Consider the following 59,068-nt stretch of genomic DNA (forward strand, 5'->3'; position numbering starts at 1 on the left):
TCAAAAGATGGTTCCCTAAATGTTTTAACATAGAGGGGAATCGAGACGATGGTCGTGGTGTATGTGTGTGTGTGTGTGTGTGTCTGTCTGTCTGTGCGTGTGTGTGTGTGTAGAGCGATTCTGACCAAACTACTGGACCGATCTTTATGAAATTTGACATGAGAGTTCCTGGGAATGATATCCCCGGACGTTTTTTTCTCCATTTTTTTCGATAAAACACCTTTGATGACGTTATATCCGGCTTTTTGTAAAAGTTGAGGCGGCACTGTCACACCCTCATTTTTCAAACAAATTGATTGAAATTTTTGTAAAGCATTCTTCGACAAAGGCCGGACTTAGGTATTGCATTTCAGCTTGGTGGCTTAAAAATTAATTAATGACTTTGGCCATTACAAATCTGAAAATTGTAATAATTTTTTTATATAAAACGATCCAAATTTACGTTCATCTTATTTTACATCATTTCCTGATTCCAAAAACATATAAATATGTTATATTTGGATTAAAAACAAGCTCTGAAAATTAAAAATATAAAAATTATGATCAAAATTAAATTTCCGAAATCGATTTAAAAACAATTTCATCTTATTCCTTGTCGGTTCCTGATTCCAAAAACATATAGATATGATATGTTTGGATTAAAAACACGCTCAGAAAGTTAAAACGAAGAGAGGTACAGAAAAGCGTGCTATGCAGCACAGCGAAACCACTACCGCGCTGAACAGGCTCGTCAGTTTCACTCCGTTTTGCACAAGCGGCGGACTACGGTCATTGTGAAAAAATGCACTGCGTTCAGTTTCATTCTTTGAGTTCCACAGCTTGACTAAATGTAGTAATTTCGCCTTACGCGACTTGTTATTGTTGTTGGTAGGGAGCATCCTTCTTCGTTGATCTTTTTTTTTTCCTGCTGTTTATATTAATGTTTGTACTTTAAATATACCTATATAATTAACAATACTATTTCTAAATGTATTGTAAACAACTTTTCTATATAACAATTCCCTCTCAAAAATGCACACAATATCCAGAGGGGAACCATACCTGTCCCCCGAATCTGTTGTTAAGACTGTGTGCGCTATGCTGTTTAGAGACTAGCAGAGATTCAAAGTTCTCCCATCAATGTGATCAAAATGAGATTTTAATTTTGATTTAAAAAATACATCGTTTGTGCCCTCCCCATGAACCACTGACGTTTACTGGGCAAGTTTACTTTCTTCGGACCAAAGCCCTAAAACCCAGGCAGACGTTCTAGTTTGCATGCCGTGGTGTGATTTTAGTGTCCCTAATACTGTAACCTTCCCCGGGAGGGTCTTGTGGAATTTTACGTTGAGAGAAAAAAGCACTGGTGTTCACCAGGCGAGTTTACTCTCTTGGGGCCAGAGCTCTAAAACCCAGACTCTTCTGCTTTAAAAGGTTTTGTCTGATGCCGGACTGGTTGTCCATTGTTTGAAGTTCTCTCATTCATCACTAGATCCGTCTGTTTGTTTTTGTGTGTGTCGGTTTCAGCCTACTGTGGCACTGTGTGTGTGTGAGAGAGAGAGAGAGAGAGAGAGAGAGGGAGAGAGTGTGTGTGCGTACGTATACACCTTCATTAATTTCCGGTACAAAGTGGGGATGGTGACGGTAAATGAATATATCTGAATGTGCATCATGACTAAAGAAGTAAATATGACGAAATAAACAATGCGAACTATTTACAAACTGTCGTTAGAGTATTGCTTGTCGGGCGCATTTGGTCACACACACACGCGCGCAATATCAGACAGAATAATACTGTGTGATTAGCAAACGTTGCCTTATTCTATCGTGTGCTATTTTGCGTACTTTAATTTTGACACGTTGGAACTAAACACGGTACTGTCAGAGCAGATTAACCCATATTCCTCTTGTACCAAACTACATGCATCTTTGATGAAGAGAAATCGCCTGAGGTAATCCTGGTCATGACGGTATATTTTTGTAGGTTCGTGTTCCATCAAGCCTTCATGATTATCGGCGTGTCTTCGCTAGGGCGACAGTTGGGGGCGTATATTTTGGGAACCCATTCCCAGTTTGTCACGACGATTCTGTGTCACACTGAACACCCATGGATAGATGTGATAATGGAGTTATTTCAGGATACCAACGTGTTGACAATGATTACGTCCAGGGTGTGTGTGTGTGTGTGTGAGTGTGTGTTTGGGTATGTGTGAGTGTGTGTGTGTGTGTCTGGTCGTTGTGCTTTTATTCCGTGAATGTATGGTAAACGCTGCCTGTTGCTATCGTGTGGTTTTGTTGTTGCAAAGTGCATGACAACTCAATGTAAAGCGTGCTTCTCTAGCTTGAATCAGTGCGTCCAAACTCAGTGGTTTCTTTGATCGGTGGTTATCTACTTGTTTATGTCAATTAATTCAACACATTAGCAGAAGAAGAAAAGCTAGAAAGAGTAGAAGATACGGAAGCGAGAGAGAGAGAGAGAGGGGGGGGGGGGAGAGAGAGAGAGAGAAAGAGAGAGGCAGGAGGGGTGGGTTATTCTTCATCCGTTTGGACGTGAACATTCTTGAAAACACTTTTTAGAATGGGCAAGACACGAACTATCTACGCACTTTAAGAAGCGTGCACGTACATCAAGTACTTTTTATTTATTTTTCTCTCTCGTTATTTTCCTTCATTTAAAAATCAATATCAGTCTAAACTGAACAAAAATAGCTAGAATCACGCCATGCCTCCATTCCACCAAGAGTTTCAAAATTCGGCATCGACGGACGGGGATAAAAGCCGGTCGAACGCGCGGGAGGAGGGGGGGGGGTGGGGCGAGGGAGGAGGGTGGAGAGAAAAGGGCAGGGGTGAACGGGAATGGGGATTTGAGTAGGGATGGGGGGGGGGAGGGGGGGTCGGGGTGGTTTGGGCATGGAAATGGAGGAAAGCTTGAAGACGGGTTAATAGGCAGGCTGAAGCATGAATTTGAATTCAACCAACGTATACAGACGAGACAGGAGCAAGATCGATAGAGGTGTAAAGCGAGTTTGGGGATGCTGGCGCAGGGGGGGGGGGGGGGGGGTCTGGCTAAGGGATTGAGGAAAGTGCTGAGGAGGCAAGGAAAGGACTCTATGGCTTTGATCATTCAACCATCAATCTAGACTGGAACGCTGAAACCGGCTGTGTTGCATCTTCGTGCTATTCCCCACTGTCCCCATTTTCACTCTTTTCCTACCTCCACGTTGTTCCGTATCCCCCTGGTATTCCTTGATTATACCCTCATTCACAACTTTCCCCGTTTTTCTCTCCGTCCTGTGTCCCCCAACTCCACTTTTATCCCCCATTTTTCTGTCCGTCCTGTGTCCTCCAACTCCACTTTTATCCCCCATTTTTCTAACCTTGCCCGTTTTCTTCTTCAGTCTTGCTGTATTTGTATTCCCCTGCTATAAATCGCGTTTTCCATTTTCCAATCTTTCCCGTTTGTGCTTTATCCGCCTGCTATGCATAGCTTTGTCCTGTTTTCACAAATTTTTACCCGTTCCTTCGTGCTGTATCCCCCATCCCTCGCTTTTCCCATTTTCCTCCTTTTTTCTCAACTTTCCCCGTTTTCGTCTTTGCCTTGTACCCCCTTGGTATTCCTCGCTTTTTCCATTTTCCTCCTTTTTTCTCAACTGTCCCCGTTTTCGTCTTTGCCTTGTACCCCCTTGGTATTCCTCGCTTTTCCCATTTTCCTCCTTTTTTCTCAACTGTCCCCGTTTTCGTCTTTGCCTTGTACCCCCTTGGTATTCCTCGCTTTTTCCATTTTCCTCCTTTTTTCTCAACTGTCCCCGTTTTCGTCTTTGCCTTGTACCCCCTTGGTATTCCTCGCTTTTTCCATTTTCCTCCTTTTTTCTCAACTGTCCCCGTTTTCGTCTTTGCCTTGTACCCCCTTGGTATTCCTCGCTTTTCCCATTTTCCTCCTTTTTTCTCAACTGTCCCCGTTTTCGTCTTTGCCTTGTACCCCCTTGGTATTCCTCGCTTTTTCCATTTTCCTCCTTTTTTCTCAACTGTCCCCGTTTTCGTCTTTGCCTTGTACCCCCTTGGTATTCCTCGCTTTTCCCATTTTCCTACCTTTTTTCGAACTTTTCTCCCATAAGACTTGCCGCCTAATCTTGTGGTAGTGAATGGCAACAGACCGTACTGAAATCTCCCTGACATTGGACGAGGAGACCGTGGAATGAGAACTGCCGGAAGCGGACCCTATTCTTCTCTTTCTATGTCCCCCGAATCTGTTTCTGTCGGTATGCCTTGGTTCTATCGACCAGCCTTTGACCACTCTCCATCCATCCTCTCCTATTGGTGTGCGTGTGTGTGTATGTGTGTGTGTGTGTGTGTGTGTGTGTGTAAGTGAGTTAGTGTTTGTGTGTGTGTGTGTGTGTGTGTGTGTGTGTGTGTGTGTGTGTGTGTACACGCGCGTTCGCCAGCGAATGCATTTGTGTGCTTTCTGGATTTGTTCTTACTTTATGTATTCAGTAACATATTTTGCCTATTTCTTACACCATTTTTTGGTTTACTTATTTGCTACAATTTGTCTTGTATCAGCGCATTTCGCGTTTACTAGTTTAACGAACCCATTTCTACGATTGGTATCAAGTCACTAACTAATCAAGGCCTTCCTCTATACCCTTTACCAAGTCCTATTTCCAGTCAATCAAACGTGATTATTTTCTCATCTCTGCCCCCAGAGTGCTGTTAGACAAGTCAGCGGTGGCAGCACCGGGGGATGGCCGCAGACGCCAGACGCAGTAACGACATAGAAACAACGACAGCCGCAGCAACAGCAGTAACAACAGCAGCAGTCAAACGACGACCCATGTCGGCCCCCAAAGCCTCCGAGTCGGCCGCCATCCCTCGCATCGTCCTTGACGACCGCGATGGCGAGCCCGACCACAGCAACAACAGTAACAACACCACCACCACAACCACCAACGGCCCCGGGGTGGGTGTGAGGCCTCTCTCCGTAATTGGAGGCAGAGGCCCGGGAGGGGGAGGAAGAGGAGGTGATGATGACAGTCCCCCTGGTCATTACGGCTACGTCCCTCACCGCTGCAACTCCGACATCGGCCTCCCTACGGCCAGCATGCCCAATCTCTCCATGGCCATGAACCTGGGCGAGAACGGCACGGGGGACAAGCTGGGCGTCTACTGCTCGCCCAGAACCACGCGTCGCTCCGTGGACCTGGACCTCGGCTCGCGCGACCCCGGAGGCTACGAGTGGCTGGAAGAGAAGACGTCATCCCTACGCGTGTTGAGCGCCGGGAGCCGCGTGGGTAGCGCCGTCAGCCTCAACAGCGTGTGCACGGCGCACAGCGTGGGCCTTCTCTCCAACGACTCCGACGACGACTACCAGGACACCTCGCTGCATGACGGGAGCGTGTCGGGGTCTCTGCCTCAGAGCGAGAGAGCCGGGCAGCTCAGGAGGCTGCAGTCCTACCCCGAAGACGACAAAGGGGTGTCGATGGGAGGGGGGGGAGTAGGGGGTGGTGGTGGCGACGTCGCCGGGGTGACTCCCCGCACCTCCCACTCCCTCTCCAACCTCAAGGCCGCGCAGGCTCCCTCGGACATTCAAGGTCGAGGTCGTGAGCAGTTGACCCCGGAAAAACTCTGCCTCTTACCCTCAGAGTTGGACGAATCGGACAGCAGGGTGCCTCCCGGTGGGAGGAGGGAGGAAGGAGGAGGAGGAGGAGGGAGGCAGAGGGTGAGCGGTGGTGGGGGTGGTAAAGCTGAGGACGGTAAGAAAGCTCACATAGTCAGCTATGATGGCAAAGGTTCCGCCTCAATGCGAGAAGGTCGAATAAGACGCTGGCTGGAGGACATGGATAAAGCTACCGAGTGATGTGTTGCGCTGGTCACATGTAACACAAGAACACCAAGAGAAAGAGACATTAATAAAAACTGTTACATGGAGATTGACTGAGTTTCATGCGCTATCGGGGGATCCTTCGCCAATGTGTGTGTATCCTTGCTATCTCATTGAACGCGTGAGAATTCATTGTAACGCTGAATTAATCGCAAAGCTGAATACTATACCTAAAAGATGTGTTCACACCCAATAAAGTAAGGTCACAGGAAAGGCTGATAGTTACCTGTTTCTGTCACAATGTGTTCATACCCAAAAAGGATGTTCACAGGAAAGGCTAATAGTTACCTGTTTCTGTCACCATGTGTTCACACCCAAAACGCGTGTTCACAGGAAAGGCTGATAGTTACCTGTTTCTGTCGCAATGTGTTCACACCCAAAAAGCGTGTTTACAGTAAAGGCTGATAGTTACCTGTTTCTGTCACAATGTGTTCACACCCATAAAGCGTGTTCACAGGAAAGGCTGATAGTTCCCTGTGTCCATATCACAATGTGTTCACACGCAAAAAGCGTTTTCACAAGAAAGGCTGATAGTTTCCTGTTTCTGTGTCAGAAGTATAAATTGATGAATATCACCTACGTTCACTTCCGAAATGTGTCACAATTAATTCTCGCGTTAACCTTTCTTTGTCTTCGATTCATTCCACAGCTTACAAAAATGGCATATTTCAAGAGGCTACGGGTAGAATACACATTGACGTGTATTCTTTTTAAGTTGTGATCAGAATCTGAAATATAACAACGTATGTGCAGAATTTGGCTGTGACCACTAAACTCGTGGTAGCTTTTTACTGGCGATTCATAGTTCATAAAGTGTGTTGGAAGCAACCATGTACTGACAACAAACGTGCCGAGGATTCTTAGGCTGCTCTGGTGAATGGACAATACAATGACACGAGGACGTTCAGATGGATTATTCGTTATCTCTTACTGATCACGTGTTTTACGCAATGAATGGTGATCAAATGCCCTGGATATGGAATCTTCATGACAAAATCGTATCTGCAAAAAACGTGCTATCGATTATGCTGCTTCTGTGCAAGAGAGGATTGAAAACGTTTCCGGTACATTCATTCCTCTGTAAAACCTCTTCTTAATCACCAGATTTACCTGTGATAAGAACGTCGTTTGACTTCGACACCTACCAAACATCAACTGCTTGCTCTTGGATTTGGGAATTAGGCGAGGAAGAAGAGCCAAAACAAAAAGAAGACGTGTTACGCCAAGGGAAAGTCCCCCAAACGCCGGGTCAGATTTTTGTTTTGTTTTTTTAGATTGAAAAAGGTGTCAGTTACGAAATTATTTCAGGTAAAATCCAACTCGGCATACTTAGCAGATATGAAGTAGACTCTTGTCGTGTCCAAATGGAAGGATGTGCTTATCCTGAAAACCTGGACCTTGACATATCTATGGTGACTCAAGACATGGTCTGCATGGCAAGGAAGGTATTTTGAAGGGAGTTCGAAATCAATTATTCAGTACCTTGTGCATGCCATTTACGTACTTTATGGTGATCGAATGTCCTGGGTGTTTATTCCTTGGACACAAAAAGACAGAGACAGGCCTAATGCAGTTGGTTATTCTGTGTCTTGTACTAGTCATGTACGTACATTACAGTGATCCGATGTCCATGATGTTTATTCTATGGAAACAAAAACATCCGGAGAGAGTCAGGTCTGCGTTTTAGTGTTCGTGAAATTACAAGCGAGTGGATGTCTCTTCCTAGTTTATGTGGAAATAATGACCTATTTGTTGTCAGGCAACTGGCTTAGTCCAGGTGATCTGCTTAAGAATGATGCCCAATGCAGTTTTTGTCGCCGACGTTTTGGGTGAAAACAAATGAGATCAACTGAGGCTGTTGACTGGCAAATTTCTCTTATAATGGTCTGCATATTGACCACATAATTTACCCCGACGCTGCTGCAATCATGATACACGTAAACTAACCCGTCGATCTCAAAGTTTGCCTCTGGCTGATATCATGAAGACTTCATTCTACTTAACACCACACTATCGAACCGAGTCACAACTTGTGAAGTGAGGCATGACGGCAATTTATATCTTGGTTCGGGAGTCTTTAAGTGTTCTGTCGTGTCAAGCATGATGACCACAGAAATTCAGGTCTTTGTCTCCAGCGTTTCTGCTGAAAGCATATGAAACAGTTGATCGGTTCATTTCCTTAATAAAATAAGGATTTTTTTATTTTTGTGCGACAACAGGTGTTGTGTATGCTGTAAGAGATTCCGATGGATGTATTATTCTATCGAGAAAACAGTACATGTTCGTAAAAGCGATTTTTGATTTTCCTTCCAATGAGATTTTTACTCTCCGAGATGAAATGCGGCTGCCCGTGTGGCAAATATAAAACGAGTGCATTCGCGTTTATGCTAAAATAAAGAAAGGAGAAAGAAATACACATACGTTGTGGACACGTCGTCGAATTGAAAAAACAAAGTTTTCTTATGATGCCCAAAAGTCGACAAAGGGTGACAACCAGTTCTTTATCCCAAAAAAGGTTCACATATATATATCTCTTCCTCTGAGAGGGATTTGTGCAAGAAAATGTGATATCGCCCAAAATCATGTGCATACAATTGTGCCGCCAAACGTGGAACTCTTCTTAAGTGTCTGTCAATCCCATATATGTTTAACTGTGTACAAACCCGTCAGTGTCTTCGTTTTTTGTTGGTTTTTTTCATCCCACTCAAAGGCCAAATGATTTACTATCGGATATTTTTGTTACATTCTTGACATATGGACGTACCAAATATATTTCGGAATATTGAAAGTCAATGGAAAATGGACAATTCTTGACACATGGAAGTACCAGATATAGTTCGGAATTCTTAAAGTCACTGGAAAGTGGACAATTCTTGATATATTGACGTACCAGACATATTTCGGAATATTGAAAGTCAATGGAAAATGGACAATTCTTGACATATGGACGTACCGGACATATCTCGGAATATTGAAAGTCAATGGAAAATAGACTATTTCTGACATATTTCGGAATAGTGAAAGTCAAGGGAAAATGGACAATTCTTGAAATATTTCGGAATATTCAAAGTCACTGAAAAGTGGACAAATCTTGACATATTGACGTACCAGACATGATGATATCTGTTGCTTTTTGGGTCCAACGGACCATATAGGCCAAATCAGGACCCCACAAGTTTAACATTACACAAATTTAAATTAAACCAATTTCAAAAAACAAAGTCAGGAAATGTATCACAGTAAAACTATGTATCACAGTAAAACTATTATCACAGGCGTGGCACCATGGTGCCTCTTCTCTTTTAAGCAGGTGAACATGTGTTATATAAAAGTGTGACCAGTGTGTAACCAAGCCAAAACACTTTCTTCTTTTCTAATTGAAGCCATCAAAACTACACAAGTTACGCCCTGAGCATTAAGGTGTCAGCAACTCATCCCCTGGTCACACATGACAAACTCGGAATTCACCATATTTTTTGGGGAAAAAAGGTGGAGAATGTTATGGGTTAGAAAAGGTAAGTGAAAGGGCTTTGGGGAGGCAGAAATAGAGAAGAGACAAGAAAAAGATCCTAATTAGGTTCACGGCTCTCAGAAGTTAGTAGAGAAGGCTGCCGCATCCACCACCCGGGGGACGCACCTCTACGCCAATTAGGGGGCGCGAGGTACCAGACATACTTTGAAATTTTGAAAGTCAATTGAAAGTAGACAATTCTTAACATGTGTACGTACCAGGCATATCTCAATAGTCAGTGGAAAGTGGACGTGAACATGTGTTGTCCTTCGTTCTGGACGACTATTTTATTCAAGTGAGATTTTTGTTGGCCACATCACCAAAACAGTAATGTCATCCCAATCTTGCACTTGTACTTGTCTCCCTTTATCCCTCTCCCTTGTTCCCCCTTATCTCCCCCTCCCCGTCTCCTGTGTGAATGTTTGTTTCGTTAACAATGGAACGTGGGATTGTTTTACTGTGCCCATTATTTTTGCAGATTTGTATGCGTTTGTTTTGGTTTCAATTAAAGTTTTGATTTATGATCTTGATCAGATTGTGCATAAAGAAGAGTGTGTGTGTGTGTGTGTGTGTTTGTGTGTGTGTCTGTCTGTGTGTGTGTATGTGTGTGTGTGTGTGTGTGTCTGCCTCTGTGTGTGTGTGTGTGCGCGCGCGTGTATGTGATGTATGTGCGTGAGAGAGAGAGAGAAGGGTCTTTCTTTCTTTCTTTATTTGATGTTTAACGTCGTTTTCAACCGTTCAAGGTTATATCGCGACGGAGAAAAGGGGGGGGGGGGATGGGATAGAGCCACTTGTTAATTGTTTCTTGTTCACAAAAGCACTAATCAAAAAATTGCTCCAGGGGCTTGCAACGTAGTACAATATATGACCTTACTGGGAGAATGCAAGTTTCCAGTACAAAGGACTTAACATTTCTTACATACTGCTTGACTAAAATCTTTACAAACATTGACTATATTCTATACAAGAAACACTTAACAAGGGTAAAAGGAGAAACAGAATCCGTTAGTCGCCTCTTACGACATGCTGGGGAGCATCGGGTAAATTCTCCCCCCTAACCCGCGGGGGGTAAGAGTATTACTCAATTAATAATATATGAATATGGTCGTTTAAAAACATGTTAGTTAGTTAGTTGTTGTTGCTTTTTGGGTCCAGCGGACCATATAGGCCAAATCAGGACCCCACAAGTTTAACATTACACAAATTTAAATTAAACCAATTTCAAAAAACAAAGTCAGGAAGTTTAAAAACATGTAGATTTCCTGACCTGGATATATATGTTGGTATGTGTCCAAGTGTATGCAGGCTCTCATTCCAAGTAAAAGTCTGTCCGTATCTGTGGTGATTTACTATATAGTCTACACGAGGAAGGAAGGTTCTTTACGATTCAGAGTAACAGCAAATCTATAGTTATTAAAATCTGAACAAAATATCACAAAGGTGGCATGCATGGTCTCCTATATTAGAATTATAGGTGTTGCAGGTAACTGGAGCTGGAGTTTTCGGTACCACAACATCTGAGTTTTAAGGATCCTTCTACCCTTTACTGTGATATGCACCTTAAATGTGAATAGTTTAGGTGGGTTTTTTTATTCTCAAGAATACGCCGAGCACAAAACAGGGAATAAGACCAACGCTGAAAATCGGTCTGGTTTGACTCCCTATGTTCAAGAGACAAGAACAATAATAATTAACAATACGCACAACAACAGCAAATACAGCAAGGTGTCAAAAGGGCGACAGGATACGGGTCTGCCGGTTTGGTTCAAAATGCAGCTTAGTGGTAAGCCACAATGCAGACTGAAGCAGATGGAAATATATACATTTTCTTAGGCACTCGAAGGCGGACATCGGCGCGCGGCAGATGTAGCTCTAGTTTATCGTGCTGGCAACGCTAAATTTAGCTCTGTGGTCTTCTACTATAACAAGGCTAGGTCTCCTGGAGACGGATGTTCGGCTTTCCGTACACACAGACAAAAAGAGAGGCAAATAAGTTTACACAAAGAACAGACTGGGAGGTAGCCAATGCAGGCAGACATGCCAGACAGACGACCTGGCCGACAGACAGGTAGCTGGACAGACAGGCAGATGCAGACACGCAGCCCAACGCTAGGACAGACACATGTAAGCTGTCATCACATGAGCTTGTATCAAAGTGGGTGGCTGGGACAGGTCAATCTCAGTACCGTACTACAGCAGCTGGTTAGACTCCACACGGTAACTTGATCGATCAGTCCCGGTCAGGCACTTTGATACAACCTCTTGTGGCTCTCATACACACGTACACTCATCTACAACCCGCAGTCCGTGTACAACCTGCTCTCCCTGTTTCAAGCAGGGACATCAATTATCTCCGAGTCGGCAAATTCTGAACAAGGGTACTCAATTCTGGACAAGGGTCGAGGGCCGACTTTGATGGCTAAGAGTAATTATTGATTGATCCTTCTGCTGCCTGGATTGTCGAGCACAGTGAGGATGTACTGGCTCGTCTGCATGTCTTGTTCGGTCTGCAGAGATTCTCTTTATTGCTCTGCTTCTAGCATGGCATGCAGGTTCTTGAGTTGGTAGATTCTTGTTTTGTATTGTCCTGCAGCCTGGCTATCCGGGACCGATGGAAGTGTGTTTCCTTTCTCAAACAACGTGGTAGTCATGCTTAAATCTAGTGAGTTTTTTTTATGTCTGTCGCCGAAAATTTTACAAGGTTCTAAAAAGCTCAAGTCTTTTCACATCGCTGGGACTATGTCCCTGTATAATGTTTTCCTTTTCGTGCAAACCAAAATTGCCAAGCTCCTCGCCAGTATCTTGCAAGCGAGCTTCTTCGAAAATGTTGAGATTAGTTGATTGTCTGTATAGTAAGTGTTTGTCTGCCTGTCTACTCAAAAGACCACTTGATCCGACGTATTGTAATTTGAACGTTTTGTTTTGTCATACATTCAACGTTCCAATAACCTTCCATTCTTGGGTGCTTTTTTTATTCTTTCGTGTAAACCATCATGGAACTCACAACAGCCGGATCCGTCCAGGCTTTTTACATGGGATAACAGCATCTTTTCACGTATAATATACAAGCATCCGACCACCAAAACTGCAAACGCTTCCCGTGAAAACCGTCATAGAAAATACCTCATCCGGATCCGCCCAGAATTTTAGATTTGGATGACAGCATCTTTTTACTTATAAAATGTACACAAGCATTCGACAGTCCAAACTGCAAATGTACCCCGCTTACCGTGAAAACCGTCAAAGAAAATACCTCATCCGGATCCACCCAGAATTTTACATGGGATGACAGCATCTTTTCACTTATAATATGTATACAAGCATCCGACCATCCAAGCTGTAAATGCAACCCCGCTTCCCGTGAAAACAGTCCCAAAAAATACCTCATCCGGATCCGACCAAAACTGTACATGGGATGACAGCATCTTTTCACTTATAATATGACTGCAAATGTACCCCGCTTTCAGTGAAAACCGTCAAAGAAAATATCTCATCCGAATCCACCCAGAATTTTACATGGGATGACAGCATCTTTTCACTTATAACATGTATACAAGCATCCGATCAAGCAAGCTGTATATGCAAGCTCATCCGGATACGCCCAGAATGTGACATGGAAGGACAGCATCTTTCCCAGGCCTGGATCTAGGGGGTGGGGTTCCAGGGTTCCGGAAGCCCGCCCAGCCCCTCCCCATATGTATATAGCAAATTACCCTTTTTCTCAAGGAGACAAATTACCACTTTCAAATGCTAATCTTCAAAAGCAGCTGGAGGGCAGGGACCCCAAACCCCCCTCCCGGGCACCAACTGTGCCCCTGCCTTATTTTGGAAGCCCCTCTCTCTCATACACCAGGTCCAGCCCTCTTTCCACTTTGACAAAATATCAAGAGTCTAGATTTTGTCAGTACCTGATATTGTCACTCTGGAAAATGAATTCAACAAAAAAAAAGGACAAGTATACAGTAAGGGAACAGTTTGAAAATCAAATGTATGAAATTACTTTATTTTTTCAGTGTCACCTATTTTGACCTCTCTCTGCATTGAAAAACTCCAACTCTATAATTATGTCTTTGAATCGACCCCCTCCCCCCTACACACACGTACACACGCTCTCCCTCCTTGTCTCTTTGACACACACACACACACACACACACACCCCACCCCCTTTTCGATGTTTTTAACCCACTCTCTCTCTCTATGACCTCTCCCTCACAAACTCTTTCTCTCTGCCTTTTACATCTCCCGCTTCTATTTCCTCTCTGTCTGTCTGTCTCTCTTCTTTTCCCCCTGTCTGTCTCTCTCTTTTTCTCCTGTACTCTGATTCTCCGCTCTCTAAAGGTTAACGTTGAAATCGACTCGGGCTATTTAGCCTAGCCGTGCTCGAGCAAACACAGCCTCGCCATAAGTCTTGGCCGAAAAATCGATTCACTTTGAAATGAATTTCGTGTAACGTTCCGCACGACTTTATCTGTTCAACAATCACCTATACGCAAAATAGTACACGCACATGCAACATGTTTACAGCGTTCTTTTACGATTTGAAATGATAGAGGGAAGAAAAGTTGGTGGCGTAAGAAAAGAGAGTGAAAGACGTAGGTGAGGAGGGGTGCAGTAATGAGTTTTGTTTTCTCTGCTAATTGATTTAGGATTTAAAGTGTATGTGCACACAAACTATGATTTGATATCTGTTGCTTTTTGGGTCCAGCGGACCATATAGGCCAAATCAGGACCCCACAAGTTTAACATTACACAAATGTATATAGCCATCAAAACTACACAAGATACGCCCTGAGCATTAAGGTGTCAGCCACTCATCCCCTGGTCACACATGACAAACTCGGAATTCACCATATTTTTTGGGGGAAAAGGTGGAGAATTTTATGGGTTAGAAAAGGAAACTGAAAGGACTTTGGGGTGGCAGAAATAGAGAAGAGACAAGAAAAAGATCCTAATTTGGTTCACGGCTTCGAGAGATGCGATCTTCTCTCAGAAGCTAGTAGAGAACGCTCTCCCATCCACCACCGGGGGGACGCGCCTCTACGCCAATTAGGGGGCGCGAGGCACACAAACTATGGTCCACGTTTTAATTAGCGTTAAAGTGGAATCGGACAAAATATCTTTCTTTCTTTATTTGGTGTTTAACGTCGTTTTCAACCACGAAGGTTATATCGCGACGGGGAAAGGGGGGAGATGGGATAGAGCCACTTGTCAATTGTTTCTTGTTCACAAAAGCACTAATCAAAAATTTGCTCCAGGGGCTTGCAACGTAGTACAATATATTACCTTACTGGGAGAATGCAAGTTTCCAGTACATACTGCTTGACTAAAATCTTTACAAAAATTGACTATATTCTATACAAGAAACACTTAACAAGGGTAAAAGGAGAAACAGAATCCGTTAGTCGCCTCTTACTGGGGCTGGGGAGCATCGGGTAAATTCTTCCCGTAACCCGCGGGGGGTATCGGACAAAATAGATTTTGAGAGTGGTAAGAGGTAAAGATAGTGAGAAGGTCGTGTGTGATACTATCTGTGTGCGTGTTGGTTGGTTGGTTATTATTTGTTACCGCCTCTTCAGCTGGTACTCGCGGTGTGGGTGTGTGTGTGTGTGTGTATGTGTATGTGCGTGTGTGTGCGTTCGTGTGTGTGTGTGTCTGTGTGTGTGTGCGTGTATGGGTGTGTGTAAGAGAGCGAAACAGACAGAAAGACAGAGTTTTCAGATACTCCACAGCGCTCCAGCCACTGCGTCTCTGTATTTTTCAATTCCGTCCCTTGTACGTTGCAACAAAAAGTGTATCAAAACATAAATAGCAACTCGCTAGGGAAATTATCTCCAGCTTTACGACTTCGTGTGTACGGCAAGAACAGAACAATCAATAGTTCCTTCTTTCTGTTCTGGTTTCTTGTGGTAACATTAGAGAGAGAGAGAGAGAGAGAGAGAGAGAGAGAGAGAGAGAGAGAGAGAGAGAGAGAGAGAGAGAGAGAGATAATGTGCGTGTGTTCCAGAAACAGCGATGAACGGAGTATTAAAGAAAGAAGACGGAGAGAGGAGAAGGGGTTGGATTGCGAGGACATAACCAAAACGAATGCATGTTAGGAGGCATAAAACACAACAGAAAAGAGTGTACTTTGAAACAGACAGACAATTTGCCTTCAAATCGCCAAAAGATTCAGAAGACAGGGAGTGCCAAAGCAGACCTTGTAGACATAAAAAGATCTAAGGAATTTATTCTGCAACGCAAATGGCCATTGCTACCCAATATCCAAGATAAACAAGTCGCGTAAGGCGAAAATACAATATTTAGTCAAGTAGCTGTCGAACTCACAGAATGAAACTGAACGCAACGCAACGCAGCAAGACCGTATACTCGTAGCATTGTCACTCCACCGCCCGTGGCAAAGGCAGTGCCCGTGGAATTGACAAGAAGAGCGGGGTATTCGTTGCGCTAAGAAGGATAGCACGCTTTTCTGTACCTCTCTTTGTTTTAACTTTCTGAGCGTGTTTTTAATCCAAACATATCATATCTATATGTTTTTGGAATCAGGAACCGACAAGGAATAAGATGAAAGTGTTTTTAAATTGATTTGGACAATTTAATTTTGATAATAATTTTTATATATTTAATTTTCAGAGCTTGTTTTTAATCCGAATATAACATATTTATATGTTTTTGGAATCAGCAAATGATGGAGAATAAGATAAACGTAAATTTGGATCGTTTTATAAATTTTTATTTTTTTTTACAATTTTCCGATTTTTAATGACCAAAGTCATTAATTAATTTTTAAGCCACCAAGCTGAAATGCAATACCGAACCCCGGGCTTCGTCGAAGATTACTTGACCAAAATTTGAACCAATTTGGTTGAAAAATGAGGGCGTGACAGTGCCGCCTCAACTTTCACGAAAAGCCGGATATGACGTCATCAAAGACATTTATCAAAAAAATGAAAAAAACGTTCGGGGATTTCATACCCAGGAACTCTCATGTCAAATTTCATAAAGATCGGTCCAGTAGTTTAGTCTGAATCGCTCTACACACACACACACACACACACGCACGCACACACACACATACGCACATACACCACGACCCTCGTTTCGATTCCCCCTCGATGTTAAAATATTTAGTCAAAACTTGACTAAATATAAACAAGTCGCGTAAGGCGAAAATACAATATTTAGTCAAGTAGCTGCCATTTTTCAGCAAGACCGTATACTCGTAGCATCGTCAGTCCACCGCTCATGGCAAAGGCAGTGAAATTGACAAGAAGAGCGGGGTAGTAGTTGCGCTAAGAAGGATAGCACGCTTTTCTGTACCTCTCTTTGTTTTAACTTTCTGAGCGTGTTTTTAATCCAAACATATCATATATATATGTTTTTGGAATCAGGAACCGACAAGGAATAAGATGAAAGTGTTTTTAAATTGATTTGGACAATTTAATTTTGATAATAATTTTTATATATTTAATTTTCAGAGCTTGTTTTGAATCCGAATATAACATATTTATATGTTTTTGGAATCAGAAAATGATGGAGATTAAGATAAACGTAAATTTGGATCGTTTTATAAATTTTTATTTTTTTTTACAATTTTCCGATTTTTAATGACCAAAGTCATTAATTAATTTTTAAGCCACCAAGCTGAAATGCAATACCGAACCCCGGGCTTCGTCGAAGATTACTTGACCAAAATTTCAACCAATTTGGTTGAAAAATGAGGGCGTGACAGTGCCGCCTCAACTTTCACGAAAAGCCGGATATGACGTCATCAAAGACATTTATCAAAAAAATGAAAAAAACGTTCGGGCATTTCATACCCAGGAACTCTCATGTCAAATTTCGTAAAGATCGGTCCAGTAGTTTAGTCTGAATCGCTCTACACACACACACACACAGACAGACGCACATACACCATACCCTCGTTTCGATTCCCCCTCGATGTTAAAATATTTAGTCAAAACTTGACTAAATATAAAAAGATAGAAAATTAAAGCTGAAAACTCGCAAGTTAATTACTCCTTTACTGAACCTTCTTGTGTGTGTTTTTTGTTGTTGTTGGCCTTGTTGCTATTTTTAGTGTGCATGCACATTGCCGGAAAAACATAATTGCCTCGAGCATGCGCAATCGCCACGCCGGAACGACAGTTTCTGAGAATGCGCGCTGCCGATCTTCCGCTTCGCATTAAGCAGACAAGAGTAGCTGACCTGAGAGAGAGACAAGAGTGCAGAGGTTGGAAGAGGGAACTTCATCGATTGCTGTCCGAATACCACCGACTCCCTATAGAAATTGGGACGTGTTAAGACATAGGCGGAGAATTGCTTACCGTTCGTTCGTTACTGTCTGCCACTGTAACTGACTTTGAGAGGCGCCCGGGGTACCGAGCAGGGAGACTGATCAAATTACAGTCCGACTAATTCATTGTAGGGCTTCAATTTAGTCCTTACACATCGATGCTGACACCCCCCGCGGGTTAGGGGGCGTCCCATATTGGTTGGGACGAGAAAGTATTTACCCGATGCTACCCAGCTACTGGAGCAATTTTTTGATTAGTGCTTTTGTGAACAAGAAACAATTAACAAGTGGCTCTATCCCATCTCCCCCCTTTTCCCTATCCCATCTCCCCCCTTTCCCCGTCGCGATATAACCTTGAATGGTTGAAAACGACGTTAAACACCAAATAAAGAAAGAAAGAAAGAAATCGATGCTGACCCGAAGTACAGTCAGATGTGTAACAAAAAGGATGTTCTTAGCGTTGTTTTTCTTCCACTGAAGAGAAACATATGTACGGCCATCACTGGTGGCACTATAACTACGACAAACGACGTTTAGAGCGTCGATTTGGGTTGGGATTGTTTTTTGTTTGTTTGTTTTGTGCTCGCGTTTTTAAGATTGTTTTTGTGTGTGTTTGTTTTTGTGTGTTTTATGTGGGCTTTTATAGTTGTTTTTTTCGGGTGGATATAGCAGACCACCACCGGCACCACCAACACCAACAGCAGCAGCACAATCAAGATCATCGTCGGCAACAACATTACCAGAAACAGCAACAGCATCAACATTTAATTCCACGTAAAGAAAATAACCCTTAACAGATCTGTGATCGCTTGCATGAGAAGTCTTGTACCTTTAACATTCTTTTTCAACCCAATCGATAGTGGACAAAACCCAAAACCTTTGAAAGAAGACACTACTTCAGTTTGATTAAGTGGAATTCGGTTAAAGTCTTCTGCCAAAAAGAGGAAAGGTCGGGAGATTATACTTTAACAAGTAGTTTCCTTGTCCTTAAAAAAAGGGTAAAAGAAAACGAGAGACAGACAAGAAAAGACACAGAAAAAGCTAAACGCAAAAACGTAACCCCACAAAAAGTTAGCCTGTATCACACATATCTAATTGTTTTTAAACTAACTGCATTCGAAGGACATATAGAGACACGGTTAACACAAAGCCACCCCCCTGGTCAAATGGGGACCAAAATACATTAAACAAAATTCAAGCCTGAGGCGTTAGATGGGGAGGGACCAAAAAAACGGGAGAGGGACCAAAAGGACGGGGGGGGGGGGGGGGGGGGGCGTGTGAAGGTTCAAAGAGAGTTTGGTGGGTAAGGGTACGGAGCGACGATGTGTGTGTGTGTGGGGGGGGGGGGGGGAGGGGGTCGGAGGTGTTTATAAGGTCAAGATGATTTGTTTGTGTGTAGGTCAGGATGCGAGGAGAGACAAATTTGTAAAAACCTCGAAAAGAGGAGTTCATGGAAAATCAATGCTATCAAAAGAGGGGAGGTAGAAAAAAAAGAGATCTCTAGATCTCCTTTTGAAGTTGAAGGCACACTTCTTCCTCTGTAAACTGTTTGGCTCAGCATCTCAGATCGGCCCAGGCTTTCTCCATGTTTTCATGAGATACGATCAACCCTCCTTGGTCTCATACAACCTTGGTGGTTTGGTTATTTTTGTTTATCGTCTCTTTAGCAGTTAATGCTGTTCAGCCTTGGTGAGAACAAGGGGAATTTTGCGATTAATTAGTTTCGTATGTAACCGAGTGCCGAAACACTACGATCACCTCGGGAAGCGAAGTGCAATCAAACAGGATTGAAAATGTTAGGGCTAATTTCTTAGCCCTATAAAAACTGTTATGCAAACCCGAAGGTTTCCATGAACATACAGACAATCGGAAACCACCAGACCCCATCACAAACAGAATTCTACAATCCACTGGTGTTGACTTTTAAAGGCCAACAACTCGGGTGCAGAGTCTGCCGTGAAAGGAGCGGTAGCCTCCCCTGTCACACGTAAAAGCCACTAGTGGTTGGGAAATATATTGATTTTTGGTATACGACGAAGTGCAGGAATGGTTTTATCCCATGAAGAAGCTTGACCAGATCTCAGACAGTGAGCTGAAGTGTTAACACAGGAAGGACCGTGCCTTCAGGGTTGTGCCTTCTCACAGAAGACTGAGGAAATCCGCTTAGCCGGGTGAGCTATGTAGAATATTCAGTGATTTATATTTTAATTTTAATTTTTGACAATGATAGCAAAAAGCTTGAGCAACTGAAAGCTTGGGCAAGTGAACTCAGCAATTTCACGTCCTTGGGTGTTATCCATTAAAAAAAATCCCTCTCTTATTTGGAAAAAATCACTCACTTGCGCAGAACATGGTCGAGCAAGGATGTCAATGTTTTATCTAGTTCTGGTCTTACAAACTAATTTTTTTTATCTTACTGTATGGAGGCTGATCATGGAACCTCGTAGCAGCTACGTGGGGGAAGAAGTCAGGCTTTTGAGATGGACATGTGTGAGAAAGTTATTGGGCAAACTCCCAATTCGACCACAAGAGCGGTACATTTGTAAGCCGCTATTTGCAGGAACCACAAGAAAATCCCGATCTTGGCTATGGTCAGGGTCAATAATTGACCTCAGTGTTTCGGCCATGACATCGTCCCCATATCCTTTGGTGGGGGTGGGGGCAGGGGTCAGTTGGGGGTAGGCAGAGACTAAATCGAATTGCCAACGTCAAAGAGTGGAATGGCTTGATACCAGCAAATCTGCTTATCGGCATGGCAGCCAATCATCGACAGCAGCGGAGGACCCTTATGCAGCTGCTTCATCCCACGTGTCCTCCCACCGCCCCCACCCCCTCCCGGACAAGGAACTGCCGTAATATTTGCCTGAAAGTCAGAAACTAGAACTTACAGCGAATGTTTACGCAGTGCTATCTCTACGTTAAACGATCCGACATAACTCGTTCTGGGAATCAGTTGCATGATCGCGACTGCATTGTTGTTTTGTTTACTGTTTTTATTCGGAGCAAAAGGAAAGATTGTCTGTCGCGACTAAGCAGTGCTGTGTAACCCGTAGGGCTCTCACCCCGAAAGACAGTAGTCCACAAGCAGATACAATTTCGTCATATTGATCTGACGAATATTCCTTGGGGAACGAACGTTCTGGCATGTATTTTCTTTTCAGGGAAGAAGGGGAGGGAGTTGGTTGTTGAGGACGTCCTTTCGTTGGTTGGTTGGTTATCATTTGTTATCGTCTCTTCAGCTGATATTTTTTTATCCGAGACTGAGGCTAGTTTGTTTCCTTTCTCAGTTCACATGTTTTGTTGTTGTTGTTTTTTGTGCTTAACGCCCAGCCGACCACGAAGGGCCATATCAGGGCGGTGCTGCTTTGACATATAACGTGCGCCACACACAAGACAGAAGTCGCAGCACAGGCTTCATGTCTCACCCAGTCACATTATTCTGACACCGGACCAACCAGTCCTAGCACTAACCCCATAATGCCAGACGCCAGCGGAGCAGCCACTAGATTGCCAATTTTAAAGTCTTAGGTATGACCCGGCCGGGGTTCGAACTCACGACCTCTCGATCACGGGGTGGACGCCTTACCACCAGGCCAACCGTGCCGGTCGTTCACATGGTAAGCTACATGCTTAAAACTATTTACAATTAGGTCTATCACTGCAAAAAGAAGGTTGTAAAACTTCATACAAAAATCTTGATTTCTTGTTCTCGCCGCAGTGGGGTTTTTTGTTCAGGGGAGAGGGTGTGGGGGGGGGGGGGTGTTGAGGACGTTCTTTCGTTTTTCCTTTTCAGTGACACAGACTTGGGGGCAACAAGGTTCAGGGAAATTTAGTTCAGCGGAAACTAAAACACAGACACTTCTCTTGCCCTTCAGTGCTCCTTGCACTAAGCAAGTCAATGCATTCGCCCACAGGACAAGAACTAACAGAAGCATGTGCGCCACTCCAAAGATCGAGCAGAACACGAGGTAACACTGTCAGCCCTTCACAGGACGCACGGATCAATAATATGGCGAATTCGGAGCTGGTTGTGAAGGAGAAGGGTAAGGGGTGACGGGTAGGTGAGCTTCCCGGGGAAAGAGGGGAGCGGGGGGGGGGGGGGGGGGGAAGTTAAAGGGCATGAGGGAAAAGGGGAATAAGGAGGAGCAGAGGCCAAACGAACACATTATGACAGACGATGCGGGTACAACCGTGACAGAACAATGACGTTTGCATCAACCCCAGTGGATTGTACTGGACAAACTCAGAATCCTGTTTTAGAAGAGAAAGAGAGGACGGGGGTGGTAATGATTGTTTATCGTCTCTTCACCATTTTGATGCTATGCGAGACCGATTCTTTCTTTCTTTAGCTGTTGCTTTTTGGGTCCAGTGGACCATTTAAGCCAAATCAGGACCCTACAAGTTTAACATTGCACAAATTTAAATTAAACTACTGCAAACCACCGCGGGCAGCTCCATGTAAGGCGTGCTGTACTGAACGCGTTCACCGTGCCCTGAAGCGAAGCGTCACTTTCGACTCGTTGATAAATAGGCCAAACTTTCGTGGACTTTATTGTGGAATCCTCACACAATGCAACATGATTGGCATACATCGTTTTCGGTAAATTGTTACCCGCTTTTTTAGATCTGCACTTCCAAACAGTGGCGGACCCGGCTGGAGTGGCTCGTCAAGTATAAGTATCAGTTATTTTTCATGGCTTTTGTCCCCCCCCCCCCCCTTTTATGAATGTGTATCACTTTTAGTCTAGTATGCCTGTGCCCATGACATCATCCAACCACTTCTCTCCCCTTTCATTCATTTCCGTTCCTAGAGTTCCTTCCCTTTTTTGCGTGTTTCCCCTCCATTTTCTTTCAAACCTTGTTCGTTCCGTGTTGCGTCTGCTTTTTGTTGTCTTTTGTGTTCTTGTTTTTCCTGATGAAGCTTCCATAAGCGAAAATTCGTACCGTCTTGTCTCGTTCTTGTATTGGTGAGTACAGTATTCCTTTGTTTTTTAACTTCACTTTCATAGGGTTTTGACCTTTTGCTTTTTTGATAGTGCCTTGCGCAAAATGGATCCCAAGTGCGCTAAATGTGATGTTTGTAAAAAGGTTTTCAAGAGTCTGACAACTCTCCATAATCATGTTTGTCCCTTTTGTGACAAATGTGAGAAGGTGTTTTCGACCAGTCAGCGTCTGCAGACCCATAAGTGTGCAGGTAGTGTAGGTGTGAGGGATGATTGTGTTGTTGTGCAAGTGAAGAAACCCAGGATCCCGCCTTTCGACCCTGTTGGGGCTGAGTGGCAGCTGAACCAGTGTCGGGAGTTTGGCCTGCCGTTTAAACAGTTTTTGCACTCAGGTGACCGCAAGGTCAAGGCTGGACATCCAAAGGACATCGTCAGTATTGGAGGGGATGGCAATTGTTTTTTTCGTTGTTTGAGTGTCTTTGTGACTGGTCGTGAGGACTTTCATTTGCAGCTGAGAGGGGCAGTGTGTAGTTTCTTGGTGGAGTCGAGTTTTACGCAGAGAATAGAGCGCTGCTTGCTGTCTGAGAATGGTGGAAATGCCAGGGCGTATTTATTGAACAGCCACATGCGCACCAGTGGGATATGGGCAACAGAGGTTGAAATTTTTACAGCGGCCCTGATGCTGAGGACAAGGATTTGTGTTTTTCGTGATATCGAAGGGATTCAGGGCTGGCATGACCATGACCCAGCCATGTTAGACAGCAGTGTTCAGGTGAGTGCTGAGAGGTTGTTCATCAACCACCTCAACAACACTCACTATGAGATAGTGAAGGATGTGCACGCTCCTGCCATTGAAGGCAGTGCAGTGTGCCAGCGCCAGAGCCTCCAGGCGCTTCCGTCAGACACTCTGCTAGCAGCAGAGTTTGCTCAACAGATGAAGAGGTCAGCAGCTGGTAGGGGAGAGTCTGTCAAGTCTGTGCCACGAAAGGTGAGTGTTCAAAGCTGGGTGAAAGTTCTTCATGCATCAGGGGATTTCAGGAACAGAGAAAACCAGAAGGACAAGGAAAGGAAGGCTAATTCCATACCAAATTAAGTTTCCACTTTTTTAATCTTTCACCCAATTGACGGATGTTTCGGTCAAATAATCCTGTTTTCAATTCAGAAATCGGTAATTTCTTTGAAAAGGTGTACAGGTACTTATATTGTATTCTTTGTCTGTTTCAGACTACTTGATGACAAACTTTGCGAAACATCAATGGTCCTAGTGTTACCTGTGAAAAACGCTGCCATTTTCCTTGTGCATTTTGTGATCCACAACCATTGGGCACCACAGGCACCATGGGCAGCATGAATTCGGACTGGGAAACTTTTAGTGCTGCTGACACCCCAACTTAATATTAACAACCACGTGATATGTATTTTAGCATGGAGAACCTTTTGACACAGTATGCACCATAACTTGGATGCAATTACTGAATGTGCAACTCACAATGGCATTAGTTTTCTGTAATTATTTTCTTTACTGAATAAATATTGTTTTTCTCAGTTTTATTGTAAAATTATTCTGAAAGAAAGATCAAGGTCTGTTCAGCATGTGAGTCGTGTGGGCTTTGCCCTTCTTGTTTTGGTAGTGAGAAAACAAGTGCACAATCAACCCAGGGAGCCATGCTTTGAAACACGGGTCCCGTGCTGATAACCACACGGGTCCCGGTTTGATAACCACTGGCAATCAAAGATGGCGTGTGAAAGTAACTTTCTGTGTTTTTGAGTTCATTAAATGAGTTGGGATGAATATGTCAGGTTTGAGGATGCACGGTTCTGTAGCTTCATCTCGGTATTCCACCCCCTCGGCTTTCTGTTGTAAATATTAAGCTGAGTGATCGAATGTGGAAGCTACGTTTGGTCAAAGGTCACAGAAGATTTGCGTCGTGCAGCGAAGGAAAGAATCGCGATCTTGTTTCCGACTCGGTACCTCTTTGTTTTTCATTAGACCTGTCATTCTGCATGCTCGACTTTGTTAGATGTTTGCATATCGTGTTGCTATTTTCTTTGCTTTTATTATTGTTTCTTATTTGTGCTTCGTTTATCGATACAACGTCTTGTGCACGGGTCAAAATGTGTGTGTCAGGTGTCGTTTTACTTGAACTTGACGTTCGTGTTTCTCCGAACGTCTGTGTATCGAAACACAGATACACGCACTCCATGACTTTGTAAGAAGACATAAAATATCGGTAGGTTTCATTTGTTTGTGACGAATTTATTGAAGTAGTTTTGTTTTTTTGTTTACTTTTGCCAGTTTGCCAGTTGGTTTTTGGAACTTTGCAAAGCAGTGTCTTGTCGTCTGTTTAGGTCTGGGGAAACGCCAATGAAAAGAGCCGAAGAATCCTCGAGCGTTTCTATTGGGTTTGCTTTTGATTATCCATGTAATAGGGCTTCCTGCAACTATGGTAACCGGGGATTTATTCCCCGGGGAACATGAGATTTATTTCCCAAGTGCTTGTGAAAGAAAACTCGTGAAAATGATGACAATATTTTTTATCGTCTCTTAAGCTGATATTGCTATTCGAGACCGATGCAAGTTTGCTCCTTTTCTCAGTTCAACGATGCCCTCATCCTGCCATGACTTTCCCTGTTTCAGGACTTGACTGCAAAAGGACCCTTGTTTGTATCATAGTCTTGTTAGTCTGTCATGGTTGTTTTGACCTCCTAGTTGTGTCATGTAGTTTGTTTGTTTTTTAAATGTCAATCTTTGTCCTGTCTCAGCTAAGCTTTTCTGACTTTCTATTTCAACAAGCCTTCCTACGCCCCCATAGCCTCTCTGTTGGCAAAAAAGCAGCAAGAAGTCATGTGTGTTCTGTCCCAGCTCAGCCTCACTGACTGTCACAAGCAAGTGCTTGTGCCAATTTGTGTTTTAAGACTTTTCTCATGTAAAATGTATGACGTCAAGTTGTGGTACGTCAATAATTGATCTTTACGTCAAGGCTTGGACAGTGGTTATTCGGTTCTAGGCTGTTTGCTCAAGATGACATGTTTGTCGCCTCTCATCGGATCTCCAAGATAAACCAGTGCGGCTGAAGGATGAGGGGTTGGGCAGACATGGGTCATTCAGACGTAATCCTTGAGCAGTAGTCAACGATGAATCCGAACCAATTCATGGACCGATGGGGTAAGATTGGAAGAGAGCAACAAAGTCGTGCGCTGTTGGGTGTTCGTCTTCTTTCTCACACATTGGTCACATCGATCATCTCTTTCTTTATGTCACGGTGTATACATTGTTATTTCGGTCTGTTCGCGATTAAGGTGAGCAGTTGTATGCGTTGCCATTACGCAGTTGTCATCGCGAGCGTAGTTGCCATGGTAGTGGAAGCCGTTGCGGAATCGGTTATTCAATATGGTTGTCACATTACTAGAATAGCGTTTTATTCATATTTATGAAGATGTTTCATAATTTTGACGTAAGATTTAAGTTGCAGTGGGGTTTTGAACAGTAGGCTTATAAAGGACAAGCCACGGGGCAAATTATTATAATTGTTGAATTGAGTATCATTAGTTAGCGTCGGCGGAGGCGCTGATTTATTCCCTTAACTGGTTCAATGTTTTTCAGACAGATTAGCTGTCTGTGTTTGCCATTATTGATGTTTGGCGGGTGGTGTTGTAGGGTTCCAAGGGGTCAAGGTTGAGTTGTCCACAAACTTACATGAACGGGTTGAGGTTGCAATTGGGCTGTCCTTTAGCAAGCGGGTTGTTTCCTGTCCTGACAAAGTTTGTTATCGTGGACGTAAATTGCTATGGTTGCAGTTCGCTTTGCTTCTACACCTCATGGGCACGTCTTTCCCAAGAGGCTTCATCGTTGATGTCCTATCATACCACTTCTCTGTGGATCCCATCACCATCATTTATTGATCGTCAAAAGTGTTTGCTGTCCATCACCAATCATCCCAGGAAGAGGAAAAGATGTTCTTCAACCGAGTCCACTAATCTACTCAAGACGACTCGAATCAACATCATGAATTCTTAAACTCCTTATGGCTGGAGGTGGCGCTTCATAGAAGATAAGACAGTCATCCATTGCATTACCTTTTTCCCATTCATTAAATGTTTATAAATGAAGAGTAAATGCGTGTATCTTTCTCCTTACATTTTTGTTTCACGTCGATGCCAAATGGGCTTTTCGACCTACCATGACTTGAATGAGCTTCTTTGTCAGTACACTTTTTAATTACTGATCGAAGGCCATTCAAGCCAAGGGAGTTTGACACTCACTATCTCATCAAGCCTTCCTACGCCACGGCAACTGTCGCTTGGGCAAAGCACAGCGAGAAGTCATGTTTGTCCTGTCCAAGCTCCTTTCTTCAGGCAACTGTCGCTTGGGCAAAGCACAGCGAGAAGTCATGTTTGTCCTGTCCAAGCTCCTTTCTTCAGGCAACTGTCGCTTGGGCAAAGCACAGCGAGAAGTCATGTTTGTCCTGTCCAAGCTCCTTTCTGAAGAAACTTTTAAACACCCCGACAACCGTTAATTTGGGGGAAAATGCAGCAAGACGTCATGTTCATCCTGTCTCAGTTCATATTCATAACTCAACAAGCCTTTCAATGTCCCCGCAACCACTGATTGGATAAAAGTGTAGCAGGAAGTCTTCTTCTGCGTTCGTGGGCTGAAACTCCCACGTACACTCGTGGGTTTTTTTTTGCACGAGTGGAATTTTACGTGTATGACCGTTTTTTACCCCGCCATTTAGGCAGCCATACGCCGTTTTCGGAGGAAGCATGCTGGGTATTTTCGTGTTTCTATAACCCACCGAACTCTGACATGGATTACAGGATCTTTTTCGTGCGCACTTGGTCTTGTGCTTGCGTGTACACACGGGGGTGTTCGGACACCGAGGAGAGTCTGCACACAAAGTTGACTCTGAGAAATAAATCTCTCGCCGAACGTGGGGACGAACTCACGCTGACAGCGGCCAACTGGATACAAATCCAGCGCGCTACCGACTGAGCTACATCCCCGCCCCTGCAGCAGGAAGTCATGTTCATCCTGTCTCAGCTCAGCTTCAGAACTCAACAAAACTTTCAATGTCCCCACAACCTCTGATTGGATAAAAGTGCAGCAGGAAGTCATCCTGGAAGTGCTTCCTGTCTCAGCTCAGCTTCACTGACTGACTCTCAACGGACTATCTCAAAAGGCCTTCAAACACCCCGACAACCCTTGCTTTGGCAAAGCACAGAAGGAAGTCATGTTTGTCCTGTCCCAGCTCAGCTCAACAAGCCTTCTTACGCCCCCGCAACCATCGTTTGGATAAAGAGCAGCGAGAAGTCATATTCCTCCTAGTAAGCTCAAAATCACTATATAACAAGCCTTTTTACGCTCCTGCAACCGCGCGTTGCTTAAAGGCAAAACGTTGGTTATTGTTTTAACGTCCCTTCAGCTGATATGGCCATATTTACGGGACCATTGGGCAAAAAGAGCAGCAAGAGTTGTACACCACGGCAATTTATGCTATAGGACAAAGCACAGAAAGAAGTCATGTTTGTCCTGTCCCAGCAAGCTACACAACTAAACAAGCCTTGTAATGTCCATGTATATAACTTTCACATTTGTTACTTCAAATCTTGTTAAAAATCTTGATGCTTGGATAAAGAGTAGCGAGAAGTCATATTTCTTCTATCTTAAGAGCCTTCTTATGCTTGGGCAAAAAATTGGTTATTGTTTTTAACGTCCCTTCAAATTCAACAAATATGGCCATATATACGGGACCGTTTGGCAAAAAGAGCATGAACAGGATAGGGCTCTCCAAAAGCTAGTGGTTTTGACTTCACACAAATTGGAGTCAGAAAACGACAAGACGGAGAAATTGCAAGCCATGTACAAGGATTTGATTGTACTGCAGCATGAATCTATGTTGCCGCCGGCCACGAGAGTATAGTCGGCCCATTCTGCAGCACAGAAATGCCAATGGCAAAATGCAGCTCACGGTCATGTCTCCACTATGGAGGCGCAAAACCACGGGGAGAGAGAGCAAGAGCCCCGCAGTTTCAGGGAGGTAACAAGACGTAGGGATAGGGAATCACGTTGTATTTCCTCTGACAAGGGCAGTTTGATCCAACAGGAGGCCGCGGAGTACCCAGGACTTTTCCTAGATGATGAGGCACTAAACCATTATAATAAGCTTCCAGAAAACATCCAAGGCAATTTTTCACTCGCCACGGAGGCCATGGGCAAACGTTTTGGGGTTGCATGCACCCTAGAGGCTAAAACGTCATTTCAAGCATTTGGCCTAACCGGAAAAGGAATCGATACAGGAATTCGCAGAACGAATCTGCGTTTGTGCTGGTGATGTTTTTCAAGATTTGCCAGCTATTTACGTGAAAAAGAAGGAGTATGCCAGTTCCTTGAGGTGATTCGGGACAAGGAAGCTGGGCGAGTCGGCCTTGTGGCAAAATTCACTTCCCTCGGGTAGGCAGTAGAGCATACTTGACTCTGCTATACAAAGAGAGTAGAAAGACTGTACGGGTCAAAGAATGTATTGCGGGTTTTATACTCTGGCAGATTAACAGAGTACGATTCTAAGACAAAACTAAGGAGGTTAGTTAGTTAGTTAGTTGTTACCAAATCAGGACCCCAACTAAGGAGGTCGTGGCCAAGCCCGCGATTTGAAATCTGATGACAATCGAGTAACAGCTTTGTTTGCCAAGCTAGAAGCTTGCTATGAGCGGCAAGTTGCACAACTTTCTAGATAGCGAGATCAAGAGGAGAAAATGAAAGGCTTGGGAACACAGCTAGCTACTCAAAGTACAGGATGAGAAATCTCAAAATGCCAAGGCTGGAAATGCGGAAGGGCGTCCTCAAGGTTCGGACAGTCGTTTGATGCAGGGGGAACAAGCCATGTCCACGGGGGTTGGCAGACAGGGTACGGGCACTGGAGAGATTGTTCGCAAGTCAGAGAAATGCGGGTGGGTATTTTCAGAGTTGCCGCAACAGTTCCTCTTTGGCGGTACAGTGTTTTCGGTGTCAAGAGACCCGTGTTCTTCCAATTAAAAGGAACGATGTGTTTTCGAGCTTGTTCTTCACGTTCAGCCTACGTCAACCATAGAAAGTCATTACAGAGCGAATGTAAACAACCTTCATGCTCAGTGAAGGTATAGAGTATATCTTTGACCATCCAAGGCAGTGGGGCCTCCCTCGTGGCTTGTTTTAGTGCCCTGTATTACAGAATATGACTGATGGACTCATTTTTGATTTTGTTTAACGCACAGCGTCTTAAATCAACCCTTTCTAAAGAAGCAGTGTTGTTCACTGGTCTCGGTCTTCGGTTTTTGACGTATTGTTCTGACGCCTGGCCGGACGACTGTCCGCTAGTTTTGACATGTAGGAGCTCATTTAATTGAACAATTTTGTTCAGAGCTACGACATTTCGATCTATACATGTATTTTCAGTCCAGGTACAACATCAGAGAACAACATTGAATTCAGGGCTCTCAATCGTACACCTGGAAGGGAAAAATGACTATCTGTTTCTCATTTTCGAAAAACAAAATGAGGAACTCTCAAAAATGATAAAAATGATAGTGAGTGTGCTGCGAGGATCCAACACCTCCCAGGTTGTGCAACATGTCCCTGACGGGGGTGGGGGGGTTCTTGTCTTCCCCTTGTCGTCCATGGAAGATGGTTGTAATCGGGAACATCTCATGAACTACTGCAAGAACCTTTGTGTGGTAAGGTTGTTGTTATTTTGCTGAAGCTGTGTGAATGAATACACAGGCATGAAATTGTCTTTATTGATGAGTATGCATGCTTCATTTGGCTATATTTGGTTCAAGATGTTTTGAATGAACTTTGGGTGAATTGTTTTTTTTTCCCTGTGTTGTAATTAGTGTGCTGATTTTTTGTTAGTTTCATGTTTTCTTGATTAAGGCACTTGTGTTCATCAGTTATTATCGGACAAAAAAATGAAAAATGTGTTTTCGAAATTGTTCTTCTGCTACAGGCCACGTCAACGATAGCAGGTCATTGCAGAGCAAATGCAAGCAACCTTCATGCTCAGTGAAGGTAGCCTATAAAGTATATCTTTGACCAACCACAGCATTCCTAGTAGGCCGGGTGCCCTCTGCTACAGAATAGAACTGATGGACTCATTTTTTAATTTGTTTAACACCCTTTCAACCCGAGAGGGTCATTCCAGGCCCCTGCACATATGCCCTTGTACTCTGTCTTAAAATCAACCCTTCCTGAAGATGTGTTTTTTACTGGTCTCGGTCGTCGGTTATTGGCGCCTTTTCTTATCCGACGCATTGTTCTGACCCCTGACGTCCTGTCTGAAGCCTTCCGCCGAGATTGACCTTTCAGACCCTGCAACCATCCGTCACCAATGCCGCGACAGGCACGTCTAGTAAGACCGTGGTCTCAGGTGGAGCCTCCGTGAAAGTCCGAGTTGCGCTACCTCGGATGGCCATGACAACGATGGCAACGACACCCGACACAGACAGCACAACCGTGGCAACAACAACCGAAGAAGAGCCTGCGGGACAGATGACCGAAGATAACATCTTACTGGCTACAAGTCTCGGTCTGACCTGGGACTTCAGCCGCTTACCAACTGGACAGCAGCCAAATAGCCGAGTGCGATGGACGGAAAGGAAGTGATATCAATCGCCTGATCGAACAAGCCACTTCTTCTACCAGTAGGTGTATAACCAACTGGTTTTTTTTAAATTCTTCATGCATTGATTTTTTTTTTAATTTGCACTCTAAAATAATCTTTTTGAAGTTAAAATTCATTCAAATAAAAAGAAATTATGGCCGCTGTGTATGTTTTTATTTTATTTTTTTAAACACAGGTAGTGCACAACAAAAACAGTGTTCACTCAAAACAGGGGACACGCCTATTGCTAGAAAAATACGTACACTTCATGAAAGTAAGTTGTAAAGCAAGTTTCACATAATGATTTGTGATCAGGAAAACTGTTTTGTGCACGACATTTTCCTTCAACATCTTTTGACGTCAGGAGTTTACGTAAGCATTTGATCGAAAAATAGATGGTGACTGAGAACGCTCAAAATGGCTCCGAAGTAGCAAGGTTGTTGTGTTTCATCTACATTTTGGAGTCTTTCGCACACTCTAGTGCTAATATAAGTGATCAGGATGGTAAGATTAACGATAGAACCTCCAAGAAATCGTATTTTCAGCAGGGGGCACTCTATTTGTCAAGTCTTGATGATCGTGATGATTTTTTGCAGAAAAAAATATTCAACACATCTAGAAAAAGGCTACGAATTCTTCCCTCTGTTCTTTAATCGTAGGCCAGTTTTTAACACCAAAAACGACGCAAAAGATACGTTCGATCTGCCTAACTGCACAAGCTGAAGGCGTGTTATTTTGTCTCCCTGTTTTTGGGACTACCGATTTTCTGCGAGAGTGACCTTTCCTTAGCTTGGTTATGTCTACTACCAGTGCTGCAGAACCCTTGATAACTGGCAACTGGAACACGCAGGTCGACCTGCTCTTAATCTTGCCCAAGCCAGAGACCAAACCTTGCGACCGGCAGAGAAAATCTAAAGCCATCACGTCATTTCGACTTCTGACAAATGATAGTCATTCAAGAAAAAATTAGAGTGAAAGAAATGTAAGGGAAATAACCTAGTTGCAAAGAGGGAATAGTTGGGGGGTTTTGATCACATGACACGACTGACAAATGACGGACCATTGACGGACAACATGACACAATTGGCCAATCAGGGGACGAGGCGGTAAAATACTAACCGTGGTGCGCAGTTGATCAGAATAACCACACCAGACAAGACGTAAGTAAGGAATTCGCTTTCAGGTAAGCCATGCAGAGGAACATGGTCGCTCATGTTCTTATGTTCTTAGCCTGCCGTCTCTATAGGAAAATGGGCGCTAGAGGCGAGGGAGGGGGGGGGGGGGCTAAACTTGTCTAGAACTCTCCATGGGGCAATCCCGTGTAAACGTTACAGAAGAAAAGGACAAAGGAGAACAGGCAAAGAAGGAGCAACAGATCAAACGACTGCAGAAGATCAACAAGTCCAAATGAAAGAGAACTGGGAACCTGCATCTGTTGACACAATGTCATTACACTTTTCCGCCTGCTTCTTCCTGCTTTTTGGTTGTTTGTTTTCTCCTTGTTTGTTGTTGTTGTTGAACCTATTATGAGACTTCGTCCAGTTCGCTGTCGACGTTGCAGTTTTGGATCACTTAATAAGTGATTTTTCTTGTTCAAACGCACTGTACGCACACGTACAACGCACCAATACTTTATAGAACCCAACACACACACACACACACACACACACACACACACACACACACACACACACACACACACAATGTCATCGCTGCACCGCAATAAAACGCGTTCTCGCTGGTGTGCCTGTTTTACTCAACGAAACGTGTGTGTTTGTGTGTGTGTGTGTGTGCCCAAGGTATAAGAGACATTTAATAATCATGATTCCTTGTATTAATTAGGAAAAATCAATTTTGTTGGGATTACAGACAAAGGACAGAAGAGAGTTGATATTCACAAACACCTCATCCCAGCAAAAAAATGAAAATTATTTTGAAATGTGGTTTGAATCCTGATTTCTTGTCCGATCAGAATCTTTTGGCTTAGTAATTCTTGTAACAAACTTGATAATGGAAGTTGAAACAAGTTGAAAGATACCGTTCTCCTACGGCGCTTATTTTTTTAAATACTAGTTGGTGCGACCTGACGCGAGTTTCTTTCAGGCGAGAATATCTCGCGGCGAGCGCTCGCGTAGCTAGGAGGCGAGAGTCCGTAAGAAACGCCTTTATTGAAAACGAGGCAGAGGCTAGGAGGTCAAGATGGCGTCGAAGGACATGGAAGAGCTCGTGATATCCGAATTAACTGATGACACCGACACCGCTGTGACACAAATCTGCCATGACCACAGAAAACGCATGCAAGCAGCCGCAAACCAAGCTCCAACCGACGTCCCGGACGCTTTCATTGAGAACTTCGTGGAAATAAAAGTCCCACGATACAACGAGTGTCGTGGAAATAACAGTCCCACGATACAACGAGTGTCGTGGAAATAACAGTCGCACGATACAACGAGTGTCGTGGAAATGACAGTCCCACGATACAACGAGTGTCGTGGAAATAACAGTCCCACGATACAACGAGTGTCGTGGAAATAACAGTCCCACGATACAACGAGTTTGTTTGTTTGCTTAACGCCCAGCCGACCACGAAGGGCCATATCAGGGCGGTGATACAACGAGTGTCGTGGAAATAACAGTCCCACGATACAACGAGTGTCGTGCAAATAACAGTCCCACGATACAACGAGTGTCGTGGAAATAACAGTCCCACGATACAACGAGTGTCGTGGAAATAACAGTCCCACGATACAAGTGTCGTGGAAATAACAGTCCCACGATACAACGAGTTTGTTTGTTTGTTTGCTTAACGCCCAGCCGACCACGAAGGGCTATATCAGGGCGGTGATACAACGAGTGTCGTGGAAATAACAGTCCCACGATACAACGAGTGTCGTGGAAATAACAGTCCCACGATACAACGAGTGTCGTGGAAATAACAGTCCCACGATACGACGAGTGTCGTGGAAATAACAGTCCCACGATACCGTATATATATATATAGCCCACCCGTCCCTAGCGCCCATTCTCTACGAGAGACGGCAAGGTAAGAAACTCACTTGTAGGTTTACTGTGCGGGTGACATGTATGCCCTGTCTTTGGTGTTGTTTTTAAGTCAACTGCGATTCTCCGTTATTCGAGAATGTGCACGTCATTTTCACTGCGTCATCCATTCCCAAGTTACGTCTACTGTCTTGGTAAACCCAGCCCTCCTAGTTGTCTCGCTTTACTCCCCCCCCCCCCCCCCCCCTCCCGTTTTATCAACGACTCCTTTTTATTACGAGATAGTATATGTATAGGTTACAACACGAGTGGTTTTTTATATGGCTTGTATTTCAGTCAAGACCCAGCGGATGAATATCATCGGGAGACACGAGCCTCTGGCGAGTGGCTCTCGATTGATATTCCCGCTGGGTCTTGACTGAAATACAAGCCATATAAAAAACCACTCGTGTTGTAATCTGTATATCCCATTCTACCATCAAACACAAAGTGTAGACTACTAGCGGCACTGTTGCGATCTGTGCAGGGTAAAACTGTTGCCAGCGAGACTTAGCCCTTTTGCAACCTTAAACTAAGTGACCGTCGCTGAAAAAATAAAACGAATGAGTGCATCGATAAGTACGCGGTAACACTACTTTCAGACCATTTAAAAGCTTTAAGTAAAGGTTCATAAGTTGCAAGAAAGTAATGAAGTCGAATAGAAATTAATTTAGTTGAAGCGCACAATTCTTTTGTTTTGCGTTTCAGGTCGGCAGAACGGGCGAAACGGGTTTGGGACCCATTTGGCTTACTCGATTCAGAATCGATTCCACGTTGTTTTTCTCGAACGTGTGTAATTAGGCTTATTGACAGAGAAGCAAATTTTAGGGAACAAATATGTAGGTTTAGATTTAACCATTTGCTCCCTATTTGAAATGTATCTACGTGATAAACTGTTTTGCGAGTGTGTTTGCATGGATGAACTTAAACTGGTATGGTGTGAGGAAAACGCGACCGACACGTCTGTCACCGCCGATTGATTGCATTTTGAAGGAATATGACTGGATTACGGAAAAATATGTGGACTTACTGCAGAGCCAGGCAAAAGAGTAGACTTGCTCGCAAAACACGTGAAACAGCCGATGTTTGATAGCTGAAGGCGCACACCAAAACACACTACCGACAGATTCTCAAAAGTCGTCTGCTAACGATGCAAGGGGAGGGTACTCGTGTTTTTGTTTTGGTTCGCTAGCATCTGGTTATCTTGTAAGTTGAATGTTCGTTTTTTTCGACCTGCATTGCTTTCATAATGAAAGAAACTTTTGCTTATTGCATCTCATACATCAGATCAGTTCTGAGGTTCATTTTTGCGTGCAACTGATATGGTTTTCTGAGCCGTGCAATACGATTTTAGAACTTCATACAAATGTGTCACATTGTTCGGCGCGAGGTCAAAGGTCGGGAGGAAAGTAGTCCTTTGCCCAAATCGGAATCTGCACTATCATATATTTTTTGGAGTCCATGATGTATTTATTGAGCTATAAAAATACAACATATATACCCATACTGAAGTAACAGAGACAAAGAAGGGAGGTCATGGGATATGTATAGGTTACAACACGAGTGGTTTTTTATATGGCTTGTATTTCAGTCAAGACCCAGCGGATGAATATCATCGGGAGACACGAGCCTTTGGCGAGTGGCTCTCGATTGATATTCCCGCTGGGTCTTGACTGAAATACAAGCCATATAAAAAACCACGAGTGTTGTAATCTGTATATCCCATTCTACCATCAAACACAAAGTGTAGACTACTAGCGGCACTGTTGCGATCTGTGGAGTGTGAAACAGTGTTTTCAGCGAGACTTGGCCTTTTTGCAACCTTAAACTAAGTGACCGTCGCTGAAAAAATAAAACGAATGAGTGCATCTATAAGTACGCGGTAACACTACTTTCAGACCGTTTAAAAGCTTTAAGTAAAGGTTCATAAGTTGCAAGAAAGTAATGAAGTCGTATAGAAATCCATTTAGTTGAAGCGCACAATTCTTTTGCGTTTCAGGTCGGCGGAACGGGGAAACCGGTTTGGCCCCCATTTGGCTTACTCGACTCGATTCAGAATCGATTCCACGTTGTTTTTTTCGAACGCATTATTATACAATTAGTCTTATTGACAGAGAAGCAAATTTTAGGGAACACATATGTAGATTTAACCATTTGCTCCCTATTTGAAATGTATCTACATGTTTTGCGAGTGTGTTTGCATGAACCTAAACTGGTATGGGTGCGAGGAAAACAGGACCCAAGTCTGTCACCGCCGCTTGATTGCATTTTGAAAGAATATGACTGGATTACGGAAAAATACACACATGTTAAGTTCTTAGATACCTTCATCGCCAATGTGGACTTACTGCAGAGCCAGGCAAAAGAGTAGACTTGCTCGCAAAACACGTGAAACAGCTGATGATAGCGAAGCCCAACCGTGCCAGGTAAGGACGGTCTGACAGATTCTCAAAAGTCGTCTGCTAACGAAGCAAGGGGAGGGTACTCGTGTTTTTGTTTTGGTTCGCTAGCATCTGGTTATCTTGTAAGTTGAATGTTCGTTTTTTCCCACCTGCATTGCTTTCATAATGAAAGAAACGTTTGCTTATTGCATCTCATACATCAGATCAGTTCTGAGATTCATTTTTGCGTGCAACTGATATGGTTTTCTGAGCCGTGCAATACGATTTTGGAACTTCATACAAATGTGTCACATTGTTCGGCGCGAGGTCAAAGGTCGGGAGCAAAGTAGTTCTTCGCCCAAATCGGAATCTGCACTATCATATATTTTTTTGAGTCCATGATGTATTTATTGAGCTATAAAAATACAACATATATACCCATACTGAAGTAACAGAGACAAAGAAGGGAGGTCATGGGATATGTATATATATCCCAAATCTGACAGATCTCTTACACTTCTCAGAATGCAGAGAAACGGCAGAAATGCACAGCAATATATAGTCATTAGGACATGGACCGGTTTTTGGCTCACGGAAGTGTAGCCTATGCGATCGTAACTTTGTCTGTCTGTGCGTGCGTGCGTGCGTGCGTGCGTCTGTGCGTGTGTATGTCTGTGGTAGAAACTCTAACATTTGAAGACGTCACATTACATTGACGTCACATTATGACGTAAGAGGGTTAGACGTCACGCGAAGGAAGTACTGACAGTCTCGGTCATTATTATTTTGAGCGCGCCGAGACTAGTTGGCAGTCGTGTCCTTGTAAGTAGGCTACATGCAGACAGACAGATCTAGATCTAGTGTCTCGCTTTCTTGCACAGTTTCACCTATGCTCTTTCTGTGTGTGTGTGTGTGTCACTGTGTGTGTGTGTGACGGAGTGATTGAGTTTGTGTTACTGTTTGTCGATTTCCTCCGTGAGCCTTGAAGGCTTCGCCTCTTGTTTTTTTTAACTTGGGATACCTGGCTTGTTATACTGTTGGACTAGGATGCTGTTGTAACACTACCTTACTTGCATAACGCCAATTATCACCTCCTAGTCCTAGAAAGAATGATTGAGTGTGGGGTTTTTTTTTAATGCAAAAATAAAAGGTCATTGCATTATGTGCCCACAGATTCAAGTTGTTTTGGCGGATTTTCACATTTTGTTCATTTTGTGAAAATTTGACTCTTTTTTTTTTAAAGTGTGCTCGCAAATGTGTATTTGTGTTTATGGTTGAAAATAAATGCCTGGGGGAAAAAGAATGTTCGGTTGAGGAATGGCCAGCATAAACAGCCTTGCTGTGCACAGTTTTCAATGACGATGTTTCACTTTCAGTGGTTGTTTAATAAACTTGAGTTAGTTTGTTTCAGACACTCTGCCAGTGGGTGGCACCACATCTGCCGCCTGAACGCTCTGTCACTGTTGAAAAGAAACTTCTTGCTACGGTATGGCTGCTTGCCAACAAAGAGACGTACAGAGGTGTGGCGGACAGGTTCGGAATGAATAAGGGCGGGCTACATCGTATTGTTATGACGGTGTGTCAAGTTCTTACTGAACTTCGAGGTAAAACCAGAACCCGTTCTTAGTCTGTGGTAATTATGTACGAGTCCAAAGCTCTACTCCCAATACCACAAAAGTATTGATGTTCGTTTGGCTTAAACTGTCAACTCTTACTATTTCATGCTGACGCAATTATATGTATAATGTGACATTTTGAATCAAACTCTTATAAAGTTATCATGATTTGTCGCCGGAGACTCGGCTGGGACTGGGAGACCTGTAACTTTAATTGTAAATGGAACAGACATGGGTAAACTGTCAGATAATTTTGAATAAAATTAACACTGTGATCAGCATATTTTAATGCAATTGTCTGTTCTTTGCAGGAGATGTCATCCAGTGGCCACAGAGATGTGACCTGGCTCGATTAGCTGGGAAATTGGCAGCAAGAGCTGGTTTTCCCGACGTCGTTGGAGCGATTGATGGGACCTACATAAAGATACCAGGAACCAGGGATGAGAACAGGGACGCGTACATCTGCCGCAAGGGTTTTCCAGCGATGCATCTCCAGGTAACAGATTTGATCACTTTCTGTTTCAGATAAGTGGAATGTATCTTGTATCTTGTATATCCCGCTTTTAGTGAAAGTTGAGGCAGCACTTTCATGAGCTCATATTCTGATTAACATTTTGGTCAAGCATTCTTTGACTAAGCATGGATAATGGGGATGTATTTCAGCTTCGAAGATATGATTTTATATAATTCGTTATCATTTCAAAAATAAATGCATGTCATGGTTACGCTGAAAATGCACTCAATGATAAATAAAATATGGGACATTAGGCACCTCATTCGCATGTTCTGCAGAGACGATCTTGACCCAGCTCAGTCTTACGGTTTAGACTAGCAAAGCCTACAGGACATATGTAGCCTCTGTTGTGGTTGGTTTTTAGTTTCAGGCTGATAGATGAATTATTTTTATTTTGCTTTACGCGACTTGTTTCAGGTTGTATGCGACAAAGACCTCCTCTTTCTGGATGTGTTCACGGGCTATGCTGGGTCCGTACACGACAGCCGAGTTTTCCGCAACTCAGATCTCCGTGGAGTGTTGGAGTCCGACGCAAGTAAACTGCCTCCAGAGTACCATATGATTGGGGATTCAGCCTACCCTCTCCGCGACTGCCTGCTGGTTCCATTCCGCGACAACGGCCATCTGACCCCAGTGGAAACTGCCTACAACAGAGCCCAGGCAAGGACCCGAGTTGACGTGTGTGATGATTTACTTTGTGCGGCAGTCAGCAAAGGCAAACCGAGACAGTGATTCTTCAGAGATTCTTCAGATAGTTAAGCCGAGACTGTATTCGTCATGGTGACGTCACACGGTAAATGACGATGACGTAATTCTTGTAACCCAATCTCTTGTCTGGGAAACGAAGGTGTTTTGTAAGAAAGAAAAGGATATTTTAGTAAACATAGAATTATCGCTAGGTCAAGCGATAATGGCATGAAGCGATGCCAATGTTTAGGATTGCTTCAGGATTGATAACATTCTCGTCCGTTCGAGAGCAAAGTAACCAAGGTATTGCAATACATTTTACTGATGATGACTCGGTGGACGTTGTCAGGTCGAACTGGCTTCTAAAAATTGTGGACGACAACGGCGTGAGTATGAAAGGCATGCAAAGAACAATCGCATTACAATATGAATAATATAAGATGTTTGGTGGCTTGTTGACAGACCAGCTTTTTTGTTGGTCCAAGGGGACCATATCGTCTTTTGTTTCATCTTTATCGACCAAGGCCGAAGGCCGCGGTTGATAAATATGAGACAAAAGGCGATATGCTCCCCGAGGACCAACAAAAAAATGCTGGTCTGACAACAAGCCACCAAACATCGTTTTTGTCATCATTTTGGTTGTGCAACAAAATGCACAATAACCCACAGGGAGACGAATTTTTAGAATCCAACTCCGGGCCACAAAGCATCGTCACAGTAGCACGAGATAACACGTCAAACTTGTATGTGACGTCAAACGTAGCTTCTTGACGCTTTTCTTCCAGTCTGAAAATGTACAGAGCTGTGATCATACCTGTGAATTCAGTAAGTGTTGAGCATATTTCTTTTCTTTTAAGTGTTTATGACTTTTCGTTGTGGATTTTGCGATTACAGAGATAAGTTGCAAATTGACCATGAGTCGCCACGGTAATTATCAACATTGATTGGGTCTTTAAGAGTGAATGCTTACAATCGTTGCCCTCCGCCTCGGAAACACAAATCCAAAGCCACGATGGTTCCACACATCAAACAATCAGCCTGATTGGCTTTTACTTTGACAATCCACGTTTCACATGAAAGCTCAAACCCATTCACCACCTCGAGTTATTGCATGGGGAACATGAGATTTATTTACCAGGTGTTTGTGAATGAAAACTCGTGAAAATGATGACAATATAAGATGTTTGGTGGCTTGTTGACAGACCAGCTTTTTTGTTGGTCCAAGGGGACCATATCGTCTTTTGTTTCATCTTTATCGACCAAGGCCGAAGGCTTTCTTTCTTTATTTGGTGTTTAACGTCGTTTTCAACCACGAAGGTTATATCGCGACGGGTGTAAACCAAGCACTTAGGGCGAGATATTGTCATTGTGAATCACAATAAAAGACGGATGTGCCAGCAAATAAAAACAAATAACATAATTATATAAGTATTTTAATTTTGATTATATTGGGGGGGGGGGGGTAAAAATTGCATGTAACATTTAATTGTAGGGTCACTTTTAATGTTTGGCTTTATTGTAATTACATTTGCAATGAAGAGTTTGTATCAGTTGTTTTTCTGTCTTGTTGATCGATTCATCATGGTTGGAACTTAGATAGAATATACATTGTTTGACCATACAGTCCTTGAGCGGAAAATTCTTCGCGAACTTGCATCAATAAAGATGGAACTGACAGAGGTAAAAGCAAGCCAGGAAAGGTTAGCTGCTATGGTGAAGGAAATCACCAATCAAGAGAGCCAACCTATGGAAATTCCGGATGATATACAACTACCCGTTAGATCCATGGAAGAATTCTCAAACATGGAATTCAAGTGCACCAGTAATGAGAGATTTGCAGGCAGTTTAATTGGTATGTTTAAGCAATATGATTTGCCGGCCAGCATGATAATGTTTCATACATATTTAATTTTGGTTTGCATGGTAAGAGCTTGCTTTATTTTCAGTGTTTTGACAATAACAGTCATATTTCATATGCATGATTCTAATTTTCAGGGACGAAGCGTTCGGGCTACCAGCTTACCTTGTCTAATTGCGGTTGTGGAAGAACATTTGCCTTAATTAATTATTACAACTTAGACCAAGTTTCTCATTCTGTGATTTATTCTTTCAGATCAAAAGTCTTTCTGCCATTGGTGGCAATGAGGTGGGGCCCTTATTGAAAAGAATGCTGAACCGTTTGATGACTGACGGCGTGGCAACCCTTTTCAATTGGAAAGGAAAAAACTCCCTGAAAAAACCCTTCTCGAGGACTAAGATGTGCTGGATTATAATGAGTAAGCAAATGTATTTACTATGTCTTTATTAATAGTTATCCAGATTTAACATACTTGTAAGTTACCATGATCTTAAAAAACCCAAATTTTTCATGTTTCTTGGTCAATTCACACACACACACACACACACACACACACACACACACACACACACACGCAAGCACATTTTGACACAAAATGTTTAAGGCACTCTCAGATACATTTTAAATATTACAAAAACAGCTAGGGTACAGGATTTGCAAAATTTATTGCAGATTATCATATTCTATAATTGGCTCTATTTTACATACTCACATTTATGAATTTTGGAGGGTTTCATACACATGTAGACCTGACTATGTAATCTTATTCATCAGGAAATTGTTCAAAATTTTGGGGTATTTTTTGTAATGGAAATAACAATCTACTGGTTAGTTGACACTCAATTTGTTTTTGTTTGGGTGGTGTTTCAGAAGCTGTAAGGCAAAACCGAGGAACATCCTTGTCTAGTGATGAGTGTGTTGAGCAGAAAATAAAGTCGTGGCTGCGCTTCGCACCTGAGAGGGACGGGGGACGTAAGCGGCGTTTAGAGAAGAATAAGGGAGAAGCTCAAGCTCCTGCGGCTGCATCCACTTCACAATAACATTTTCTTGATGTGCCTCTTCAGTGACGTGTACTATTGTGTATGGACTAAAGTAAAGACAAATTAATGTGTATTTGGGATCATTGATCATTGATGTGACAATCTGAAACTTTTGATCAACTGATGTATTAACTTCTAAGCGTTTCTTATAATCAGAAATAATTTATTAGTATTTTTCTGTGATTACAAAAAACTTCTATGCTGTGAAATTATTTTCTTGCAATTGCAACACACATAAATTCAATTATATTTCTACATGTGGTCAGAGATTACCTTCATAGTTGGTATACTTAATTTAAAGAAAAACGTTGAGAAACGCGTTTCTTATAATCATCATTGCAACATGATTTTATAAACTGTTGTTAAAGCGTGGGAGATATTAGTATTTTTCTGTGATTAGAAACAACTTCTATGCTGTGAAATCTTTTTCTTGCAATTGCAACCCACATAAATTCTATTATATTTTTACATGTGGTCGGAGATTACTTTGATGCTCTTGAAAGGGGGTAGGTGGCGGTTTATTTGGATTAAAGAAGGAGAGGAGGGGGTTTGATAAGGGGACAGGTAAAACAGTAAGGGTATAGACGTGGGTATTTTGTGTGACATTCAAATTTCTATTGCAATGATATCTCAATTGCTATTTGGTATGGCATTTATTTACTTGTTTGGTCATTGATAAAATGATTGACCTATATTCATGTGTAAATAATTGTATGATGTGCATATGAATTTTCAATAGCTTCAAGAGCTAACATACAGTTTTCCTGCGTGCCTACATGCAGGTGCTAACATTTGTAATGAAACTTGTCATGTATACATTGCTAAACTTTGTTTGGTCTCTCAAGTAATTTTTCATTGAATTTGCATAAAACATAAGGTTACTTCTTTGAAAAAAAGTTGAGAGTTGTGTTTATAACATTGACAAATTGCTGTGTATATCGATACTGAATTAATTCTTTCAGAGTGATTTTTGCTGATTTTTTTTAACATTTTCATTTTAAAAGAAATGATTTAAAAAAAGGCTGAGGTATGTTCAGTAGTCTGTATACCCTGATGTCTCGGCAGTACATTATTTGTTATTGTTATTATTGCTAATTTTGTCATACACATAATCAATTGATTGATACTGATTGTGCAAATACTTTGCATAATTTTCATATGTAGGCCTACATGTAATTTGGCATATAAACAGTTATTGATCTCTGTCAAGACTGATTTTGCAAAGTTCTATGGTATTTATCTTCATGCACACATACCACTATGTAGTAATTTATTCTCCTAATTGCTGCTCTTTTTATTGCCTTCTAATCAATTGTTCCAGTTTAGACGAATATAATTAAATATAGCATTGCTTGACCTAAATTTAGCCTACATATAATCATTTCTGCGTTATTGATTATACTCTGCGAATCGGCGAATGCAGAAGTGAGAACTGGAGAAGTGAATCTATACCACAATCCTTCGCGCGACCCCTGACCTGGTCTTGACACCTGACCTGGTCTACATACCACACACGACAGAAACCAGTCAACTGCTTGTACCCCTTCAAAACCCCCCACCACCCGTTTTCTTTGGATACACGCTTTAACTACACACATGCCGACACAGTGTTGATCATTGCTTCAATATTTTGAAGATGGTGCTTGAAAAATAACCAGGTGAAATGAGTATTTCGGTGTTTAGTCAAATGTTAAAGTTTCTACCACAGACATACACACGCACACACGCACGCACAGACAGACAAAGTTACGATCGCATAGGCTACACTTACGTGAGCCAAAAACGTTTAGATATACGTTCCATAATGGTTTTGTTTTGGATCATTTTATGTTCGCATGGAAACGTAAAAATAACGTTAATCTAACGGTTATACAGGGCCGGACCAAGTTCGTTTGAGGGTGGGGGGGGGGGGGTGTTGCAACTGAAGGCAGGGGTCCAAAGTCCACATTTTTTTTTCTCTGAGGGGTACATTGGATGACCAGGGGGGGGGGGGGGGGATCCGGAACCCCAGGAATCCCAGGAACCCCCCCCCCCCCAGATCCGGCCCTGGTTATATTATGGTTTTGTTTTGGTTTGTTTTTATTTATTTTTACGTTAGAGGTTAACGTAAAATTAACGTTAATTTTACGTTATTTTATGGTTAGTTTTTGGTAAAACTAACGTTAAATTAACGTAAAAAGTTAACGTTACATTAACGTTAACCAGATGAGCAAAGTAACGTTAATGTAACGTTAACTTTTTACGTTAATTTAACGTTTACCGCGAACGTTAATTTAACGTTAGCATGCTATCTGGGTGCTTGACGACAGACAACAATCGTCGTAACGTAAACCAACGATCAGTTCCAGTCTGTTCGTCAAGGCCAAAGGAGGTCATATGCGAAAGATTCTAGGCAGGTTAGTAAATGATTCATAATCAGTAGCTTTCTGATAAAGCCAATCCTTGTGTGTGTTCATGTAATCATGTGTCTGTTCGTTTGGAGAAATTAGATGATGCGAGTATGTTATTTGTGTTCCATTTCTCAAGATGCTGATACATGTTCTGTTTCGTTTTACATGCGCTAGATGAACGATTTGTTAACGGTATGCTACACTGAATTCTCTACGTCGAGAATTGGACCAGCTGTTACATATTATACCTATACTCTACACTGAACTGAATTCGCTAACTTGTTCGTCGTTGAAGAATCACTACTTGATGTAACCCACCGTACCTGTTGTCCACGTCGACCTGTCGTCACTGGATCGTCGTCGTCCCAACATTTGCTGTCCGTCATTCTGTTTTTACGAGTTCTTCGACATCAAGCTAAGCGTCTTACACTACATCTCATCATCATCATATGTTCTAGATACTGTGTTTTCGCCAAGAACTTTTGAAGAATAATGACTTGCGTTCTCCCATTGTGGGTATCTATTTATTAACTAACTTGTGATAAACAGAGGATGTGAATTTTGAACAATCTATAGTTAGCCACTTATAAATAAAATTGTTCAAACTAATTAACGTTGTTGCGTATTCTTTGGCAAGAGAGTACAGTGTCAGCACAGAAAGAGATTGTGTGTATCTCGACCAAACATTAAATACCCCAGACCAATTGGTAAAAACGTCACAACGTGGAGCGTGCTATTGGTTTGCTGAAAGGAAAATTCCGCAGACTAGAAGATCTCGACATGACCAACATCCGTGAAGTTCCTATGTTCATTTTCACAGCATGTGTCCTACACAATTTTATCATCATATAAAATGGCGTTGACGAGGACGACATTGACTAATGACTCGTCGGACAGTGAAGATGAAGACGAGGACGGAGGTCAATTTGTTTGTTTGTTTTGTTGTTTGCTTAACGCCCAGCCGACCACGAAGGGCCATATCAGGGCGGTACGGAGGTCAATGTGGTGGTGATCACTGCATGTCTGCAACACAAAAAAGACTAGAAATTGCAAATGTTCTTTCTTTATAACGGTTCTATGTGTTTTCGCCAAGAACTTTTGAAGAATAATGACTTGCGTTCTCCCATTGTGGGTATCTATTTATTAACTAACTTGTGACAAACAGAGGATGTGAATTTTGAACAATCTATAGTTAGCCACTTATAAATAAAATTGTTCAAACTAATTAACGTTGTTGCGTATTCTTTGGCAAGAGAGTACAGTGTCAGCACAGAAAGAGATTGTGTGTATCTCGACCAAACATTAAATACCCTAGACCAATTGGTAAAAACGTCACAACGTGGAGCGTGCTATTGGGTTGCTGAAAGGAAAATTCCGCAGACTAAAAGATCTCGACATGACCAACATCCGTGAAGTTCCTATGTTCATTTTCACAGCATGTGTCCTACACAATTTTATCATCATATAAAATGGCGTTGACGAGGACGACATTGACTAATGACTCGTCGGACAGTGAAGATGAAGACGAGGACGGAGGTCAATTTGTTTGTTTGTTTTGTTGTTTGCTTAACGCCCAGCCGACCACGAAGGGCCATATCTGGGCGGTACGGAGGTCAATGTGGTGGTGATCACTGCATGTCTGCAACACAGAAAAGACTAGAAATTGCAAATGTTCTTTCTTGATAACGGTTCTATGTGTTTTCGCCAAGAACTTTTGAAGAATAATGACTTGCGTTTTCCCATTGTGGGTATCTATTTATTAACTAACTTGTGATAAACAGAGGATGTGAATTTTGAACAATCTATAGTTAGCCACTTATAAATAAAATTGTTCAAACTAATTAACGTTGTTGCGTATTCTTTGGCAAGAGAGTACAGTGTCAGCACAGAAAGAGATTGTGTGTATCTCGACCAAACATTAAATACCCTAGACCAATTGGTAACAAGAAGGGCAAAGCCCATACGACTCACATGCTTTACACATTTTTCCTACCAAAATACATGTGACCTTGACCCAAGGTCAAGGTCATCCAAGGTCATGCAACACAAAGCTGTTAATTCAAGACATAGGAAGTACAATGGTGCTTATTGGCTCTTTCTACCATGAGATATGGTCACTTTTAGTGGTTCACTACCTTATTTTGGTCACATTTCATAAGGGTCAAAGTGACCTTGACCATATGTGACCAAATGTGTCTCATGATGAAAGCATAACATGTGCCCCACATAATTTTTAAGTTTGAAACAGTTATCTTCCATAGTTCAGGGTCAAGGTCACTTCAAAATATGTATACAATCCAACTTTGAAGAGCTCCTGTGACCTTGACCTTGAAGCAAGGTAAACCAAACTGGTATCAAAAGATGGGGCTTACTTTGCCCTATATATCATATATAGGTGAGGTATTCAATCTCAAAAACTTCAGAGAAAATGGGAAAAATAGCTGTTTTTTAGGCAACATTTATGGCCCCTGCGACCTTGACCTTGAAGCAAGGTCAAGATGCTATGTATGTTTTTTGGGGCCTTGTCATCATACACCATCTTGCCAAATTTGGTACTGATAGACTGAATAGTGTCCAAGAAATATCCAACGTTAAAGTTTTCCGGACGGACGGACGTCCGGACGGACGACTCGGGTGAGTACATAGACTCACTTTTGCTTCGCACGTGAGTCAAAAACGTCACAACGTGGAGCGTGCTATTGGGTTGCTGAAAGGAAAATTCCGCAGACTAAAAGATCTCGACATGACCAACATCCGTGAAGTTCCTATGTTCATTTTCACAGCATGTGTCCTACACAATTTTATCATCATATAAAATGGCGTTGACGAAGACGACATTGACTAATGACTCGTCGGACAGTGAAGATGAAGACGAGGACGGAGGTCAATTTGTTTGTTTGTTTTGTTGTTTGCTTAACGCCCAGCCGACCACGAAGGGCCATATCTGGGCGGTACGGAGGTCAATGTGGTGGTGATCACTGCATGTCTGCAACACAGAAAAGACTAGAAATTGCAAATGTTCTTTCTTGATAACGGTTCTATGTGTTTTCGCCAAGAACTTTTGAAGAATAATGACTTGCGTTTTCCCATTGTGGGTATCTATTTATTAACTAACTTGTGATAAACAGAGGATGTGAATTTTGAACAATCTATTGTTAGCCACTTATAAATAAAATTGTTCAAACTAATTAACGTTGTTGCGTATTCTTTGGCAAGAGAGTACAGTGTCAGCACAGAAAGAGATTGTGTGTATCTCGACCAAACATTAAATACCCTAGACCAATTGGTAAAAACGTCACAACGTGGAGCGTGTTATTGGTTTGCTGAAAGGAAAATTCCGCAGGCTAAAAGATCTCGACATGACCAACATCCGTGAAGTTCCTATGTTCATTTTCACAGCATGTGTCCTACACAATTTTATCATCATATAAAATGGCGTTGACGAGGACGACATTGACTAATGACTCGTCGGACAGTGAAGATGAAGACGAGGACGGAGTTCAATTTGTTTGTTTGTTTTGTTGTTTGCTTAACGCCCAGCCGACCACGAAGGGCCATATCAGGGCGGTACGGAGGTCAATGTGGTGGTGATCACTGCATGTCTGCAACACAAAAAAGACTAGAAATTGAAAATGTTCTTTCTTGATAACGGTTCTATGTGTTTCAGGGAAGTGTCGAGTACAGTCTACCGTATATCAATATTATCATTCTACGGGCCGGGGCTGTATGAATTGTAAATAACAAGTACTGGCATTGTGTATTGAGTTGCATGTTCTTATGCGTTGTGTAACCTGCCATTTAAATTTTAATGTGTAGAATTAACTGGGTGAAGGTTGGGTTCCTGGTGAGATCTTTCTGACTCACAAGAAACATACTGCCAAATTTTCAAATATGAAACCAAGTTATTTCTTTTTTCAGTTCAATGACATTTACGTTATAAGCTGACCAGACTTACCAAAGATGCTTTTCTTTCTTTATTTATTTGGTGTTTAACGTCGTTTTCAACCATTCAAGGTTATATCGCGACGGGGGAAAGGGGGAGATGGGATAGAGCCACTTGTTAATTGTTTCTTGTTCACAAAAGCACTAATAAAAAAATTGCTCCAGGGGCTTGCAACGTAGTACAATATATGACCTTACTGGGAGAATGCAAGTTTCCAGTACAAAGGACTTAACATTTCTTACATACTGCTTGACTAAAATCTTTAAGTTACCGTTTTGACGGTTGAAAGTGAATCATGCCGTCAAAAAACGCCATTTTTGAGGGTAGGTGTGGTCACGAACCTCTAACGTCATACCCAAATATTGCTCAGATTCCAGAAACACATTTTTGAGCAGAAGAAAGACTGATCTTCAAATACACGTATATTTCTGACCAAAAAAACCCCCTGCTGTTTAACATCTGGGCTATACCACTGAAAAAATATCCTTAGGCCTAAAAAAAAAATAGGTGTGGTTACGGTAACCCGACCTACCATATTTTTAGGGGCCGACCCTATAACTTTTTATTACATTTGTCAAAAAAACCAAAAACAAACCAAGAGAACGAGTGCAGAAAACGCAATGAAAGCGAAAGCGCCCGAGTCGCACACTTATTTCCCTGTCGAGTAGGTTTAATTTGTAGGCTACACATTAGAAAAAAAAGTCTTAAAAAAAAAAGTGATTGCCTACCTTCCTACCCTATTTTGGGGGGCTTTGTTACGGTAACCACACCTAATTTGTTTTTTTTTTTGCCTTAACTTTTTGGGCTCAGTGTATGTGTGCCTGTGTGGGTGTATGTCTGTCTCAGTGTCTGTAAAAAGCTTTTCTCGAAAACTACTTGATAGATTGTGATGAAACTTGGTACAGACATTTTTGAGAGCTATTTGATGACGTCATATTTGACCGTTTGCAAAAGTTGAGGCGGCACTCTAACAGTAACAGCTGCTGTTTTTCATCAATTTGTTTGCAATGTTCGTTACATGATCTTTGACTTGGTCCGGACTAGGGGATTGCATTTCAGCTTGGTACCTTACACATTCGATATTTCAATCACAAATTACATTATTGTATTCTTCTTCTCGATCACTCAAGTTTGTATTTTGCCTCGTACGTACTGCTTTTGGAACTTATTTTTCTTCTCAATACTATCCTCTCTCTCTCTCTCTCTCTCTCTCTCTCTCTCTCTCTCTCTCTCTCTCTCTCTCTCTCTCTCTCTCTCTCTCTCTTTTCCTCTCTGTGAACACAGATATTTTTGGAAGCTGTTCTTGCGAGTAAAAAAAAGTACACTCTCCAGAAAAGTGCTCAAGTTGTTTCCCTTGATAACTGATATCCAGGTAACTGTCGATCAGTTACCCAGACACCTCCCCGGAAGATAGTGTGTGGTCGCTGGTCTTCATGTGTCAAGTGAAAACGCTTCAAACGGGTTAGTTTTGCTGTGAATGTTGTGCTATGTCAGAGCGCACATGCGGGGGGGGGGGGAGGGGGGCGTAGCACGTACTCCGGCAAAAATGCGGGGGACCTCATCTGGTGTCTGTCTGCGGGGGACCTTACCCACTGAGAATCGAGTACCACAAAATAACGCTAGATTAGAGCAGCTTATCCGCGATGCTGATGCCCCAAAACGCGCATACAAGTCTGCAAGGTATCGAAGATTGAACTGTGAGTATTAGAAAATTGATTCAAATGGTAGTTCTGGGTTAATGTGTAAGAAATTGAGACCTCTCAACATAATTTTCACTGACTTCGGCAGAAAATCAAACGCCACTGTTCACGAGTACACAACAAGACCGAAGTAAAATATTATAGCCTAGGCAATTCTGCTCCAGAATATATATAATAAATAATGTGATCTGCCATAACATACCTTCACAGAGCAATTCTTTTGCGATATTTCAACTCTGCTTCCGCGTGCGGGGGACATAAAAGTGTGTAGCACCTGCGGTGGACACAACTAGGCGTTCCACGATCCAGGGCGTGATTTTGCGCTTTTGCTCTGCAATGTGGATTCTTCCGTTTTCCGCGGTCTGGGCACCAGTATAGCTTATGCTACGCCATTTTGGCATGTTGCTCTCAAGATTTGAACTAAATATCAAGGTTTTTCAGAGAGGCTTTTAGCGTGTCCTTATAATTATATCTTTGCTTTTGCCCTCCAACAGCACGTTTTTCCTGACAAAGTTCACCATGAAAGAGCTTTGGGATGCAGTGATCCAGCATGCGACATACATGTCCAGCCCATCTCACCTGGGCTTGCTCCAAGAGGGTGTACACACTTGTCATGTCAGCCTGCTGTAGTACCGAGCCTCCTCTGTGCACGGTATCTTTTCTTGCCGGCGAGGAAAAGCACGAAACAAACCTCACAAGAAGAAGAATTCTGTTGCGTTCGGTCCTTTCTCTGGTGAGGGTCGGCCAAAATAGATCTATCTGGAAAATTCGGTTGAGGCAGCTGGAAAGCAGACTAGCGTGATCTTGTTTGGTAAGCTTACAAGTTACATCTCGTCAACAGATTATTTTGATTGAAAATGACTCACTGCCGAAATAAAATGATGCGTCTTAGAATTAGATTTAGAAACGAGGCGAATGTGGTGGTGTGTGCGTGGACCGATTCTGAGAAAACTACTGGACAGACCTTGATGAAACTTTACATACTATTACTAGATCTATTCTTCCAGATAGCTTAACCCTCCAGATGATTTTTCCCCCTCATATCCGGCTTGAAATAGTTGGCGGCCCTTTGACGGCCTCATTTATGTGGCTCCTTCCAACAGCGTCATTGATTTCGTTACTTAATTTTTAATAGTACGGAGTTCTAAATATGCAGGCACCTCTTCGGATCAAGCAACACACTCAAAAGAACGAAACGTCTTTTTTCTGAACAAGACAGCAATGTGTCCAGATACATGCACGAACATCAACAAATATTATTATTAATATTAGATCTAACCGGTTTCGACACTAAAATAATGTTTTTCTACCGCTCAGTAATGAGAACTTGCATTCTGTAGTCAACACACACTTAGTTGCACTTGCAGTTTGCAGACACAGTCGTTTTCTGCTCCAACACGTTTCTGCCGCAACTCCACTCTCCAGGATACAATGTCGTAGATATTTTTTGCAATGGAAAGGTTTTCTCTCCCCCAAAAACGACCAAACCAAACATGGCGAACTTCGTGAAACGTCTCCAAGTGCCTTGTGGTCCCACGGGCTCGAGATGTTCCATTTTTCATGATGAGGGTGGACAGGTTCTTTTTTTTTCCTCATTTCAAAAAACAAACGGGCTCGGGAAATGAACCCTTCCCCCCTTTCGGTAAGTGTTATAGAGTTCAATAATTCAACTGGCGAGACAGCTTTTTGTCACACAGTGACGCACACAAAAAAAAGTGCTGCACTGATATTTTATTACTATTTTTGCATGTTTTGGGTTTAGCTGTTTTCGTTCAGCTTTATTATTTATTCATGTTTTTGATGCTGTGTTCTCGCGTGAGTGTGTATATAAACGTTTGACGGTATGTCAGTGTTTGACGGTGTGTGGCTGTGTGTGTGGTTTTGTCATCGTCGTACACACACGCGCACACACACACACAGAAAACCAAACGGGGTAGAACAAATTTACATCGTCAGAGAGAGATTTCGTATGCATTGGAAGAGAGATAATCTCTCACGAAGAAGATTCCTTTATCGCGATTTTTGTAAGCGATTGTCGCCCTTGTATGATTGACTTGCATCCTCACGTCTCCCCAGTCTGAGCAGAACACAAGGATAACCTACCATGTCTGCTAAAACTAGTTCGGTTTGACTGCCCATACATATTTTGAATTGCCATGATGTGACAGGTAAAGTAGAACATTAATGTAATTTCCTCCCGAAAAGATGTCCCTTGCTTTTGATGCGCTATCACCGTGATATTTTTAATTTCCAACACTGAAGTAAACATCAAAGCATTTACACATTCTTTAGCTGTTCATTTACATGTATCTTAAGGCCATGTCAGACGCACAACACAAAACAGTGTTTTCTTTCAAAACAAACACAAAACAGCGTGTTTCCCGTGTGACATCCCCCAAAACGCGTTTCAGACGCATCGTGTTTTGGGTTTTCGGCATGCTCTAAAATCTGAAAACACGTTTTGGTAGTCAGCCAATGAACGCGGACGATCAACTCACGTGACTCGGTTTCCGGCACCACGGATAGAAAAAAATGGCCGACGCAGATGTGGTACCGATTCAGGGTAGTATCGGACCCATGAATCCTAACTAGAGTCTATGGAGCCTGTCACGATTGAAGAGAGGCAATACTATCAGTACAAACCCAAACACAGCGCGGTAGCTGGACGGGTCAAGCTGACACTGACCGTATCAGTGGGCACTGCCAGTCGTGTTGTTTACAACCCCAAACTGGCTGGCACAGGCCGGCGATAGCTGGACGGGTCAAGCTGACACTGACCGTTATTTCTGTGAAAACACGCACAACGCTTCATCTCATCTGTGTGTTTCGCGTGTGACATCCCCTCTGTAACAAGAGGCGAAGCCTTCAAGGCTCACTCGTAAGAAATCGACAAACAGTAACACAAACTCAATCACTCTGTCACACATACACACACACAGTAAGCATAGGTGACACGGTGCAAGAGTGCGAGACAGACACTAGATCTAGTGTCTGTCTGTAGCCTGATCGACACTGCGCTTTCGACAGCGCGCAGACACTGGAAACAGTGACACTGTGCAGATTAACCCGTGTAGGAAATCTCCTTTGGCATCTTCTTTATCTATTTTTCTGGAGCTACGAAACCGAACAATGTGAAATCGTCTTCTCCGAATCGGCGAACTCACACCGTAGAAGGAAGCTAAGGCAAGTTCAGTATACGTGCGGTCACGTGGTACGATACGAGCCCTCGAGTCGAAGTGTTGGCGGGCTGGATGGTAGGATTTTCACTTAGTATTCAATATATACCAGTCATTCATAACTACTATCAATTAGATTATGTTTCTTACGATGCTAGCTTATCCCTCCTTCATTCCTACTATGCTCAGTTCTTTGGTTTAGCAAGAAACGTCTATGAAAAATTCGAATCGCATGCTAAGGTCACAGTCAAAGTGCACCCATGCTAAGGTCAAAGTGCAATTCTTTCAGGCAGCTTTTTGTGCATTCCCTCGATCTATTGTACACTCTGAAACATTTCGGGAGGTTACCAGCTACCCATCTTTGTATTGTGAACAAAAACAAGAATGTGGAGGTCCTTGATCGCATGAAAATAAAATCAGAGAACCGATTGCAACAAGATATCATCTGCGCTATCGGGGAACCGATGTTTCGGAAAGGGACTGTACTCAGTGCACACTGTGAGATCATTGAGTGCTCGCCCCTATACCTTTCCCACTGAAGTATTTTGTGACTGTTGAAAATGTGTAATTTTGATTCCCAGTTGCAAGGATAAAGACCAAAAAATGACCTCACAAATGCAAAATTTTCTTGGCTTCTCGGAGGCTTTGCCCCCCAGACCCCCCATGAGCGGGGCGTTGCGCCTCAGTGCACCCCACCCGGCGGGGCCTCGGCGGCCCCTGGACCGGCCGCCCTGCCTTCAGTTGGAAACCCCCCCCCCCCCCCCCCCCCTCAAACAAACTTGGTCCGGCCCTGCTGTAAGCCTACCTAACTGCATATAGGCCTACTGCTTTTGGTAGACGCATTCTTCGCTGGCCCAAGGTCAATGCAAGTGAGTCAATCATTTGGGGGGCATAACTAGCCTGAATTATCCCTTAAACCCTATTTTACTGATGTCACGATTGGTTCAGCATTTAGAAACACTTACAAGCAAAGTGTACACGCTTTCAATCTCGAGCTGATTAGAGCAGAGTTACGCTTAGCGGTTTGTTTACATTTGTACTTGACTAGAGATCATTTGGGGTTATCAAACATTGTTGGACGGAATGCTAACACTGATGCAGGTATGCAGATGTCCTGTTAAAGATACCTGGGGTGTCAAAATATTCTCACAAGACGTCTTTAAAGCGTTTTGTAAATCCCAAGAGGTATGCATTGCGTTGAAAAAAGCAGATTAAGCCAATGACGATGTTTGAATGAGCCAGTGTGTCGCAATCACACACACACACACACATGCACGCGCGCGAGAGAGAGAGATAGAGACTGAGAGAGAGAGAGAAAGAGGGGGAGAGAGATGGAACTTTATTTTTCAAGGATAGAGGTTTAAGGCGACGCCTTTTCTTACAACCGATCCTTACTTCTAATACAAATGTCGAGAGAGAGAGAGGGAGAGAGAGACTGAGAGAGAGAGAAAGAGAGGGAAAGAGATGCGTTGATGCGCAAAAACAAAACAAAACACTCTTGGGACTTGTCCTCTTCTTCAAAGAAGAGAGCTTCTTCAAGTCGCGGATCGATCATTATCACGCTATCATAGTCTGAGAAGTTTGGTCTGAGAAGTTTAGATTTTATGCACGATCTACATTTGTTTTCGTTAGCTAGCCATGTAACTTATTAATCTCGCTTTAAAGGTCATTATAGGTCAATCAGACTCAGTAGTACGTGTCTTATCTCGTCAGTCCGTGCAATGTACGCGCTGTAGGCCTTGGACTATTCTGAACAATGATTAAAGCGGCACGCACCACTTTTTTAGGTTTTGTTTGTATGTTCTTTCTTTCTCTTAGTTTTGTTTCTTTGTTTGTTTCGTTTTTGTTCAGTTTGGTATTGGGGAGGGAAGGCGGATGGATGGTATCGATGTACATCTTTCCAGTGCGTACTCGAAAAAGCGACGTGACAATCAAACTTAATTGAACTCATTTCGTGACTTTTCCTTGCTACTAATCTCAGTGCAGAGACTAATGAAGAATTTGTTTAGGCTTTAAAGCAGTTCCAGGGTTATATAGTTCTTCGTTTGTGCGGTACTAGAAATTCTATTAAAACAAAAACGTAAAAAAACTTTGATTCTATATTTTTTCAAGTATCAGAAATAATTCTTCGGTGTGGGAAATCTCCCTATAAAGCCACATAAATTGTGTGATCATATTTGTTACGCTGACCTGGCAAATCTGCAAATGTGAACAGTTGTTCAGACCAATCGCCCATTTATCCTAAGGCCGTCAAGCTTGATAATACCAGAGACTGTAGAGTACACAATAGTGTTTCCGCGTGTGTTTGCTAACTCAAACATTACGAAGGAACTTGATATCGCTAACATTGGTCTACCTGTTCTGTTAGTGACTTGTGAATCATCAAAAACTGATGTCTTTCGTGTCATATTCACTTTCGGCTACTGTGGCAGTACTGGCCATGATGTGTTCAATGACATCTTGCTTGCCGAGAGACCCTTTGAAGAGTACCGTGAGAGTTCGGTTTTTAGTCACCGTCAATGACACATGGGACCCCAAGTAAGTTGGTGCGGCTGACTGATGGATTGTGTTTGGTATGTATGTTTCTTTCTTTCTTTCTTTGTTCCTTCCTGTAGTAAAGTGAATGATATTCTGATTGATTTACAGGAACTCATAAAACGTCCTCTGCCTGCCTAATTGGTGGTTTGTTTGTTTGTTGTTGGGTGGCTGTTTTTAAGGGTGGTTTTTTATTGACTGAATGGTCGTTTAATTCGTTGGCCGATTGACGGATCGAGTGAACATTCCTGATTGATTAATCGTTTGGTTGATTGATTGATTGCCTTGATGTTTTGATTAATGGATTGATGGGTTATTAACTGATTAATTGAATTACCAATAAATCAATCACTGTTAACGGAACGAAAACGTATGCGTGTCATAAACCTGGGCTGGTGAGGGGATTGTGGGATGGGGGTTGAAATAATTGTGATCTTATTAAGCAAGCAAACCGTCAAACCAGAAGTGGACTTTCTGGTTAGTTCGTTGATTTTGTGACTTTACCTTTCCACAAAACACCCCGCTATAACGACCACTATGGGTCGACACCTTGGGTGGTCGTAATTGACAAGTTGGACTGTAACGTGTCAAGTTGTGACGGTGTGTCCAGTGGGTGCATGGCGACAGTGGCCACGCCATTCCTGGTGGCCGGCATGATACACAACGAGACCGGTCAGATCCAGGTGGGCAGCTGTGACCACGGTCCACTGGACTTCTCTGTCCAACAGGGCAGCGACGATGGATACAGCAAAATGGTCAGTGACTGCCAGTGGTTGTCTGTCCAACTGTGTATCTGTCTGTTGTCTGTCTGTCTGTCCCTCTCTCTCTCCGGCTATCTCTATCTCTCAGTCTCTCTGGCAAGCTGGGGCATTGAACAAAGATCTCTCTCTCTTTCTCTCTCTCTCTCTCTCTCTCTCTCTCTCTCTCTTTCTCTCTCTCTCCGTGTCTCTCTCTCTCTCTCGAGTCTTTCTCTCTCTCTCTCTGGTCGCGACTGAGTGTGCAACAATCAAAACAACTTCACTTGGGCTGCCACCAATTTCTTGTCCAAAGATTATGTCAGTATTCTCTAACAGTAACGTATCCAACTCACCCCTCCCCCTATCCCAAACTAAATTTCTTTTTTGTTCTATTAAAACAAAACAAAAGCCAGTATTCTCTTACACCGTGACTTATCCACCTCACAACTCCTCCCTCACCCTCACCTCCCCAACTAGTACGTATGTTGTTTTGATCCCCACACAAAAACATGCCAGTATTCTCTTACAGTGAATTACCCACCTCAGAACTCCCTCCTACAAAACCAACCCACCCCCACCCAGCTTCGCTTTAAAATCCATCCATAACACACTGATTTTTCTTTCTTCAGCACGTGTTCCTCACCTTCCACTCCTCCGTGATTGAAGACGCCTCTCCCCCCACCTGTAACATCCCCTGGAATGGGACCTACATCAACCCCACAGAAAACAACATGGACAGTTCCCCGCTACCCTCCTGCGCCACGGCAGATTCCAGAGAGGGCTATCACATGACCTATTACTGGTTCCGACTGTTGGAATGGCAATTTTTGTGAATAAAGTGTCTTTTTGTTAAACTGTCTTTTGTTGTTGTTATTGTGTGTGTTTCTTTTGTGTTTGTCTTTCTATCCCTTGAGGGTTTTCTAACTGTAGCACATACGTGCACGCGCAGGCAAGTACGCACACACGCACGTACGCACGTACGCTCGCACACACCACACACTGATACACTCGCACACACGGCACACAAACACAACATCACACACATACACTGACTCGACAGCGAGAACGTCAACGCTTTCTTCAAAACGTCCAAATCAAAAGACAGCACAGTGAGAATCATTCTCACAGTTTGTCAGCACCACCAACACCAACCACGATCTTTTTCCCTCTTTACATCTGTCGGGTTATGCCTCGGTCTCACATCTACGAATGTCACCCGACTTTAGGTAGTCGGAAGAGGTCGGAGAGTTCGTGAGAATTAGCAATTTTGTTTTTGAAAAGTCGGATAGTTCGGAAGGCCCTTCAGACTGTTTTGAAATTTTCAAAACAGTCGGAAGAGCCTCCCGACTCAGACGAATAGAAATGTGTCGGGTGGTTGTCGTGAGCGTGTCGGTTTAGTCGTAAGGCGATTCTGATTAGTCGTAACGGTAGTCGGAAGACTCGTAAGGGTGGTCGGATTTGTCGGTAGCATAGCCTTTCGTTCGGATTAGTCGTAAGGGCAGTCTGATTTGTCGTTAGGACAGTCGTTAGCTAGTCGGTTTAGTCGTTACACTGGTCGTGAGAGTCGGCTATTGTTCGAAAGTTTTTCAGCCGGGCCTGTCGTAGCTGCAGTCGGAATTGTCGTTACTGCAGTCGGAAGTGTCTGGACACATGTCGGATTTGTCGGCCCAAAAGTCGGGTGGTTGTCGTCTGCTTGTCGGCTACATGGTCGGATCAGTCGTAAGGACAGGTCGGGAGTGAAATTTGGAGCCGAATTTGCATCCGACACTTCCGACCTAGCCGACTTAACTATCCCCGACACTTCCGAAAAATCGTATATGTGAGACCGAGGCATTACCCATCCGCCTCTCAGCCAAGCCACTATTTCCTCCATCTGTCGCGTTTCTATTGACCCCACCCCCTCTTCCCCACCCAACAAAGAAATAAAAACAAGTCGCGTGAGGCGAAATTACTACATTTAGTCATAGGCTATTTGGTCTATGATTTAGTCAAGCTGTCGAACTCACTGTATTTTTTCACCAAGACAGTACAGCTTCGTCAATCCCCGCGTGAAGGAAATCGCTCACCTCCCACGTGCAAAACGTAGTGATATTGACACGCCAGATTAGCGCGGTAGCGTATTGTGCTAAGCAGGAAAGCACGCTTTTCTGTATTCTTGTTAACTTTCTGAGCTTGTTTTGAATCCAACCTATCATATCTATGTTTTTGGAAT

At 42.9% G+C, this 59,068-nt stretch overlaps 3 protein-coding genes across 3 annotated transcripts in view; all 3 read left to right on the plus strand.

Annotated features, from left to right (window-relative positions):
• LOC138970811 (uncharacterized) overlaps positions 1 to 9,898 on the plus strand; it is a 41,471-nt gene extending 31,573 nt beyond the window's left edge. Inside the window, exon 2 of the mRNA XM_070343340.1 lies at positions 4,683 to 9,898. Within this exon, the coding sequence (XP_070199441.1) occupies positions 4,721 to 5,833 (1,113 nt within the window). The 5' untranslated portion in view covers positions 4,683 to 4,720 and the 3' untranslated portion in view covers positions 5,834 to 9,898. The remainder of the gene's footprint in view (positions 1 to 4,682) is intronic.
• An 11,772-nt stretch (positions 9,899 to 21,670) lies between these two features.
• Positions 21,671 to 46,826, plus strand: LOC138970134 (uncharacterized). Its single transcript, XM_070342615.1, has 7 exons — positions 21,671 to 21,704; positions 22,895 to 23,038; positions 23,324 to 23,592; positions 38,072 to 38,279; positions 38,588 to 38,772; positions 39,208 to 39,495; positions 46,093 to 46,826. The coding sequence occupies exons 1-7, from the start codon at positions 21,671 to 21,673 to the stop codon at positions 46,231 to 46,233; spliced, it is 1,269 nt and encodes a 422-aa protein (XP_070198716.1). The 3' UTR covers positions 46,234 to 46,826.
• An 8,895-nt stretch (positions 46,827 to 55,721) lies between these two features.
• On the plus strand, positions 55,722 to 57,710 carry LOC138970300 (uncharacterized). Its single transcript, XM_070342783.1, has 3 exons — positions 55,722 to 56,122; positions 56,730 to 56,874; positions 57,486 to 57,710. Exons 1-3 carry the CDS (start codon positions 55,977 to 55,979, stop codon positions 57,687 to 57,689), a joined length of 495 nt encoding a protein of 164 aa, XP_070198884.1. The 5' UTR covers positions 55,722 to 55,976; the 3' UTR covers positions 57,690 to 57,710.
• Positions 57,711 to 59,068: the final 1,358 nt, after the last annotated feature.

The sequence above is a fragment of the Littorina saxatilis genome, linkage group LG7 (assembly GCF_037325665.1).
Source record: "Littorina saxatilis isolate snail1 linkage group LG7, US_GU_Lsax_2.0, whole genome shotgun sequence".
Classification (NCBI taxonomy): Eukaryota; Metazoa; Mollusca; class Gastropoda; order Littorinimorpha; family Littorinidae; genus Littorina; species Littorina saxatilis.

Bases quoted from the DNA above. Each gene is read 5' to 3' on its own strand.
- LOC138970134 (XM_070342615.1), top strand. From the start codon at position 21,671: ATGGCGAATTCGGAGCTGGTTGTGAAGGAGAAGG. The intron at 21,705-22,894 runs GTAAGGGGTGAC...TTGTTGTGCAAG, and splicing joins GCTGGTTGTGAAGGAGAAGG to TGAAGAAACCCAGGATCCCG. The intron at 38,280-38,587 runs GTTCTTAGTCTG...TGTTCTTTGCAG, and splicing joins TCGAGGTAAAACCAGAACCC to GAGATGTCATCCAGTGGCCA.
- LOC138970300 (XM_070342783.1), top strand. From the start codon at position 55,977: ATGTCTTTCGTGTCATATTCACTTTCGGCTACTGTGGCAGTACTGGCC. The intron at 56,123-56,729 runs GTAAGTTGGTGC...CGGTGTGTCCAG, and splicing joins AATGACACATGGGACCCCAA to TGGGTGCATGGCGACAGTGG. The intron at 56,875-57,485 runs GTCAGTGACTGC...TTCTTTCTTCAG, and splicing joins ACGATGGATACAGCAAAATG to CACGTGTTCCTCACCTTCCA.